Genomic DNA, 63,711 nt, shown 5'->3' with positions numbered 1-63,711 from the left:
AAGGTATTGTAAAGGCAACAAGGCTTGTGAAGGCTCTAGAAAAAATATCATATGAGGAGGGTAGGAGGGATCTGGGGTTGTTTAGATGGAGAAGAGGAGGCTCAGGGGGGACCTCTTTAGTCCCTACCATCATCTTAAAGGAGGTTGTAGTCAGGTGGGGTCTGGTTTCTCTTCTGCTGTGCTGGCAGTTTCAGGCTCAGAAGAAAAAAAAAAATAATCTCAGTGTTACAGTGGTGAGGCATTGAAACAGGCTGCCCAGAGAGGTTGTGGAGTCACTATCCCTGGAGGTGTTCAAGAGGAATCTGGATCTGGTGGGTGATGTTTAGGGGTTACAGTGGAAGTGCTGGGTGGACGGTTGGACTGGATGATCCTGTAGGTCTTTCCCAACCTTGATGAATCTATGTTTCTATCTTGAAAACAGTAATTGGTTTTGGTAAAGATGGAATCAATCTCTCTATTTTATACTGAAAATCATTAAAGCTGCTGTCAGAGTACCCCACTGCTCATACCACCACCACAACCACTCTTCTTCACTGAAAATGTGTGTCATCATTACTAAGTGTAGCAGAGACAAAAAAATATTTCTAATATTACTTCATTATCTGATTTTATATGAACCTAAAAAATGTAAATTAGTAGTCACTGTCTGAAGAGTTCCATAAAATAATCTCAATGTACTTGAAATTACTGTTTAGTATTTTATTGTTTTTCATACCAAACTTGTAAGGATATACATACCCCAAACTAAAAACACCTCAAAACTTCCCAAAATTGCTTTCATGACTTTCCAAGAAATGTCTTAGCAAGTCTAGAAGAGTCATTACACTAGTAGAGGGGCTGCACATACCAACAAGCACACAGCATACCAAGAGAAGCCTGAAGAGCTGTCATTTTTCAGCCTAGAGCAGAGAAAGGGACGGGGAGACTTAATGGTGCCTACAATTGCCTGACTGAGGACACAGGGAGGACAAAGCCAGACCCTTCTTGGAGGTGCTCTGCTATGAGACAGGAAAAAGGGACAACAGGCAGTAAATACAATTTGGAATTGGCAAAAGTGAATTTTCCTTTTAATAGATTCATTTATTACAAGAAGGATGGATTGAACAAGTCCCTTGGAGCACAGTGTTGAACTAGATAACCCTCAGAGGTCCCTGCTAATCTAAAACACTTTATGATTCTATAAAATTTAATAGAAATGCTGAGTCTACATTACTGCATTTCCTGTGTTGCTACATTTAATCGGACAACTAAAGAAAATACTCCCAATATTTGAGCATATCCACACCAATAATAAAGGGAAAGAGAAAAAAAAAGCCAACAAAACAAACAAAAAACCAAACAAACAATCTTCCAAAATGTTCTTAAAAAACATGATGGTATCTGAATGCTCAACCTGGCAAAGAAAAGCAGTGCTAACTTCTGGTTGACACTAAGTTTCTTTATTTTAGTAAGAAAACCCTGTAGGACAAAAATAATTTAATATTGCATGGCTAATTTATATTTGTTGGAAAAAAGTTTATAGAATTTGAGGCTTTCTGATGACTGTTCTGGGAAAGTGATCATAAATACTAATGTAGACATTGAATGGATCAATTGGTTAATGAGACTTCATTTTGGGGAAAAAGGATCAATTTATCAACACAAATGTATAGAGAGAATATGTCCTTAAATGACATTTCATCTAAAGAAGACTGCATGGGTTGAACTCCAAAGTGAAGCAACAGGAGGACATGCCAGAAGAAAGGCTATTATAGGAAACAGAAGGCTGCAAAAACTGCTTTGGACTTGGTACAAACAAGTAAAACATAACAGCAAGGTAACCCCTTTTAATTCCTTCCTGTAATCAAATAAAGAGTATGTGAAACTAGAATGTACTTCCATTTTCTCTAAAGGACTTTTTAGGAAACAGGAAAAAAAACAAGAAAAAAAAAAAAGCAAATAAAATCACCATTCATACTCAAATAATAATCATCACATCTTGAAAAAAAAAAGGTATCTGTTAAAGAAATGAGAGTGACTAAATAAGGGAATGTTTGGAATGGTAATGGAAATACTGCCTTGGACTCCAACTTTGTTCCTTTGCAAGAACAGCATACTGCAAAAATAAGTGATCCAGGTTCTTAGCACAGCCCTAACCTCTCTCAATTTTACATTCTCACCATCTCTCAAATTCTCCTTACTTCCACTTCAGGAATAATAACTGTAAATGGAATCTCAAAAACAACCCCAAGAGGAATCACTTCTAAAGAATGCTGTGTACATTGTTACTGATAACATACTTTGTTATTAATCAAGGTAGTCTGAAAAGAAACAGAAAACTCAAAGTAACTTAACCTGAAATTCAGTATAGGTTTTTTTCATAGAAATACAGAAAAGGGGGAAAAAAGAACATGTGTCTTATTTATTTTTCACATTAAGTCTTACCATTTTTACTTTATTTGCTATATAAAAAAATTTACTTTCTCATTTTATAAAAAATACAAAATTATACTGGATAATTAATTTTTTTTAGGGTTATTTGAGTATAACTGCTAGTTTCCCTAAACTTTGAGAACATACAACTTACAATAATGAAATAAAGTTTCATGTTGAATATGTAAATTTATATATAGATTGTATATAGTTATAGATTTAGAAAGAAGGCTAAACAGAAGTTAACAGTTAATAAAATTACAGTAAAAATAAATTTCATACCCCATTAAATGTACTTTCTTTAAAGCCTGTACGAAACTTTGAGAAATAAATTGCAGAAACTAATTAAATGGAGGGAAAATTATTGGAATAATTGACTAGTAACCAGCTAGAATTTTACTTGTTTTAAAACCAAAATAAAATCCTTTTTAACCAATTACAATACATGAAGTGCACTGAGGTCTACACAGGTACATCCTGCCCCCACATACCCACTTTTGCACTAATTCCCAATTCAGTACCTAAGAATGATTATTAGAGGCAGGAAAAATGCTTTGTTTTTTCCAACTTAGCAGGTCTAGAAGACCACAGTAATTTTTCTATTGCCCAAGTAATTTCTGGGTGAAAAAAATTGAGTCCCTGACCTGCAAATCTTTCCATTTGGCAATAACATGCCTCTCTAGTTTGTATATAGGTATAAATAGAAATAAATTTACAGTACATTTATACTTCAGTAAGATGCTGGTTTATTCAGGTTTTAATTGGTGAATGGAAATTTTGCATTTTCCACATGTACCAAAGTTTTTGCATACACTTCAAAAAGTAGTGGATGGAGAAGAAAGTAACTCCTTACAGTATCTGCTTTTAAAATTATTTTTTTTCTAGTAGGCTTTCTTATTCACAAAACCTATTCAGAGAGCAAATAATTTCCCAGATAAACAAAAGAAGGTTCACAAGCTTAAAGGACCATTAAACTTACAGGAGCTGCAGGGAAGCTGGATGAAAGCTCATATGGTTCCTCTGAGATCCAATGGCCTAATTCCAAAGACCACAGAACCTAAAATAAAATAAGTGGTAAGTAGAATGCTAAAATTTCTGAAATAAACTTTTTGAATGTGTAATTAGAAGTGACAGTGCTGTTACAATAGCTGGTTTGCTATTTCATTTACCCAAACCAAATAATTTGCTGAGAAATCAACAAATCAGAAAAATACAAATTTTACAACTAAAACAAACCATTGAAGTATCAGTCATGCTTCTATGCATAGCTATATTAAATTTTAAAACATTGTGAGCATATTGGAAAAGTAAGTTATTTTTAAATCACTACATAGAACAAAAATTTAAAAGAGAAGTCATAATATATCAGTTCTGTTCTCTCAGTTCAGGAATCATTGAATTTCATGAGGTTCCTGTTGGCTCATTTCTCCAGCTTGTCAAAGTCCATCTGAACAGGAACAACCATCTGGTGTATCAAACACTCCTCCACAGTTTTCTAACATCTGCAAACTTGCTGAGGGTGCATTCTTCCCCATCATCCAGATCATAAATGAAGATGTCAAACAAAGGACCCCTACTACTACAAGGATTATGCAACTATTGCATAGAATCCACATTACATATATAAATCATCCTGCAAAGAAGAATAATTAAATTTCTTTCTCTGTGGTAGCCTCCTTTGTCAGTGTCATGCTCTAGAGCACAAAGAAAGAATGCAGAACACTGACTCTCTAGAAAAGACACAATAATTTGTGTTCAACTGAGCTCTGAAGCACTGGATCAATATGATCTTTAGAGACAATATGATCTTTAGCAATCCTAAAACTGTGGACCATTTGCAGACTTCTGTTCCCATCAGGACCAGCACCAAATGGTTAACAGAAAAAAACCTGTTTAAAATGGTTGTATTTCCAGTTCCTGAAATACAGTATTTTTAATTATTTTTTGGTAAAACTTTCCCCAAACTACTCCATCCAGCATTTGTTTTTTTTACAGATTGATTTTCCAAACATTCTTCAAAACAATTTATCATAACTTGCAGTTGGTTAACTATAATATTAAAAGCTCCATGGAAGAGTATTCAAATACTATCCCTCAACTGGTAAAAGCATTCTTAATGGGAAAATGGAAAATAGCAAAGTTGCCACATTGGCCCTGCCCTTGAGTCATATTTGTAGAGAGTCTAAATTCTGAAGCCCATTCTAATGGAAGATGAGATTCTTTTCCGTATTGGTTTAATAAGTGGTGAGCCATGAAGCCTCTCACAAAGGTAAAACACTGGTGTATTCTTTCCCAGGTTTGCCCACTGTCACTCAATTCAACAACTTTTGCATTTTACAGGTATTTGAGCTTCACAATGTCTCTTTTGTAATTGCCATCTGGCATCCCTTAAGTTCAAAAAAAGCAATATTACCAACCAGTGAGACATCCAGGTGCTCCTAGAGCAAGTGAAGCTAACTGAACAAGAAGCAAAAATATATCCCCAAAATGGGATATATGGAATTTATCAGAGCAAATCCCTGTTTTAGGATAGCAAATCAGTTTTAGGATAATTCTACCTCTCTCATATTTTCCCTAAATAATTTAGCTCTCTAGCCATTTCAGATAGATGAAGTTGTTAGCACATCCATGCACTATTAAACATTGTCCTTATTCATCTTAGAACAAGCTGAATTTCATCAGTGTATGAAATTATTGCCATGCTTGATTCACAATAACTGAAATATTCTGCCATACAAATGCATATATTATTAGTTTTAATTTAAATTACAAAATCTTCTCTTTTAAAATTTGTGAAGAAGTCAATGAAATATTCCCTGTAGATAAAAACTGGCATTATATATACCGAGCATGGTAAAGTTATCCTTTACAATGTTACAGCTCACTAATGGAAAATTCCAAGATGAACAAATTGATCATAAACTAGCAATGCAAACCTTATAAAATGGCCTAACTGCATGTAAGAAAATAAATTTCTGTAAAGGAGTCTTTTGCCTGAAATCTGTTGCTATAAGTAGCAAATTGCAAATTCAATTTTCATAAAAAAATTGCTTTCTAAATAAGTTCTATAGTTTTCAGTCCAAAGTATCTTATGCCTAATGACTTCCACAGAAAACAAACAACCTCAAATGTGAACTTCTACAAAAGCTGTTGCCTTGTTTGATGTGACAAGTGATGTTTGACTTGTGAAGAGAGGTGTCCAGTTTTGCAGGCTATTGGAAATGAAGAGTGATTTATTTTCTGACAATAAAAAGCATATTTAGACTTAGACTTAGACTTATTGCTAAACTTGATTACAAAACATCCAAAGAATGTTTACTTTTAGAAAAAGAACACTCAAATATTTGAAAATACAACAGCTGTGCAAAAAGAGAAAATAATTTCTACAGTCATTATATCATACCAAACATAAAAATAAGAGTTAAGCGCATTAATAACTCAATGACCTTTAAAAATATTCAAAACCTAATAATGCACTGCAGTGTCCAGCTAAGAAAAGTATTGTTGCTTCTTAAAAAAAAACAGTTAAGACTGCAATTTAGGATTGTAAGTTATAAATTTTAGGATGGCACCTGTGTATATTTTTTACAATTACTTTAAACAATTTTCAATAAGAATATCAAAGCCTCTTAGCTTTATACTTATAGCTGCATATATTTATTTAACATAAAAGAATCTTGCTAATATGAGTAATTTCTCTTTTAATCACAATATAAACTAACTTTAACTGAATCAAGAAAATAGTAACTTTGAATAAAATTCATAGAGACATACTACATTAAAAGAAATTCTTCATAAATAAACTTGAGCAGGAGCAGATGTACCATGCAGTATTAAATATACATCACGTCCTTATAGTAAAAAAATTACGTTTGTATCAAAAGTAGCTGGAAAACAAGTGAAATATTAGTTATGATTAAGTAATCCTATTTAATTTTCCAGGCCAATTCTACACCAATGACCTTTATAAACCCTTGTAGTATTTACAGAATTTTGTTTAGAAATGAAACTTGTTTGTCTTAACAAAAGATGGATTAATGCTTGCCTATCATGGTTCTGGAATTGAGTACAAAGGCATGGTATCTACTTTCCTAGATAAAAAGAAAATTGGATACTGAGTTCATGAACAGGTCCTGCAGTAAATAATTAGGTCACCACTCACTAAAACATTCAGTTTTCATGAAAACAAAGACAAGAGCTTTCCATTCCAAGTCACTGGAAGTTTGCTTCTGACTTTGGCAAATTTTCAACCAGTTATATTATCATAGCAACACCAAAAAATGCTTCGGATTCATGTAATTAAAAAATAAATTATGATATGCAATATTATTCTTAGCTGAAATACTTCAGAATGTGTGCTCCTATTGAGAAGAAAGAGTTACCTAGAAGTTTTCAAAGGTGCAGTTGCAAAAGAATTAGCTCAAAGGGTCTGAAAATACACTATTTTATTAGTTATTATTTAAGGTCTCTTGCCTATCCAGCTAACACACTGAATGATCACATGGTATTCAAATTTGAATAATTCATCTTGAAAATGTAAATGGAGTGCTATTAAGATTAAATGTCTGATGGCAAATTTGGTAATTCTCCAATGTCCATCTTTAAAAATAAGATTTCAAGTTTTTCTCAGAAGTAAAAAACCACTTCAGCCTAAATTATGTCCACATTACAAGTCAAAAAGCAGAGGTAAATAGTTTCTTGAAATGCTGATAAACATCTTCTAAAAGACTGCTCATGTTTACAATGTACTAGTAACTTTTCCAGATGGATTGTTTATTTTAATTATCCAATTTGAACTATTTTATCAGTGAAAATACTAATGGTAGGATGGATTTCATTTAAAGTTATTCCATTATGTAGCATCAATAAAAGGAGAAAATTATTTTCTTGGATTAAATTTTCCTGACTAATTTTCTACTGAATTCCTCATTCTGGCTAGGTAAGGCTTCAGTTTTCTCTTCTCTAGTTAACCAGTTTGGGTAAAAAGATGGCAAAAGTATGCCATTGACACAATATGAAATAAGACAATAATGCTCTTACATCATATGATTCAATGATTTAACCAGGTGAAGAAGTATTTTTAAAAAAAGTTCAAAGCACTATTTTATTTCAGTTAAATAAATAAATAAATAAATAGAGGGAATACATATTTATGGACCCAGTCTCTGTGAAAGAGAGAAGCACAGCACTAAAAATATTAAAGTAGCACTCTTCCAGATAAGCAGATACTATAAAATCAAACAAACTTTTAATCTGCAGATCTGAAGATTGTCTCTAGTTCTTTCTCATCTTTCTCTCCGAGTAACTTTAGAACTTTGTCTAAATAGCAGCTCAATAAAATGAGTGAAAACAGCATCAACATTTGATCCAATAACATCTACAGGGACAAACTAATCCTTGGAGCAATTTCATTCAACTTACTGGTATTATATGAGGGATATAGATGATAGTGATGAGTCTACAAGGTGGACCACAAGACAGGAGGAAACATTTCCAATCAATACTGGCCGAAGAAGAACATAGGTAGGTATTTTCACCATGCATTTGTTCACAGAAGTGCAGGGCATAAAATTGGCAATGAAATTCTAGGACAGCACTTGTTGAATACTGATTATCCAATACTGACTTATGTACAAAGATAGGAAACAATTTTGTAGTGCTTATCTCTAGCTATCCTAGTAGTTATTTGAAGCTTTTTCTCGAAAAAGAATGCAGCTTTCATGTTTGACCACCCTGTTATGAAAAAGTAACTTGTGACCATTATGTTGTGACTTGTTTAATGCTCCATACAAAGCTAAGTGTAGGACAGGTAATTCAGTGCATTTAATTAAAAGATGCAAGGAAACATACAGCAGGCTGGAATGAGTCTGCAGAGATGCTCTTCTCCAAACCCCCTGCTCAAATATGCTCCTCTTAAGGTAGCCAAGGATGCTATTAAGTCTGCTTTCACCACAAAGGTACATTATTGGATCCTTAAGGTGACAAAAGATGCAAATCCTCAATTCCAAGGGAAATTAATCACCAAGAACTTCTGAAAAACCTGAAGTATGCCACAACAACTTCAAATAGCTGAATATGTATCATACAGGACAAGCTTCATACTGGTAAGTGCCAAACATCTTGAAAACAAAAAAGCAGCAGTTTATCATCCGCCCAACAAGTAAATTTTCAAGTATTTATAAGAAAGATGAGACCAAGAAATTTAGTTTTTCAATGCTTTTCTGTATAAGATGAAGAGCTATTTCCATATAAATTTCAACATCTATGTTTTATGGCTCTGGAAACATGAGGAAACTGAGAAACTGTCATCTGCAATGTCAGATTGAGTGGATAATCTCTATTATTACAGTGAGCAGTTGAGATGGTTTAAGCCTGGGCTGACATATAAGTTACCCACCCAGTCACTACTATTTCTATTTTACATTTTTTCCTACTTGCAGTGAAATATCTAAGAATTTCCCTCCATTTTTACCAATGCTGAGCACAATAAATGTTTCAGAACATAACAGAAATACATTATATCAGGACATAAAAAGTTCAATCTGAATAATGTGAGTTGGCTAATGCTGAGCAGAAATTAATCTGTCCAAAAATAATGCATGGGACATGAGTTTCCCATCTATGAGATAAGTCCTTGGATCTTTCTAAAATAGATAATGAGGTACAATACAGGAATACTCTGGTCAAATTCAGCACTGAAAAACTGTAACTAACACATCTTCACACAAATTTCATCTAATTAAACTAACTCTCAATAAGCCTGAGTAACTTAACATTGTCACCATTTTATGCAACATGGACACAAAAATGGTTGATATTTCAGCTATACAAACTGAATTTTATTATTGTGTAGTAAAGTTAAAAAGCATTTCTTACCATTCATAAGAAACAATCCAACACCCACAAGCAATTCCCAGCATAACATTCAAAGTACAAGGAGGACTCCCAATAAATTACATTACTTGTTTCACACACTTCATTTGAGAACAAAAAGTCTCCAAGTTTGTTTACGACCTGAATTACTGTATTTTGCTTCCTAAAAAGAAGAAAAGGTAATAAAGCACATGCAATATTGAATGGAGGAAGGAAGAATTATAAAAGCATATACACACAACACAAATTAATTCAAATTCACCTAATTTCTTTCCCCACTAAACACTTTTTATCCTTTTCTCACTAAGACTCCTACCCGCTTGCTAGCCCTAAATTCATTACCCTCTCCACAGAGTCCTAACAGACCCTTTTCCATTATCACACAATCACATCTACTAGCACATCAAAGCCCTTCAGCCCCCCACATCTATCTTGTCTGTTTAAATAAAAGCTTTTGAGTGCAGTATTATCTATTATGTTGTTTGTGTACAATGCCCAACACAACAGAGACTAATTATTGCTTTCTTTTGTAGTACTATAAAAAATATTACCCAGAAATGTAAATATAAACATTTAGAAACAATACATTTAACAGTTCTTCATTAGGAAGCCCCAGATTTTCAGCATCTGAGTAATGCTGCATCTAAATTTAGAGAGAAGTCCTGAAGTTCTTTCTGCTTGCTACCATCTATGCCAATGTTTCAACTAAAAATTCACTTATCCTTAAACACAATTATAATGAAATAAAAAAAATTAGATCTAAATTCCAGAATGGCCATCTATAACTGGAACTCTAATTTGAGCTCTCTACATAGCAACGCAGGAGCGCATAGATATAAAATTATGAAAAACAGGAAGACCTTGGTTTGACTAGAGAAAAGCTGTTGCATGATAACAAGTTACTGCTTTTATTAATGATTATTTTTACAATTATAAATTATCTCAAAAATCTGTAAATGAAAGCAAAATTCTGGTGTCTCTCTGCTCCCCACACTAACTTGGAAATATCCATGCAACACAAGAGAAAGCAATGAACCTTGAACACAGTCACCCCTATCACAGTGGTCATCCTTTAAGGCAAAACCTCTGAGTTAATGACAGACAACACAAGTGCACTCAGAGCATCTCCAGAAGTCTCTGGGTTTGCTTCATTCTCACTACATCTAACTCCACAGAAAGGAAGTCAGTTGAAGCTCCCAAAATATCCCAGCTAAAACAAACATTACTTAGCAGAATCCCAACAAAACTGCAAAAAAATTCTTCACAAAAATTGGAGCAAACTATTTTTCAAACTATTTTCAAGAAAAAAATAAAAGGATAGTGAGAACAGTGCAGCAAATTAATCTCACAATTAAATCAAAGGGTGATATCTCAAAGTATGTTGAGAGACTTTTTAAAAATCCTATGACTAGACCTCTCTCCGGTATGAGTTCTAGCCATGGCTGTATAGCTTTGCCTGTTACTAGAATTCTTAGTGTACCCTTTTCATTTTGTGAGCTTTACCTTGATATAGCCTACAAGTGAATGTTTTTGCAACATTGGAACCCATAAAGGATGGCCCAGACTGCATGATCTATGCTTTTCCTGAAACTTTTCTAAGTTTTTCCTGTGTCTACACAAAATTCCTTACAAGGAGAAGAAAAATTTCTGTTGTACAAATCTTGAATTGAAGACATCTTACAAACTGCAGAGAAAACTCACCGGTTTAGTGGATGAAAATTTACAGCAACATTTCACTAAATTTTTAAATCAGAAAATTAGATAGCTGTGTGGTTGTGAATCAGTGAGCAGCATTTAATATAATGTCAAAACCCAGTGCCATGAAACCATTGAACTCATGCATCTTAAAATATAAATTCTAATGAACCACTTTTGAGGCTGTAGCTACTAGGTAGTAGAATTGGTTTTTGACCACTCTGTTGTGTTTTGGAGGACTGGTTTCTGTTATTCAGTTGTTTCAGAAGCAGTCCTTTTCCCTTCACCCATTTACAAGCTGATGAATGCCTGCAATTTTAGTCAGCCAAAAGCAGTCTTCATGAAAAGCTTCTGAAGAAAAGCAATTGTTATCCCCAGACAATTTAATTTAATGAAATAGTAATTGGGTAGTGGGAAAAGTCAACATATAAGTCAACACATAAGAACATGAAAGAAATAATATACTAATGACCTCTTTAAAAAAAATAAATTTCCCCAGCTCAGCCAGGATTTGTTCTCCTCTTTCAGGCAGACCACAGCCTGTTTTCCCCTACTATCTGCACTGTAGTGATGATCTTTACCTCCTCCATAGTGACTCTGCATGACTTGTGAGGTTCATTTTATAGCCCTGGTGTAACTAGGTCACATTAAATAGAAGAAAAATATTAATTCTATTTTATGTTTCTGACATATATAAATACACTTATTAATAGCTATTGATAACCTTTTACAAAAAATTTCTGAAAGCATATCCACTAAGTGCTGTTTCTGAGTATTTATTTCTATGTAACTGTCAACATTTAGTTACATCAAACCTGAAACAGATTTTTGGGTAGTATAAATATCTTGAGTTCTGAAAAAAAATTCAAAAGCTGTAAGCAAGTGTAGCATAAAATATGGAATTATGTTTTTGTTGGATGTTCCTTGTGCTTTAAGACTTTTAAGAGAATGATAAGAGCATGCCAGAAAATTATTAACTCTCCTCCAAAATATGCAGTGGCAGCTGCTTCTAATGTTTTGAAACTAAGTCACTAAAAAGCCTAAAACTGATATTTATTCTGCAACTATTCATATGAAATAAAACATTTTAACTGATGTTTCAGATTATGACTTTTTAAATAGAAACAATTAAAATGTATGGCAAAAAGGCTGTGTTGGGCTGAACCATTTACTAATACAACTACTATTTACATTTCCTTCAGAAAAATTCAAAACTGTTCAAGATTTTAGTTTTATTGTTCTGTTGAACTCACCTAAAGAACTACTTCAGTCTCCACCACAGCAACAAAAACATACATATACAGTGCAAATAAAAACTAAAAATACATGTATGAACAAGTTTCTAGCTAGAATACAGAATGAAATAAAGTGCAGAGACCAAAGATAAATTTCTTTTTCTATACACATAAAAAATTATCAACATTCAAATTTAAATAGTGGGCTGAATTAACAGTCAAAATGGTTAATACTTACTACAAGAAGACATACTTGTCATAGCTAGCGTCCTTGTAGGATAGAGACATAGAAAAACCAAGAAAACAAAAAAAATCTGAAAAGAAAAAAGCCCTTTGAAAAACACCCTTACATTAGAAAATATTATGTTAAATAAAAGGTGCAAACTATTTCATATCTGTAATATCACCTGGGGAAGAGTCTGTACCAATTAACACATATACTAGAAATACTAAACTTTGAGGACATGGAAGAAAGGAACACCCTTCAATCATGTTTTATGTCAAAGCACATGGTATAGCAGAAGACAAGAGTGTAAGCTTTTTTTAGTAGAAGCAAAATGCATAGGATTTCCAGCCCAAGATGCCACAGAAATAAGCAATAAGACAGTCAGGTCTACTGACTTTTCATCAGATGGAAAGGAAACCACAACAAAGAAAACCTGTAATTTAAAATTCTAGTTTTTTCCAAAAGAAAGGTAGAAACTGGCTGAGATGCTTCAGAAACAAGGAAAAATATAATTTTAATTGTGTTGTTTTTATTTTGATAGTGTATTTTTGGGGGATTTTGGCACAACTTCAGTATTTTATGATAAGTAAACATTCTTTCACTCTTCAGTATTTTCTAGTGAATAAAAGTTCTCCAAGTAGTATTGCACACAGGATGCACCTAGAGAATACAGCAATCTTCAAATCAGCAATTCTGAGACACCTTAAAAAGCTCTTATCCCTTCTCCTGCAAAACTCCCCATAGCCTGTGTGAGAAGCAGGAATATTTGCCCCATATGGATTTTAAATAAGCTTGGGAAGAATTATTATTACAGAGGTCAGCAGAGGAGGAAGTTCATCATCACACACTGTGAATGACTCCAGTATGCAAAAAGGCAGGACAGAACATGAATTTTAACAGTATCAGAGAAATACATAACTACATATAACATGGTCATCAAAAACATATGTAAGACGAGGTTTTGATCCTCTTATCTAAGAATTACTTGTATCTACATAAACATGAACAAATACACAAATATATATACAAACATTTTAATTTTGTAGAAAAAGGAGACTGAATTTTACACAAATATTTCAAACAACTCCTTCTAATTTTCAAAATCAGTATATGAATTCAAATTATGCCTCCATATCACTACTGCTTCATATGAAATAGGAACTGCTCTCCAATATATTACCACAGTGACAAGTGGTAAGCTCCCAAAGTCTCTGCTAGAATTCAGCTTGAGTAATTTACAGAGCTAAGAGTACAAAAATATTTCAAATTGGGAGCACATGCAAAAAAAAAAAAAATTTCAGGGCAACTCATTTTACCTAGTAATGAATCAAAGAAGAGAGAATCTCATGCAAGTCCATCTGACCTTTGTTACCGGTACAGAATGGTTCTCTACTGAACAACCAAGTAATCTGTCACATTTAAGAAAAGAGTTGGAATTACTTGTATAGACTATTAGACTAACAGAATGTAGACTAATAATGTGCACCATGACTGCTCATTATATGAACGTTTTTGCATAAATAGAACACAATTTGGATACCATTGACAAGGTAGATTAAAGGTAACACAAGTAGTAGTCATTTCAACATACACATGGTAATTTTATTCTGTGGTTGTGTACATTTCAAACCACAAAATCCAGATACTATTTAAGTCTTCAGAAGTAACATAATGCAGCATATTCAATACATTTTAAAATTCATGATAAACACGCACTCAGACCACACTAGGTAAGCTCTACAATACTTCAAACTGACTATGTATGCAATGTGAAAATATAAACCCAAATAACAACAAAACAGAATAAAACTTCAAAAGAAAAAAGGATGAAACTTTTGTATTGAAGTATTTGAAAGAAATTATATGCAGTATTTTTGAAACAGAAGTTTCCAAATTCTAACTTGTTGCTGGCAATACTTACTGATGTCTTACTCTACTGCTAGCCTGACAGCTGAAAAGAAGATATTATGCACTTATCTTGATCAAATTTGGTTCTATTCTTAGCCAAAAGAATTTCTACTGCATTACTTCCAACTCCAAACAAGCAGTCACATTTAATTGCCCTTGTAAGTTCCAACTCAATTCTTCACTGGAGTTTTATAAGTAAAGAATTTGAGCAAAAATAATGACAATGCAACAATATACATCAAATATATCTATCATAACATGAATATATTAGTATTAAGTTACATACATTCAAAATTTGAAAATAAACATGCAAAAAAGACATCTAGTAACACAGTAAGGTTTCTTGTGGCAAAAGGACTGCACGTTACTGCACAGGTTAGGTTAGATGATTAAAATAAGATGTGAGGCCACATTATTATGAGTATATGCCTCATACTGTTTTAATACACATTGTAGGATCTCTATAAACGCATGAGCATTAAAAGATTCTGGGATGTAACAGCCTGGGAAAGAAAAAAACAGGGCTTAAAAACAAGGTATTGCTTTGGTCTGTCCAGTCTTTCTGGGTGGAAAAACTCATCTACATCAAATGCATATGTTTCAGCATGGCCATGACATTCTCCTCTACTACCTGATGCCAGGCCTCATTGCCATCACAATCAAGCTCCTTGTCTAAAAGTCTGGAGTTAAATCCATAGAGAGCAATTACACTAGGTTCTTGAGAGTGTTTGTCTAGTATTAGCTCTAAAGTAGATCCTGACGTGTTAATTTAGAATGCGCAGAAACATATCCTTCCTCGCAATTTTTTATAAATGTTATGGAAGTATTACTAATTATACCATTATTTCTGCCAAACTTGGGTTAAAAAAAAGCAATACTACAAACCAAGGCCAGCACAGTTTGAGATCCTACAGCTGCTTGGTCAGATTCAGAGCAGAAATGTTTGTTAGCAGTTCATTAATACCTCGTCTATAGGTAAGTAAAAATACTGGATCCACACAAACCAGGAAATCTACAGCCTGTCCTGACCTTACCCTGAAAGATCAGCTTTTGAATTGTAGCTTTTATGCTACAACACATCGTGTACAAGATAATGCAGTGAGCATTCTGAACAAATATCTTGTCAGTGTGTTTAGAAGTGGTTCAAAGACTCAAGAATGCAGAAGGGTGCACATAAAATGTAGAAATTGGAAATAAATTTAATTTCTTCCAAGCTATTATTTCATTTGCATTCAGAACTGCATATTTTTGCAAGTTAAAGGTCATTTACTAAGGAGACAGTATTTTGTTTTATTGCTTCAATAAGACAAGCAGTTCTCTTTAATTACAGTTACCAAGTGGAAAACTTAGCCAAACTATGTTCTAATTTTTAGTTCTACATTTTTCAAGTTAATTGCTTTCTCCCCCACCCCCTACTATGCAATTTTTCTTCTATGCTTTTTGTGTCTGTTTTATTTTACATGTTGCTATTATTGAAAAAAAAGAGTTAGCATTTACTTTTCTGACCAGCATAAAAGACATCTGGTGAGCATCAGTATGAGTTCTAATGCATGTTTGCAGCAGGATTATTATTAATAAAACACTGGAAAAGGTGGTATTAAGTTAACTGGTCCTTTTATTTACCATTAATCTCTGAATCATGAAGAGTTGCGTATCTGTACTCTGAATCAGAGCACACGCTTCTTTCTGAATTATTTTTGAGGTCTGGAATACAGACTTCATTATAAATGACAGCTTCAGCTTTCCTTTATATATTTTTTTAGAAGCACAGTTGCATTAAGTACTTTTTTAGTGTCTGCCAACAACAAGATTTTTCTAAATCATCTGAAATACAGAACATTCACTTCAGTAGCTAGAAGGAAACAGTACTTAAAAATGATACTTTCTATATGTTAACTGACCTACACCATAAAAGATGTATCCAGCCTCAAAATGCATTATTTCTATATTCTAAATTTGAACTGGTGTTTCTTGGAGCTGAAGGACAAGAAGAAAATGTCATGTTTTGTACAACCTGCTTTTTAGGAAGGTGAATTCAAACTTTGCTTCGTTAAGCATGTCATGAGTTCTTTTTCATAAGTGATGAATGAAAATGAGACCATAAAAGGATTTTCCAGACTAGCTCTCAAGAATAAAGTATATTCATGCAAATAATTGATAGGAATAGTTTTAGATTTAGATTAACCAGTCACTGGTTTAATTCCAGCCTATGGATATCAGATCTCATTTTGCCTATGTATCAAGAACCCAGGTCTCAAATATTTTTCAATAAATTATTTTAACTAAAGCACTTTTAAATTGTATATTACTTAGTCCAAGTGCTCCTTTTGTGCCTTAGAGTTGATTGAAGTTCTGAAAGAAATAAGCCTCAGAGTAGTCTCAAACTCAGATACATGTTTTAGTGGAGTGAAAAAAGATCTTCAACTTCAGGACTCAGAAAGATACCCTAAGAGGTTTGGTCAATATACAAGGGATAAAGAACTTCTGGAGGGTGGGAGGCAGGCAGGAAAAAACCTGTGCATGCGTGAGCAAAGGAAGTTTAAGGGAGATTACATTATACTATCTGTTTTATAATCTTCAAATCCCTTTCTTCTCTGGCTATTGTAGGTCCATCAGATGGTTTTGAAATTGGTTTAGTACTCTTAGACTCAGTTTTGATCTTTACAACTGCATTTCAGAAGTAATAATCTTCAGTCTTAATAGTATATGAACCAAAAGACAGAGATATATGTAGCATAGGAATATTAAAAAGTCAGGTTAATTTCATGCTGCTTGTATTTAAGAAGATTGCAATGAAGATCAAAAAATTTAAGGCTGTTTTTAGAAACAATTTATAAGCAGTACTACATTAATTTATTCAAGTAATTGTGGCTCATAGCTGAAAAGAATTGGTAATTGCAATGAGTGATTACTATTTGGTATTTTTAAACAGCAATTATTCAAAGCTGTAACACACTTTCTGGCTGACCTTTCTCTTATCAGTCCTTTGATACTGATATTTTTCAAGTTTCCTCTGGCTGAAAAAAGTAAACTTCAACTGCAATTTCCTCACCAAACACATTACCTCTGCTTTAGTCCTAGAAAGATGCAAAAAAATGAGCCCATCCTAACCAAACCCAGTATTGTCATGTAGAAAGAAGAAAAAATAAAGTAGCCTATTAGCAGACAGAAAAATTAGATGATGCAACAGGTGCCTGAGCATCATTTTTCCTTCACTGCCAAACAGAAGAAAATAATGAGCAATCCTGTAATTGAAGACCCCTAGACCCCCTGTAATAGGAACCCCTAGAATATCTGTTGTAAAATAAAAGACAATAAATAGCTTCAGACTTTCCAGACTAGCAGTGTCAGAGTACATGACTTTCTGACATTTTCAGTTTTCCACATGCAACCAATCATAGCTAACAACTATATTTAAGAAAACTTAAGGGGAGAGGAGATTCTCCTTCTCAATTGTTTGACTGCAACCAAAAAACTTCTCCATCAATCAGCATGACATTATTATTACCATTTCTACAAGGACAGGCAGTAGTGATTCTCATTCCAATGGGAAGACCAAGCTTTTCCAACAAGTACAAATAAGGGATTAATTTCCTGTTAGCATCACTCAGGAAAAGCAGTAGTCCAGTTCTTAACTGTACTTTACTAGGAAAACGTCAGGTCTTTACCTTATTATGTGAAACACGAGGAAATTCCAAAACCATAGGATATCCTTGGTTGGAAGGCACCCACAAGGATCATCAAGGTCCAGCTCCTGGCCCTGCACAGGACACCCCAAGAGTCCCACCATGTGCCCGAGTGTTTGAACACTTCTCGAACTCTGTCAGGCTTGGTGCTGTGACCACTGCCCTGGGGACCCTGTTCCAGTACCTGACCATCCTCTGGGTGAAGAAACTTTTCTAGTACCAGTAAGAGACAGAAGTGAACATCAAGAAATGGGATGCTAAGGAGAGGAGAAAGCTACTATGTAGTTTAGATTATAACATGATTCTAAGATGACAGCTCAGGTGAAGGAAGGGTACTTGTTCACCCCAAAAAAGTCACAAGACAGGAAAAAGAGGAAGCAGAGCTATCACAGGGCAATACTATGTTACAGAGAAAACTTGTATAGGCAAGCAGAAACATTTAAAAGGCAACACTAAGGCACAAATTAATTCTGTCATCAGCACCACATAATGTCCACTATGTACTCACCTTCCCAAATGATCTGTGAAAAAGTAATGCACAGTTAACCTTTTTTTCTGTGGAAATTTTAGGTTATTTGAACTTCTCCTCCCTAACCCCAGCTTCACCAAGATTAAGCAAATTAATTTGTACCCGTCTACAAATAATTCCAGCAAAAAATTAAGTATGACATAGAATGAATCTGTTTCATCTGTTCAAATAAAAAAATTGATTATGCTTGCAATGAAATGAATAATGATCCAATGAAGTTAACAATGCCCCCAGACAGCTGACTTATGACCAATTAAAAGCACATTGTAAAGCTTCAGGTAAGATACTGTATGGCCTTACTTTGAGTTAAAAAAAAAAAAAAGCTACAAGGGTAGTGAGCAACAGTAGAGTAGCTTCAGTAAAATTAATTGCTTGATATTTAAGATCTCATCAGCATTCAATTTTTGGTCATTATGGCTTCCACCCTTCATGGAAGGTTCATTAGAAATTAATGTTTGCCTCTGCTACTTAATTGAAAACACCAGTGGCTCATTAACTCTACTCACAATGAGTCATAGGGCAGAAGAACAGAGGCAGAGAGACACATTTCCATTGTGCAGGCTGTAGGTATGGAACAATTTTAAGAGGGAAAGAACCATTTTGCTTCACCCCGACTGTTACATGGTGGGTTTGCACAATTGTTAGCAGTGTGAGGTTAATTTGGATACTTGCAATCTTCTAGAGGCTGCCAACAACACAACAATGAGTGGAGTTTGAGGTGATGATATCTGCAGCCTAAAAGACTCAAGACAGGATTTATGCTAACTTTAAGGTACAATATTTTAAACTTCAGTAAATACTCTTCTGACAAGATTTAACCCACTCGATGACAATCAACAACATGACTTAAAGCTTTACAGCCACCTAGACCATATGGTAAACAACTGGACAATATTTACTTCATGCTTTAAAGTGCAATAAACAGCAATATTAAGAAGGGATAGAATAACAATTTTTTAAAAACCCACCCAAATTTTTTTAGTATCTTGAAGGATTATGAATTAATCATACTTGCAGACAAATGTTTGAAACACAGAAGACTTTTGTAGTGCGTATGTATTGTGTTGCAAGAGTTTTTCCTATTTGACTGATTGCGTATTTGTATTTCTGTTCCACACAGACTTGTTTGCAAGCTCACAATTCAATTCTACAAAGATCATACCAATAATCTATCAAATGTGTAACTTCAACGAAGAAAAGGATGGAGATATTTGTCAAATTATTAAAAAAACCTTAATGAAGACACATCAAATGCTGATGAAAAGGAGTTTAGGAAGTCTTTTATTCAGACTGATTTTCAACAATTTTCAAGAACTGCAAGACTATAATTTAAAAAGGAGACCCATTAACCAAAGGATTTCCAGCCTGTAGAGTCATGCCAGATACCAACAGGTTTATGTAGGGTGTTCATTCTTCAAAAAGCTAAATTAAAAGAAAACAAAAACAAAAAACCAACCAACCAACCAAAGACAAAAAAACAATCAAAAAACAAAAAAACCCCAACAACAAACAAACAAACAAACAAAAAAACCAAAACCCCACCCCCCCCCCCCAAAAGAAAACCCAAACCCAAATAAAAAACAGGATCTCAGCAGCAGTTGCTTTTCCTCTGATAATTTCTAATTCCAAGAGGGAAAACAGTTTGAGTTCTGCAGTTATTCTCTGCCAAGCAGCTGCAGTCCAGTGGATTATGTGGTTTTCTGGCATGAAGGTTGTGAACACAGTGCATCTCAAAACTAGCAAAGAACAGCGTACATACACATCTTCAGCAGTGAGGTATGCTTCAAACATGGACTCAGTGATCTGACTTCTTGCACACTGTTTCTGTACTGTTCCCCTCATGCTCCGAGCCAGAAAGCTGCATTTGCTTTTTGCACCTAAGCCTTCCTCCCACCATTAAATCCAAGAGTGCCACAGACTTTTATTTAAAATTATAGAGATAACATAGATGTATTTCAAATAACTTGAGATTCCAGGATGTTACTCTTGGTGCTTATCCTTATCTATCATTCACTATAGATAGACCTTGAGCAATTTCCTACTTGCCTAAAAATAGTAATAAAAAATATGTTCTGAATTTAATGAAGCCACATAGCCCCTTAATCAAAAGTCACCAAACCTACCAGTCTTCTGGAAAAAAAAACCAAACAACAATGAAGTGGGGATTTTTCCCCTTAATTCTATGAAAACAAACAAACAAACAAAAAAAAAAGCAAAACTCTCCACCTCCTTAGGTCTCTATGTCTTCTTTTAGAAGAAGGTTCCAAAAATAACCAATATGTTAATTTGTTGAGTAACAGAAATTTAGTGACAATTTTATACAAAAAATTGGACAAATTCAGTTCCTGGATCTTTACTATCCTGGCTGCTAAGATGACAAGCTACAACCACCTCAGGTTTCACTGTCACAGCACATTTCCAGTGTTTCAAAAAGCAACACGTACAAGAGTGTGAACACCAGCTGCAAGTGTCCCTGGAACAACAGGAAACAGCTTGAGCTGAGAGGAGCATGTGCCTTTTGCCCTAGAAAGGTACTGATTTTAAGAGACACTTTTTTTAAAAATTAAGAAATAGACCATAGCACTTCAGTAGGTAGTCCCAAAATAGCTAATATGAAACTCATCACAAAGAGAATGATTTCTAGGGACCCAAGGTCATAAATCAACCATTAGGTTCATCTCTACAGGAGATAATCCTGTCAGGAATGGTAATATCTCTAAGGGGTGATAACAAAGCTGATGACATTAGGATATGGCCCAAAGTATGCAATGTAAGGTACAGCAGCAGATGCCAAGGGTATGGCTTCTGTCTTTAAGCCCTCCACTTCATGTGGGAGAAGCGTGGGGGACAAATTCACTAGCTGGAGAAAGTCCAGAACCAGAATTGCATTGCAAAGTTTGAGTGAAAATAGTCATGGATTAACCATATAGAAGTATTTTTAAAACTGTCCCAAACCATGGGATTCATAGGCTTCCTTCAAGCTCCTATCCTCTGACCCCCCCATTACATCAAGCATTTTCCCCAAACCATAAAGGTAGGTAGTTCCAGTTTTTTCTTTGTTAACTGTAATGGAGCTTGCATGCTTCCACCTTGTCTAATTCACTGTTCTATTCAATTTCTTCTTGAAGTCAATAACATTTAAAGTATCAGTATTTAAAATATTACCTATTCAAAGCAACTACAAATCAAAACTGGAAGAAAAACATAAAATGATGTTGTCCCCTAAACCAATACAATCTAAGATAGGTTGATGTATGCACATATAAAATATAGCCATAAAGTTACTTTACTGAATGTCTGGCAAGATGCTTCGTGTTTTATACTTATAGATTTTCAGGATATTAAAATTTGGTTTGCCATGAATAAAGTAATTTTATAAAGAATTGTGATAACACGATCTAATAATGGCCTGCTCACACTATTTGTTCCACAGCATGAGCTTAGATTGCTTGTAAAAATCTTCTCTCAAAAAATAATTTAAGTTCAATGTTGATGTTCCTTCACCCAAATCCAAGAGCTACAGAAATACAAGCCAAGATGAATCTGTTTAAAAACAAAACTGAAGGAATTTCAGTTAAGTCCATACTGTCTTCTTTGTAAAAATATGTTTTTAATCATCCCTCATGACACTTAACTGGTTTTTTTTTCACATGGTTAAAGGATTTCTTCTTTTCACTCAGAAAACAGTATTTTAAAGGGTTTTTTTAACTTTACAATTTATTCCAATTGCATTTCTAGTGATGTGAGACTTTTGATGTGAGACTTTTAGATGTTTTAAAAGACATCCATCACCTCTCATATTTCTCGAAAATGATAAAACCAACTTATTTGGATAGAAATGGCAGTTAACTGGTTAATAATAATGAGTCTCTTATTTTTTAAAAGTATAAAATATTTAATTTGTGACATGCAATAGGTGTAATGTAAATGTTTTTGTGACAATAAGCAATGAAATGAGCACTCAACAGTTCACCACTACTGTAAATACATACCAGTACTGTTTGAATATATTTTTGCCTTTAATTTTAGCTATTTCACTTTGTCATCCCCATGCAAAGCAACAAAGAACTACGTATCCAATTTCATGGAAAATTGAGAAACACATCACAGTGCATAAAGGGTTTATTTTATCCCTGCAATCCAGTATCATCAACTCAGATTTCTAGATCAGGGAAGCCACCTGCTGACATTCATAAGCATTAATTGACAGTGTTTATCCTTACCAACTCTGTCTCAAAACTAAGACTCAATTTCATAAATTTTTCTGTATGCACTGCCTTTAAACACACCAAAAGTCCTGGCTTTGGGGTGGTGGTGATGTTGTTTTAAATTCAAAAACCTTTTTTCTGAAGCCATTGAAGATTCCTGAAAATCTTACTTATCTTTCCCAAACATGCATGCAGCTGCCATTATAAACTGTTCTGTCTTCATGGCTTTTGTTGCTGACAGTACATTTTTACATATATTTGATTAGACATCTTCCATGTTAACAGTACAATAAGCATGCCTATATAAAGAGTATAGGTAAAGAAACTATTAGTACTTTAATCTAAAATTGTGATATACAAATATCTGAACAAAGTCATTCTTAGTTTTGACTTCAGCTAAAACAAAATATAAGAAACTCAACCTGCATGAGGTTTTGAAGAAAATAAAAGCATAACACAATAGCACAGCAGAGAAATACAGAACCTATGGCTTGACTTCTGTCAAAGAAACTACAAATTAAAAATTAAAAAAAAATATAAGTAAATAATACTAACATTTAGACTTAGTCATGTTTCCTAAAGATATTTTTCCATGGCTTTTTAAAAATTTACCATCACATAGTGAATGGCCTCCTGACATGCATTCAATGTACTAAATGAGAGAATTGTAATGTTCACTGTAGCATATACCACAATGAATGAGTTGTAACTAAAGTACACTAATTATCTGGGAATTACATTCAGCAAGCATCTAAAATATTTTTAAGGAAGCATTAGATTTAAAACTTTTATTCTATAAAAAAGATAACTGCAATTTACATAGCTGTCTCTTATTTTGGAAAGGAAAATAATGAATTTCACAGATCACACTTAAACAGATTCCCAGCAACATGATCTGTCTGAAGAGTCACATAGTCACATTTGTGGAAATGTTTGTACATCTAGGAAATGGCATTTCTTTTGCAATTGTATTTTTAGCTTAGAATTTCTTTTAAAATTTAAATAAATGTTAGGAAATTCTTCATAATACTATGATTCAATAAAATATTTTTAAAAGTACCTGTGCCATTTCCCTCTCACTTTCTCCTTTAGGCAAAGGAAACTAACCAGCATTTTCTAACTTAACTTTTACATTGCCAAAATTTAGCAAAAAGTTGCAATGTTTAAGCTGTAGCCACTGGAAAAAAGTATTAAATAAAAATGGTGTATAATGTTTGGTTGCTTTTATAAGGCTTCAAGAGCATATTTTTATTGGTACGAGAGAGGTTTAGCAACATAGTTATTTATAAAAATTTACATAGTCTGATTTCGTTTAAAACAATATTATCTTTAAATTTAAATTTTTCAGTGCAACAGTCTCATTGTCAGACATAGCACCTGGTTAATCACATAGCACCCTTGTGTGAAGTTTTTTTTTTTTCACTTTTCAGTCAAATCCCTGTCCATCCCCAAAATTTTCTCCATATGAATCTGCACAGCAAGCTGACAATGAAAACCTTTAAAATAAGTTTTTAAAAGCATCCATAACATGAATGAAATTATGCACTGCTATTTTATTGATATTTGAGTGAAATGGTACTATTACCAAGCTGAAATGGGTGGATAAAAGAAGTCATCTCAAAACACTGATTAGGAATTTTCTCTCACATCTACTTAGGTTTGCTACTGTTAAACGCCTCACAGAGCATGCTTTGTAAATAGACACCATGTAGAACCATTTAACGATACCCCTGAGTGCAAGGTCATATCTGAAAAAGGGGAGCAATAAAAAAAAAATAAAATTCACACTGCTACTTGTTTCTCTTCGGTATATAATAGTTATGTCAGGATCTTAAGAGAAATGAGTCAAAATTAGCAATGATATATAATGTTCTTACTGAGTAATTTCACTGGAGAAGGAATCAGTACCAACAAACCTGACAGATCTCCAAGAACCCTTTGTGACTTTACATACAGCACCTTTAGTCAGATTTCTGGGCCAGGAAATGAAACTATTCTGGAGAGATGCTTTAGCCTAAAGAGTACACTACCTTGAATGCAAAAGCATTTAAGACATGCATAGGACATGCATCATGAGTGATTCATACATTCTAGTTATTAATTTTACACATAATGTATTTAGGAAAATAAAGAGAATAAATATTAAAAAAAAAAAAAAAAAAAAGTAAAAAGCAGTAAGATGCAGACAAGTCAAATAATAATTTTAATCCAGAGATCACTGGTCCATGAAGATTAACATCCCGTCTTCAAGATGTTTAAAATGTTGAACAACTTAGTAATTGCACCTGCACAAAACCTTTACATAAAAAAGTTTCAAAATCTGTGATCAATCTCTTTGGAACTCCACCAGTACCTACCAATAAAACACATAACTTATTTCAAATAGTTAACAACAGCAGGTATCTTTTAGTGTTTTAGGACTTTCCACTCTCAGAAGAACTCAGCACTCATTTCAATTGTGACTTGCTCCTTACTGATTAGAATAACTAATATTTATTGTCCTGATCAGTTTTATATTTACTTAGAAGACTTCTACACTTTAAAAAGATTCAGTGCTTGAGCTCAAATACTAAATTAAGAAATTTACTTTTACCAGAACCTATAAGAAAATCTTGCATAAATCTTTATTCTGCAGAAACCTCCACTGGCAATGATCCAGTATAAAACAAATTTTAAAAACTGCTGCATTTAGTAACTCCTCCAAAAGGGGCAGGCATCTTTTCAGGTAACTTCAGTGGCTTTTCAGCTTTTTTCAGTTTGAGCCGACTCACCAACCTCCTTTATGATATCAGCTTGGCATGGATTCAGCCACCACAAGTTACCAGAGAGCTCAGTTTTATGGCTATACACCAAGACCATTTGCATAATATTTCAAGGAAAGTGAGATTCAGGAAAGTTTTAAAATTCATACAGCAGCAAAGAGACTTTATTTTCATTTTTGTAAATACAAAGGCACTCAATGATCCTCCATGAAAGACCTTTACAAATGTCCAGTTAACTGACCTTTTGAAGTCTTCCAGCTTTTCTTACACCCCCAGTGGGCTTATTCTTTTATTTGTTAAAAATTTTGCAAGAGCCATCAGTAACATGACACTCTGAAACTTCATTTTCACCACCTAGAAACCAAATTTAGAAACTTAAAATGAAAAATGCAATCTTATGAAATGAAACTGCAGCCTATTATTTTATCATAGCACAGCACTACACACTCTTAAGATGCTTCTTAATAATTTGTACCAGTTTTTTTTTCACTATATTTCAGTTAGGGAAAAGGAATGACACTTAAACATCTAACTTCATCTTTGAGTATCTGTTCTTATAAATAAAACAGTTGTAAAACTTTCCTTTTCCTACATTTAGAAAATCATATACTATCTGCAAGTAGAGAATCTGCTAAATTGCTTTCTATTTATTATAAAATGTGCAATTTCTCTGCATAGATATATTTGGGCGTGAAGCTTCAGTGGCTAAATTTTCTTCTTCTTATTGACACTTCAATGCTTTTGGTACACACTTTGTTTATCTAAAATGACATGAAGGTCTGCAACTTGTTTTCAAACACTTTGCATGGAAATCTAGCAAACTGTGAGCAGGCAAGGATTCTGTGCATATAAAGGCATAAAGGCCTATCAGATCTATTATATATGAAAAGGCATCATCCATATGAATGCACTCTGTCAAAAAGCAGTATTTTTCATTATGTATTTTATGAATTAATACATATTTAATTCTTCAACTCTGTCAGGATGACTTTCCTAAGAACTAAATAAACTTCTGAATCATTTGAGAAATTAGCTTGCCTGCCTAAGATGAAAAATGTTGATCTTTTAAACAATTAAGCTTTAATTACTCTAAATTTAGGGAGAGAATTTTTCCCAAATGTCATTCAATAAAGTCTACTTTAGAACATTTGTTCATTTTTCATTTCAAATGAATAGATGAGATCAGTTAAAGAAAGTTTAATTAATGATTAAAATGGCCTATCTAAGATATCAATTTATATCTTAGATATCTCAATTAATCAATTAATATCTTAGATATCTCTTGATATCTAAGTTTCTTTGATTAGTTTTGGAAAGTACTAAAGGGTACTATCCCTATTTAGTATGCATATATAGCTAAGAATAATGTGTTTTTCCTCTGTCAGCTACTTAAACTCTCAATCCTTGAGGCGACAGAACATCAAATTGCAATTCATTATGATTACATATTTTAAAATTACAATATTTAAACTAGTTAAAATTTATTGCTGTAATTTTTGTGTAATAATTGTAAACCTGGTTTTCAGATACAATTGTTGATTAAATTCAACATTTAGGTATACAGTGTCATGTAACAGAGATAATAGCTATGTTAATTGTATTCAGTATTGCACTGAGGCCCATAATTTTCAATCACTGAGGAAGACTGATGGCAAGTAGATTTATCTTGCCACACAATAAAGAGAAAAAATTACCTCTTTTTCCATAAAAAGCAGAACTTTTCGAAATGTCTTTTGAATCTTAAAAAACCTAATTGCATGACTGCATAGGATGCAAGGTGCTCAGGTACTCCACCGCTTTACCCAAGTTATTTAATGTTAATGAAATGTTAATTTCCATTAGGTTATTTCAGGTTTTTTGGGGTTTTTTTGAGGGGTAGTTGGGTTGAGGGTTAACAGTGAAAAGTGGTGTAATATTCTTTTTACTATTCTTGGCCTGAATGCTCATGCTTCACAGCACTTGTCCCACTTGGGCTTAAAGTCTTAAAACCTGTATTCTTGGACTTCTTTCCAGTTAGGGTTCACTCCTGTGGGTTCTTCCTATTTACAGGAAAGCAGGAAGAGAGGATAATGTCCCTTATCTCTTATTATCAACTCATAGATCTTAGGCACTACATTTATAAGGGCTATTTCTTACTATTCCGTTCCTGTCTATCAGCACTTCTCAAGCACTTTCCTGCTTTTCCATTCTATAGGTCTCAAGCTTCACTATTTTCTGTTTTTTCCTGATTTCTTCTTTTTAAAGCAGTCACTCTGGCACAAATAATAAGTTTTCATCTTTAGTAGCTTTTCCTAGTGGACTTCAAAGTTGACAGAACTTTTTGAAGCAATTGCATTTGGTGTTAGTTTTCACTAAACCAAGTTCATATATGCAGGTAACTCCTGCCACTGTGGTCCATTATATCCCCTAAATGCTCTTCCAAAACATTGCTCAATGATTGGTACCATAATCAGCAACTGAACCCTCTGAAGCATTGTCACAAATTAGAGCGATTTTTACTTTGCAATTTAAGCTTCTACTCATTCATGATAATTTTAACACCAATGAGAATTTTTGAACCAGAATATTATCTTCAATTTTCATTTGATATTTCCATTGAATTGCAAAGCAATGATAGGCAAAACGACCTAGTTCTGCTTGATCAAACAAGCCATGTCTATCTAATATTATTTTTTCTGTAGTATAGTTCTCTACTTTAAAAATATTGTTATGAAGTGTCACTTAAATTAAGCTATGCTACTATTTTGTACGTATCCATAGAGGTATTTATCCCAACTATGAAGGAATTAAGTCTGAATTTGTCATCACTAGTAATCCTTCAGGTACACATGCAGAGAATATTTAATACCTTGTGTTATTATTATTATTGTAGATATTAGTGAAAGATGGGCAAACACCAAATTTTTATTATACAGAAAATAATTTCTTCAAGTCTTCTGAAAACATATGTGCCCCCCCCCCCCCCACCCCCAGATCTTTAGAGAGAGCCTGTTAACAGTTTATAAAAATTTGTGTAGTTTGTTATGTGTTCTAGGACAAATGCCATCAGGCTTTGAAAAATGTCACTACATCAAATAAATCCTCAACCTGTTCCTCTACTCAGAAATACTTGTCCTTTTTTGTTTTTATAATTAGTTACAATTTAACTTTTTGTGAAGATAAATAAAACAAAGACTCAAGGAAGAAACAGTTTTCTTCTTCATGCCTCATTTGTTTTTTAAAGGGACATAATAAAATGTCAATAGAGGACATGATAAAATATTTTTAGTGAGCCTATCTTCTTCCAAAGCTGAAAAATATCAAAAGGCACATCAAATCTAAGGAAGTTTTCATATGTGCTTTTAAAGAAATAAGCAGTATTTTTGCAGCATTAAGCCCCACAGGACATAGAACCTCAGGTAAAACACATTAATCTAAATTAAACACAATGAGTTTTTGGTTTGCAAGAAATAACAGAATGATATTCCACATTTTCCAGCTTAACACTGAACTACATTGATTACAGTACAATGGGTCTTAGTTTAAGTCCTTTTGTCAATTAAGACAATATTTTCCTTCCACATTACCATAAATATATAATATTCAGATAAGCCTTAAGTTTATTTTTAAGACTAGAAGTAATGCTAAGTCCGAGTTCAAATTTCTAAATTATTTTAGCATGATAAAAGCTTAAGAGAGTATACTCTAGCATTCCTTGCCCATTATTGTTTATTGTTGTAGCTTCCAGATGAAGAGTCACATGACCTGGGGTAAGATGAAAATAAGTGGCAGTATTTATTTCAGCAGAACAACTGGGCAGCCTTGAATGTGCCCTACAAAGGAACCTGAAGCTTGCTGCCACATAAGCGTTAAGCCTTGAAAATTTAGTTTCAGATTAGCCTGCATATTACACTTCTACTTTAAAATGAAATGTTCCAAGTAGTCTATGGAAAGAAAGCTTATCAAATCTTCTTCTCTTTAAAGATACTGGGTAAAAGTGCCACTGACATAAAATCACAATAAAAAAATGGGCAAGAAAAATGTTTGATATTTAAAACATTTATAGATATAACATTTTACATGGCTATTTGATTACTCCTAACCATATATATGATGAATAAAAATAATTCATTAGTTTTTAAAAATATACTGCATTTACCAGCTTTCAAATAATGTACAATATACAGAAAAAATCCCCCAATTTACTATTTATTAACTAATAGGGACAAGAAACAACTTACATTTAATTAAAAAAATGAAATGCTTTACCCATAATTATTAAAAATCAATTATTCCATCATAGGAGTAAGTGTAATACAATATTTTCATTTTCTCCCACAAAACTTGCATTGTTAGGGAAAACACAACTTCTCTTACATTATTGATTCCTTCCATTTTTCAGTGAGCTCATTCAAGCTGTCAAACTTGGGGCCCTACTTGATTACACAAAAGATGCATGAATCTGAATATACCATACTTGGGAAAATGGCCATCACAAATATATTAAAATCAATGCAAACACAAATTGAGACTTACATTCTCCTAACAAAAAGGATAAAAAATATAAACATTGGATGACTTATATAAGTTAAGGATCATCTTCTAGTACATTGACACATGACAAAAAAAACATATAGAGTTGGTTCATATATTACATACAATCATTGAATGATTTGCCTTGGAAGGGACCTTAGAGATCATTTAGTTCCAACTCCATCACAATAGACAGGATACCTTCCACTAGACCAGGTTACTCTGGGCTCCATCCAACCCCACCTTGAACACTTCCAGGGATGATGAGTCCACAACTTCTCTGGGCTACCTGTTCCAGTGCCTCAGCACATTCAGAGTAAAGAATTTTTTCCTAATATCTAACATAAACCTACTCATTTTAAGACTGTTTCCTCTTGTCCCATTACTATATGTCTCCATGAAAACTCTCTCCAGCTTTCTTGTAAGCCTCCTTTAGGTACTGGAAGGCTGCTCTTAGGTCTCTTCAGAGCCTTCTCCAGGCTGAACATGGACAGCTTTCTCAGCCTGTCTTCAAAGGAGCGGTGCTCCACTCCTTTCATCATCTTCGTGGCCTACTCTGCGCTTGCTCCAACAGGTCAACTTCTTTCTTGTGCTTGTGGCTCCAGAACTCAAACTCCAGAGGTCTCAAACCTGGATTTCTCCTACAGCAGGCCACTCTTTATGCCCCCAATCCCTGCTTTCACCTGCTGCAATGTGGGTGGTATGGCTGAAGCACTTGCTGCTGAAGCCTGGGGCAAAGAACCATGGTGAATGTACCAGCCTTCTCCACATCCTGGGTAACTAGTTCTACCATTCCTAAGAGGAATCCCTAGTCTTTCTTTTATTGCTGATGCACCTAAGGAAGCTTTTTTTTTTGTTACCCTTCTTATTCCTGGCCAGATTTACTTCTGGTAGTGCTTTAGCCTTTCTAATCAGATCCGTGGTTGTTCAATTTCTCTGTGCTCCTCCCAGGACACCTTTCCCTGCTTCTGCTCTTTGAAAACTACCTGTTTGTGTTTAAGATTGTCCAGGAGCTCCATGTTCATCTATCCAGGAGTCATGGCATTCTTCCATGATTTCCTCTTTGTAGAGATGTGTTGTTCAGTCTAGAGGAGACAATCCTTGAATATCATCCCTTGGGTACCACTTCTCATGGTACTCTACCAAGCAAATCCCTGGTGAAGCCAAAGTCTGTTCTCCTCAAATCCAGGGTAGTAAGCTTGAACTCCAACATTTCATGGTCACTGCAGCCAAGGCTGTCCTACAGTTTCACATGCCTTGCCAGCACCTCCTTCTTGCTGAGAACAAGATCTAACATAGTACCTCTAATTTATGGTTCATCTATCACTTGGAGCAGGAAGCTGTCATTTATGGGTATACATTTATACCTGTATAACATACACCTGCATTCACTATTTTATAAACTGTGTAAGAAATTATGCACTCCAGATATTAAAATACAGGTGTAATAAACTCAAAATGGCAGCTGACAGTTCAGCAGCTTATGACTCACATGTACAGGCACACTCATGGTTCAACATTTCTACTGGATTTCATAAGTCTGACAGCAAGTTTGTTGAGCCCTTTAAATTAATAATTAATTTTATATAATTAATTGATGAACTACTACAGAATTTTCTAGGGAAGATAAATTACTAAGATACACAATTACAGTTACATATATACAACCCCAAGTAAAGCTTGACAAAGCTCAAAATAGGAAAATCTGAAAATGATTCCAATGCAAGTCAGGAGCATCTTCCAGGGAAGTTTCTGAGATTTCATATTTTAGGATACATTTACATTAAAATACTTTATGCTAAAGCAACTTGGAAATGCTTAAGTATAAAAAAGTAAAAAATAATCAAAAATTAAGATCAGTTCCATATTAAAAAGTCATAGTTAAAAAATATGCTTACATTGCAACTCTTGCATGTCTTATTTCATCTTCATCACCGCACAAGTTTGAAATTGCTAACTCAAATATTTTTTCCACCAGAGATCTTATGATCCTAACTGTAATTTTGGTAACATTTTTCACTTGTGAAGTAAAAATAGTTTGAACAAGGGAACCTATGATGAGACCTTGGCTTCTTAAACAGGTTTTGAATAGCAACAGAAAGTTAGGAGATTAGGAGAAAAGAAGGCTCAACATTACTATTGTTGTGCACAGTGAGCTGTTTCCTCATCTCTTATGACTTTGTGTTTGTAAGGTATGGGAAAGCAAATAGGTGTTCTTTTGGATTCTGTGCATTCATTTATTTTACTCAGTAAAAAAGTCAGTACCACAGTATTTTCTTCTTTTGGTGTATTTCTGAAGTATTTTTCCTTTTGGAATGGCAGTTCATATTGCAATTTAGTTGCATTAGTATATCTAATGCAGTATGATATCTTTTGATTTTCCAGCTCTATGTAGTAACTTACCAGTAGTATGAGCACAGTCATTCACACTGCTGTAGGATTTTTCCTGAGCATGCTGTGGCAGCCTGTTCACATCATCACCATCCAGAGCTTCTCCAGTGTCATCTTCTTCACCACCTGACACATTTAATGGTATGCTTTCCAGATGTTCAGCTGGTTCGTTTTTTTGCTTTACTGGAAAATTATTCACTGAAATAGACATCTTTCTACTTTTCTTAGTTGTATTATATAGCTCACAGAAACTCACATCATGTAGGTCCATGCTTGTAGAAGAGTCTTTGCAACAAACTTCAGGAGGATTCTGTGATTCGTTTGGTACTTGTATCTGTACTTCATTTTCATTTGAATTAGATGATGAAAAGAAGTCTTCATAAGAAGCCTCTTCAGTGCAGTAAGACTTGTTATGTGTAGTAACTGCTTGCAAAAACCCCATAGAACCTGATGCACCCAGTTCTGAGATAGACAGCTTCAAACTTTGTAATGTTTGTTGTTTCTTCCTCTTCTTGTCTTTAAGAACACAATCATTTCTGTCAACAGGGAAGCTTTTATCCAGTGAACAAGCATTTAAGTCTTCACTATTCACAGGTGAATTAGAGAGACTGTCTATCAAAGCAGGAATAGTATTTAACTGGACTATTTTTTTGGAAGGAGTACAATCACCAAAGTCCTTGAGAAGAGAACTTTCATTTGCAATTGAAGCAGTATTTTTCTTCTTTTTCTGATTTTTCTTTGGAAACTTTAAATGTTTCTTTCCAAAAGACAATCTGTCACCCAAAATGTGCTGTACAATCTGTTTCTTTGTTAAACTTCTGGGACCTCGTTTTGGTGTTAAGCTTTTCTGCTCATTGTCATGTGATGGAGAGTTCACTGATGCACTCATGGATACACAAATATCAGTCCAAGTATCACAGGCACGTTCTGCTACTTCTCCTCTCTGTCTCTTTAACGTTTCAGGGCTCTGAAGATAATCACAACTTGAGTTCAAGCAGGCTTCCATTTGTTCTTCTGCAAAAAAAAAAAAAAAAAAAAAAAAAAAAGGGGTAATATAAATGTATTAAACAAACAGAAAGAGGATCAATTTCTTAGTGAAACATATATGGAATTCCTGAACTGAAAAAAACAAAGATTTAGCCAGTTCTATGGATATTATATGGCAAGTCAACAAAACTTAAACAGAAATTGGATTAGAAACAAAGCACATTCTATGTTGACAAGAGCCTACAATAGTTTTAGCTATTGCATCCCCTTACCTGGTCATAAGCATCCAGAAGTCCCATTCTGCTTTCTTGAAATAAAGCATCAGAGGAACTCATTATTCCTCTTGCATTTGTAGAGAAAGCAAGATTATATGCTGATAAAATTAGCTTAAGTAACAGTGGAAACTCAATATAATTTTTGCCACCACAGCATTAGCTCTACCTTTAAGATTTTGCAGTTAAAATGGAATTAAATACACCATCATACTATTATATCACATACATCAATACAATGTATTAAAAATAATTATAATGTGGATAAAGAATTATTTTTTGTAGCTATTCTTATGAAACTAATTTGTGTTAGGTGTTACACAGAATCTATTCATAACTCTTCCCTATAAATTCCTCTGAAACAAGCTAGTATTTCTGATTAATCAACATACATTTTTTAAAACCCTGTTGTTCTACAGTAACATGATTGCAACAGATGCTTTTGTTTAAGTAGATTATGAGTGCAACATCACAGCAATACTCCTGTGAGTTCTCTTGTAGGTTTTAGTGGCAGTCTTGATGTTATTTGCTTACTAAATTTTTTAAATATATGGTGTAGCTAAGTATACTAAGAAAAATAAAACATATAGAGAGAAATTTCACATTATATGATTAGTCTCTCATACTGACAACAAAGTCAACTTCAATCCTCATATTAACCTGGCTTCATGAACTTTCTAAACCATTGTTAACCAATCTCATATATCTCTCATGCACAAACACAGGGGCTACTGTCACAGAGCACTGGAGATGAATGCTGTCATGGACATTGGTGGTCTGCTTTTAATGTAAAATTACATTGTGCAGTTGCAAAGCTGAAGGGACATATGCAAGGCAAAGCTCTCAAATCAGAATGTTCTACCTCATCAGAACATAACTAATCTACCAAAGTAAAACAGTTTGCTGGCACAGATATGTTACTTCCACTATTCAACTATCACTTCTCACTAATATTGCACAAAGACATAACAAGCTGTTGCAGGCTGCAAGATACCCACCATGTTCTTATGTAAGCCAATGTCAATAAAATACAACACCTCCAAAGAGGATGTAGTGTAGCTCACTGTTGAGGGAGAACAGAGAGCAGGCAAACTTCTCTAGTGGCCCTCATTACAAATTCCAAAGACTCCCTTCTCTTCACTTTTCTACTGAGATCAAGGCCAGCATCTGACTTGAGCTTTCTGCCCCCGTGGCTGACAGAGAACATGAGGTCTGAAGCACAAAACTATTGCACACATAATCAATACTATTTAAATGTTCCCTGATGTAGCTCAACAGACTTCACAATCCTCCCTCTTATGCCCTGGTAATACACCAAAACACAGGATCAAACCCCTAATTTTATGAGAATTTTATGAGGTTCTTATCTTGGTAAAAAATTATTTGAATCCATCTCAAACCATAAAACATTTAAAAAGCCAATTTATTTTTACTTACTATTTCTTCAAACTTGACTAGTTAAGCTGAAAACCACATTAGGCCAACTTTCAAATTCAAGTTTTCCAACTGTAAATTTGGAAGACATTTCAATTCTTTGGGATCATACCCTCTTTCAGATCTCTTTTAAGCTTCTCACATCACACCCTTTGGTGTTCACTCTGTGTTCTATAAGATCACTGCTAAGAGCAGAGAAGATTGATGCCTTGCAGAACAAAAAGTTGTTAATAGGGAATGGTATGAGCAGAGAGGAAGAAGTGGGGCAAGCAATACAATAGTAAGGCAGAGCATTTATCCAGTGGTATTCCTGATGCTCCATTTTTCTTGACTTCTTAGTACAACATTCTTTCTTTAGTAAGGAAAAACTAAGATAATTCAACTTTAAATATAAAAGAGACAATAGATAGTTCTCATTTCAGTATACTGTACTTTCCAAAGTAAGATATAAAGGCCATGTACTATTTTTAATTTCTGTAATATATTAAGTTGTGTTAGTTACCGGGTAGCAGCGCATCTTCTGAATTAGGTAAGATACAAGTAGAAAGTGGGCAGTCTCCTGCTGACCTACTTGGAAGTGTTTGAATCATCTGTGAACCTAGGAATACAATTAGACATTTGTAAGAATTTTTTCTAGGTAACTCAGCAGCACAGTTTTCTGAAACTAAAGAATAATGTCAAACTATTTAGAAATTATTACTGATAATTCTAAAGGCCTGTTGAGGCATTTTACTAAAGAATCTGTGAAATCTTGCAACTGGCAGTCATGCCTTGATATAGCAGAAATACTTTCATTGTTTGAAGGTTTACCTTAAAATTTAGAGAGAAAATAAATACAAGCCTCACTAAAATAAACTGAAATTTAATTTTTCATCCATGTATTACTGCTTCTTTACTTTCACAACTATTCTTGAAATTAGAAACTGACAGTCTAACTGACATGCATGCCTTAAAACTTCAAATACTAGATATTCTGCCCCACCAAAAGATGTTCCACACTCAACATTTTTTGTAGTAACTGCAAAATCTAATGACTCAGATCTTAATATTTTCTCGGTATGGTAATGCAAGCATAAAAAAAAAAAATCTGAAAACTACCATCTAGATTTAATTAATTAGAATATGCATTCTAAAATCAACTAGATTTATTTAATTAGGTTATTCAAATTTATTTTTTTTTAAGTCTTGTTCTTCAGTACATGGATATATATATCAGTTTTGGGCTCCTTCTTAAACTGTTGAAGTGGGAGTAATAACATTACAATCATTGTCATGCATAGCATCAACATTAAAATTTAACAGGAAATAAGATTTAGAGCCTCACTATAAAGTTTAATCAAGAGGTGATATCAAGGCTTGAAAATCTAGGTAAATTTTTGTCCTCTTGAGAAGTCTAGTGATCAAAAAATTATTTTGCAACCATTGTGTTCCAGAATACAGTTAAAATATTAAAAAAATTCCAAAGGTGGGAGCATGAAAAGTGCATGAAAAAGTCAGCAATAAAACCAGCAGCCATTTGTGCATGTTCTTAAGTAAGTAAAATTCAACTTCTTACCAATAGGAGAAAGATTCTCTCTTTTTTCCTTCATATCACTTATCCTTCTTTCCATTGTATTGCATTGATCTTTGACCTTATTAACAGGGCTGTATATAAGTGAACCATTGTCTTCAAATAATAAAACTGGTACATCTGTTTCTACACAAAGAAATTGTATTTATATATTAATACTTAAATGCTGTAACAGCTTGAGATGAAGTTGCTTTCTTTTTTTCAAAAAAATTTGGCAAAAAAAATAGTTTTCTTAGATCTAAGATCATTACAGATGCCTTAACACAACAAAGCTGCAAAGAACTCTGTAAAAATCACATCAACTTCATTTCTCATGGCAAGATGCAAAAAACTCAAAAAAACCCCAACCAAAAACACCAAAACCCCATTAACTGCTTTAAAAAACTTCAGATATTTGAATCTTAGTAAAAACATAGTTCTTACCAGCAATAACTGCTGTCTTTTGTAAAGCTAATTCCTTAGCCATTTGGTTCAGTCTTCTCTGAAGCTTTACATTATTTTCTGGAGTTTTTTCAATATAGTCTTTTGGCTGCATACATTTGTGCTACAAGACAGACAAAAGTCTAAATTATATGTATAAAAATTGCCAAAATAATGACACCTCCTATTTTGCCTACCACTTAGTCACAGTATTTATTATTGCTATTTCTGATGCTTATCAAATCCTTGAGAGTTGCAGGTAATTGTAGAAATTAACATTTTGCAAAGTAAACTTTAATATTAAATAAGAAAGAACCTAACAAAACTTTTTTTTTTTGCTTGCAGCAAAGTTAAAGATTTAAAGGTAGTTTTTTAAATACTAGCATTCGTTTCAAGTCTGTAAAACATAAGCCACATAGTAGATGTTTTTCAGATTAGTCATCATTATATAATTTGAATTTAAATCTTAATTATTTTAATCACTAACACAAAAACTTGATTTATAGTATACTTTCTTCAGATAAGATGTGATCATAGCAATAGACAATCTTTAAACTTACTCAGATGGACAGGTAGAATTTACAGAATGTTCTGAAGATAGTTCAAATGCTTGAGGTCAAAAAGTCAAGTTCAAACTCAAAAGTTTTTTATTCTAGGCCCAGTTAAAAAAAAATAAATCACAGACTTACTTTTTTGACTGATAGTAGTAATCCTTCATTAGTGTCTACTGCAGGAAATAGGGATTCATCAACACGTACTCCAGTTTCTTGACACCTGTACAGTAAATTAGAGACGGTTTGGTGGGTTTTTATTCTCTTGGTTTTGTTTGAAGAATGAGAACTTTTACTGCAAGAGTTGTCTGAGCCCTGCAATACTGAAACACCACCCCTTCCTAAGTGTGTAACCTTAAGGTAGACACTGTAACATCATCCCCTCCACCACTTTTCCAATTTATCTATTACACACCAAACATGTGACCCAAATTTTTGTGCCAACGATGCCCTCCAAATTGCTGATCTGGAAGGGCAAGATTCCCATTCATGTTATTTTCCACACTTTTCCAAGCTGCTGGACTGTGCTAGCAGCGGTTGCTCGTGTGGCTCTGGTGACATCTAGTGATGGAACAGCTATGGCCCGATCCTTACTGGAATTGACAAACCACTGCTGGTATTTGTCAAACTCACTGAATTTAGAGTTCTCAGGGGCATCAAAGAGAGATTCACCCCTGGATTTCAGTGACTGCTATTAAATTCTGGATAATAATCAGCAGATGTAGACTACATGAAAAGTTACATTAATTCAGAGATTTCATTGATTCAGAGAAGCTAAAGAGAAGAAAATTTTAGCATTAAATCTATGAATCTTATTTTGCAAAAAAATCTAAATGTAAATGATTTATATAACTTATTTGTGGAATGAATTAGCCTGCTAAGAAAACACAGGTAGAGCTTCACAATTACGCATTTGATGTGGAAGTATTAAGTGCTCCTAATTTGGGCAGATTGTAGCTATTTCATTTTATGTGGGGTCCTTTTTGTTCCTGGGTTTTGATTTTTTTAGGCTGCTCACTGAAGTATTTGTTGAAGAAGCAGTAAAAAATTTTTTTCTCAGTGATCCCAAAGCTGTCACTCATTTTGCATTACACTTTAAATTTTTTTACATGATAGCAAGTCCAGGACTTTTGTTTGCTGCTTTTAAAGTTAGACATATCTATACTTCTTAGAAAAACAAGCAAACAAACAAACAAAATGCCAAAAGAAACCACCCCCCCCAAAAAAAACTCAAAAGCAAGCAATCGTTTTAAAATTTAAAATAACTTTACTCTGCAGCTATAAACTTTTCAGATTTTCAATTTGCATCTTAAAGAATTGTCTTCTCAAATTACCTCCTAAACTGTAGAACTGCATACAGTTTAGGCTCAAATAGATGCTCATGCTATAGAAAAGAAGCTTCCAATAAAAGCTTGAGGCAAATTATTGGAGAGAGCACCAAAAATCTAGTAAGAATTCAACAGGCAATGATCATTAAATACTGCATAAACCCTTCAAATGTTTGAGGCTTTTATAGAGAAATCTAAGTATTGCAGCACTTTTCAGCTCATAGGGCATATTCCTCTGAGAGGCTCAAGCACTGCTCAGGGGAAGGCAGCACTGAGGTACAAGTCTAACAGGTTGGAAGTAGGGATTCACTAGCAGTTAAATGTGAGAGTATTTTCCATAAAGCAAGAAGAATCAGGAAATGCTGGACTAATTATATATTATTTGCTTCCTTGTCTAACATCAAAAAGTAGCGTACAGATTAAATAGTATATATTGTAACATCCTCCAATATCATCCTAAGTGCATGCAAGAACATAAAACCAAAGCCAAACATTCCCAATTTACTCTGTTCCACATATTTGTGGTTGTCAGATGGCTAGATGCAACTATATTTGGTATTTGATAAAATGAAGAGTATAACTGCTTCAGCAATTTTTAAACCCATGTAAATCTTTGCTTACTCTGTTCTGCAACAAGGGGTTCTACAGCCTAACCCTGTGTTATTAAAACCCATCATTTACTTTTTTCTCTGAATCTGCTCAGGTGTACTGATGTAATGCTTTCCAATTTTTCTACTAGAAATGAAAATATACATTCATTTCCCATGCAGCCTCTCTACACAAACCTTAGTGTTCCAGTAGCCTCCCCCCTCCACTCCTTTTCCAGAAGCATTCTTGTCTCTTCAATCATATCTTGTAAGAAAACTATTTTATAACTTCAGTCAAGCTCATTGCCATCCTCTGGCAACATTCCAAATATAAACATGATAAAATGCTGTCATTCTATTATATGAAGTTTTATGTTCTATTTAATTTGATTTTTGACTACTGCTGAGGTAACAATGCTATGAAAACGTCTACTGTAAGTACCAAAATGCAATAGTCACCTTTCTGATATGCTAAAGAAGACTGTTTTAAACAGTCTTCTTGACATCAGCAAGAATTTTATTCCCTTCAGTTTTAGCTTGTTAACAGAAGTTCTTCCATTTTAAGTAGACTCCTTTTAAAATGTGAGCACTGTCATAGAACTTTTTGTGTTTGGGTTCCAGTAGGAACCCTTGTACTGCAGACATACTTATGAAAAGGTTCTCTGACATAGTTTGGACAGCAATCCACAAACCAATCAAGACCAAGCAATAACTAACATACCTGGCTTTGCACGGCACTCCTACAGGAGTCATCAACCCCCAGTTTACACCAGAGAGTTGACATGTACTATTACCTTGCTGAGATAACATTTCACAGCTTTTCTGACTGTTTTTAGAATGTTCCACTTGCTACTGAATGAAGCAGCTGGTTAATCAAGCCATCATTTTTAGCAGTGCTAAAACTTCAACTCATCAACTCTGCATGATTTGCTTACAGTTACCAGGTTCAAACTAAGCTTCCATTCACACAAGACCACAATTATATGGGTACATATTATTCAGTCCTTCCTATTTACATTGTTCCAGGGCTCAATAGACTGTCTTCTGCCTACCAGTGTCTGAGACATGGATGTACCAGACATGTAATGTAGTCAGGCACTCTGGTTCCCTCATTACAAAAACCAAAAATTAGTATGTATACTAGCACAGACTAACTTTAATTTTCTACTGCCTGTGCCTCATTTGAATAACCCCATGATCAGTAAGAATATTCATAACTATCTCTTATACAAGCTTTGCCCAAGGATATGATATTCTCATGAATTCTGCTTACAGTATACACCAATGTAAACTGTATGTTCTTCTGTACCTTTAGGCATTTACTTTAAACTAAAGCGCAGAAAAAAACATTACAGAGAATTTCAATCACAATTCACAGATTGGGTCTTCCTCTGCAATAAAATAGACCCATTTTAGATGATTCTTCCAGATCCAACAAACTTCATCTTCTAAGCCATGTACCAAGACCTTGCTTTGCTCAGAAAATGATAATAGGAAAACTTAAAAAATACCAGGAATACCAGGAAGATGTTAGCCTCCTTTTTCCTACCAAACAGCCTAAGTTTTCCCTCTAGATGCTTTCACCTCTCTTATCCTTTGTTGCTGTTATCCAGCAAAAGTTAAAGTTTCTTGAGGCTTTTACACCTGGATTTCAAAGCAGTATCACAAGTGCAATTGTTTCTATGTCTCAGCTTTCTACAGTGTTCATCCACTCAATGCCTTCCAGCAGAGCAGAGGAGACTTGTGGTGGAACTGCTATCACAGAAAGAGTATTTCTGTATGACATGTCCTAGACTCTCCCCTGTAAGGCACTCTCATTCTTCCATTGCTGATGGCACCCACCTGGACTTTTCTGAGATCTTTTTTACTACAGCACATCCAAATCCTCAATAGTTCATAGTTCATGTAACTAAGATTTCAAATTCTGTATTTATACTCTTAGCCACCTGAAGAGCATATTTAATTTTACAATAGTATTGAAATCATCATCACTGTCATACATTCAACTGGAATCATGTCCTTGAAAGATATATTCACATAAATAAAATCTTGTATCATCTTATTTTTGAGGTATTTCTTCTTTGGTGTTAAAGCTGGCTGGGTTGTGTGGCTATAACTTCTATATCCGACACACATAAAAAAAACCCAAACAAACAAAAAAAACCCTGCTTCTGCAGATCTGCATGAATTTCTTTTTTGGGTAATGGACTTCTCAAGTTTCCAGGCTGTACTGGCCTACAATTACGTGCCTGTAGGCTTCAGATTTGCCCTCCCTCCTTGTGCTACACCTTTAAAAAAAAAAAAAAAAAAAAAGCCCAAATTGTTTGCACTTATACCACCACCTCTCCATGCACATGACAATTCGTATAAGTAAGGCCCTCTTTACTTGATTTATATTCTAATTTCCATCATCACATTGATTTATTGATTGGAGTGTTTAACAAATGGATATTTACCTACTGTGTTTTTACCCTTGATCTAAAATCTTAGTCAGGCCTTACAAACCCTTTGTAAATTCAGAAGTAGCTATGGACTAGCAAATTCTAAAGGACTGGTTGCAGAGATGAAATTTTTCTTTCACTTTTCCTTTTAATTAAATTTAACTTTTCCCATATAGTAGAAGAGAATCTTCATCCAGTTTTATTCCAAACTTGCCAAGTATCTTAAAAATCAGAATACATATGGATCTTTTTATTTCTTGCTAGGATATATTCTGTTTACAGGATTTAAGTACAGAAACGGTACAACGCCCTTGATGAAAAGTGCTTTTACACACAAAAATGGAAGAATTGTATTCAATGTAAGTATGGCCTTCACTGTCATCTGAGAGCACAGGAGTATAACACTGTTAACAAATATACTATGAAACTACTGCACCTCTTTCATTTTTTTAAGAGTTAACATTTTTCTTTTTTGTGTAAGTCACATGCTTTATAATAGGAATACTGTCATAGAAAAGTTATCATTTACTCACAGATTTATCCCTATTTCAAGTACATTAATAAAATGGTTTCTGTATTTAAGTTTTCCAATAAAAATATTCTAGAACATATTATCTCTGAAATAGGCCACATTCATTATAGCTGTGAATAACTCACATTTCCACCCAGAGTACAGAAACTATTTTTACACCCATCTTCTGTGCTTTCTTCCATGTAGTCAAACGTCCATCTTTGAAGACCACATGGGTTACGTGCTTGTTCAAAGTTTTTGAAACCTACAGAAATACACAGAGAGCTCATATTTAAGTCAGATGATTGGAAAATACTGAAACCAGCTAGTGTAGTCCATTTCTAGTGTATAAACGATTAGCATAAAAATTTATTCTAAAAATTACATCAAGGACCCTTTTGATCTTTCCCAACTTCACAAGAAACCTCCAGCAATCAAACTCCAGTCTCATCAGTCAAGCTAAAGCAGGCTAAAGAAATGAAATAGCCCTTTGAGGTTACCATTCTCAGCTCCCTACTCTAGATGTATCTAATTTTGCAACATTTTTATTTATTAGTGCAACACAATTTCTTATGCAACAGCCAGGACAGAAAGGAGACACCACTACTCAAAGAGACAACAAAACATCTAGGCAAAAGAACTCAGGCTCAAAGAGTACAATTAGCCTCACTTTTAAAACTAATTTTTGTCAATAAAAATAATTTTCAGTTTTGTGGGAAAGGCTGAAGGTACTACAAAAGTTATATGGGAATGCTTTAAAAATGAGAAATACAGAAAATTAAAGCCAGCAGAGATGATCAAATTTTCAGTTATCAGCCTCCATTGACAAGTAATGTTTTCCGCTCCTTTTTTCACAAACAGGCTTCCTTTGTGGAGACTAAGCACCCTACAGAGAATTGCTTGATCAGTTGTGATTGTTGATGTGGTGACATCAATAGAACTAATATTTTACTGCAGCATTTCCCTGGCCAAATGGAAATAGCTCCATAGCTTTCTATTGCGCCCCCAGCTGCATCATCATACTTTGCTTACAGCAAGCTGGGTCTGTATTTAGCTTTAAGAAAACTATTTAGTTTTTCCAAATATTGCTGGTGGCAAGCTGACTATGACTTCTAAGAAGACAAGATCCCATGGTATTTAAATATCTAGGTATAAAATGATCCATAAGTCTCTTATAGAATAAATTTTTACTCCAGGTGTAATCACTTAATCACTTTTGCCAGTATGTGGCACACAGCCCATGTCCTAAGGATGCTTGATGTAGCTTTGCCTCCAAATTATGGAGAAGCACCACCTTAAACCTCCCTCTCACCTTTCCCACCTCCTCTCCTTACCCTGTGCATCTTCTGCTGCTCAGCTGAACTTACTTTGAGATGTCTGAATTAACAATCTAACAAAAAAATAATTTAGAATTTAGTTTCCTGCCACAGTGAACCAAGTCAGCGTCGTACCATGTGCTCAGCCAAAAACAGGGAAGTGTCTGGAACAGGGAAGGGGTATGACCATCCCTATTCAGTCATAGGGATATGCTAAACAGGCTCATCTGTATTATCTGCCTGCACCACATTTGGTTATTTTGACCATTTTGAAGAATTTTGAAGCCTTATGCATCTGCCATATTTTCTGTGAGAAAAAAGTCTTACATCATCAGAATAGAATTACACACTGCTGATAGTACAGCACAGAAATATTTCTAGTTCTTTTTACTCAGGTTAATGATTGAGAGTAGTGTTTGTTTTAATAACAAAACCAGTTATCCTAACTGTTCTGTCACATTCCCTCAGCTTACTTCATACAGAAAGAGAGGATCTGGGGAGAGAGAGCATCAAGATTTCCTAAATTACACTGAGAGACATCTACACATGCCCATTTTAAAGAACACTGAGAGTCCACACAAATATTTTTTAGAGCATGATGTGGGCTGTAAAAATCTCCATTAACCAGCAATAATGTGCAAGAAGGGAAGATGTCAGTTTGACTTTGGTCTCTGGTTGAAATGTTACAGCTGGCAATTAAACATCTTCTGCATCTACAAGTCAACTATATCTGGTGCAGAAAAAAAAAAATTGAGACATATACTGAAACTCTTAAGATGTATTTTTACTAGCACTTTCTGGAATCGATCTAAATTTGTGGGAGAGTGAATGCAAGAATAAAATGTCATGGTACTTGGGTTAGAAAACATTGTACTAACAACAGAGCAGGTGCTTACAAGTTGACAAAACCAAAACAATTTGAGATACATACTTGAAAACCAGTACATGTTGGGCTTGCCACAAACTGCGGGCAAAGCAAAATCTTGAAAACCTGTATTGGTTTAGAAGTAAAAAAAGCCCAGTACCTCCCAAGAAGAGCATGCTATCACATTTATAAGCAAAGAGGTCTGTAGATGTAGAAAGGCTTTAAATGCATTTCCCATCTGTCAGTAGCAAGAATTTTTACAGCACATTAGTCTATTCTCAGGACTCTGATTTTCTCCCTTCCTGCCCTTTAAAAACTTATACTAAAAAGAAATTCATGTGACAAGCAACAAGCAAGCTAATTTATTATAAAGGCCTTTACTATTCCATTTATTTAAAAATAGTCTCCTTACTTTTGCTCCCATATCAAGAAGCTGCTGTTCAAAGGTTTTTGAGTAATTTTCAGTTCTGTTAGACGACCAAACTTCTACAAAGGCAGAAATACCTGGATCAGAAGAGAGAAAACAACTAATGACATACATACCATGGTAAAACTGGTCAACCTGCCTTTCCAATAAAAGCTTTTTATACATATTGCATTCAGGTGCAAATACAGCTTTTAGTAAACTGAGCATCAGATTTTAGCAGCAGATTTTTTTAGTGTATTTATGTCCACTAAATTAATTGTAATGGAAACAACTTAGAAGTCTGACACTAGTTAACTTTTCACTTCATCTATTTAAAACACACTACTAGCTTAAGAAGCAATACATTATCTTTCCATGACTGCTCACTCTTACCATTATTTAACCACTTTTAGTCTTCAATTAATTAAAAATTTGAAAACTAGTTGATACAACACAACATACAGAACAAAATGACATCACCACAATAGAATTATTCCTTGCCCAAACTCACAGAAAATTTTGCAGAAATACTACTTAAGAGTTTCCAATTGACTTCAATTTTCACTTTATTTATATTGAAATGCCCAAAATTAAGTACATATAATGTGAGCTAGTAAAATTTTGTATCAGTTGCCTTATGCAACTTCAGATATTCAAATTTAATTGGCTTGCTTCATTAAGCAGATAAATAAACTCTTCAAGGAATCAAGTCAGCCTTGGTTGAGAATATCTTCAAACAAACAACCAAAAACAGAAGTACTGACAAGGAGGGATAAACAAATAAAACTCATAACAATCTCCTAATTAATTTTACATAGGACAGGCTCTAAAGTGACCTACAGTTCCATTGGCCATGCCACTTTCCCATTTTGAATGACAATCAGGAAAATTCCAAAAACTGGAGAAAAGGCCGTTCACCAAAAACAACTTCATGCAAAGGCTAGACAACTCTAAGAACTCATGAATAAAACTGAGTTTCATTTTAAAAGGGTCATCCTTAGCAAATATTGCTTAATTATCTTAAGTGATTATTCATTGTGTAGTCTCATCTGTCCTCCTGCTAAATGAAAACCAGATTAATCCTCCAATTATTCATAAAAATACTTTATAAATACTTTATAATACTTTCATAATAGTATTTTTATAAATACTACAGTATTTTTACAATCACTAGAAATATTTTTGACATATAGGAGAAATGTGAAACAAAGCACTTCCTCATGCAAAGCACTGGGAAAAATCTTATCCGTACTTCGACTTCAGATATAATTGGGAATTTAAGATAAGTCTACCCCAATGGGCTTTTAACTGTGTACATTCTACTACAACACTGGGGCAGATTCTGCCAGAGTTGCTTTTTTCCTTGGTAGCTCAATTATGAAAAACAATGCACTTGCATTTGAAAAGATAGTGTGTTCCTCTTAAATAAAATCTTTTAGAACTTTCATAGCTAAAATTCTTCCAGAAAAACAGATCGGAACATTTCAGTAAAGGTCTAACTAGGAACTTAAAGGGATGCTACTTCAAAGCTCGTGCAACCGCATTAGGACCAAAGGTGCATTTCACAATTAGTCAGTTTCAGCCAGTCAAATACATTTCAGCAAAAGGCAATGCTTTCTGCAGTTTTTGTGCACTTGATGGAAAGGAAAATGAGGAAGTGCTTGACTCTTTTCTGGACTAGAAGTCCTATGAGTAGAAACCGGTTCTCGCAAACGCCGGCCCTAGAAGTTGTCAGAGAAGGCGGCGATCGCAGAGGAAAACGGCCATAAGAGGGCAGCTCGGCGAGGCAGAAATTTAGCGATGCAGAAGAAAGCCACGAGTGACCGCGGTAGGAAGAGCAGAGGGGTGGCGGGCAGTGCCCCGCCGGGAGGCCCCTGCAGCGGCACACGAGCGGGGGGAGGCGTCCGACCCGATCCGGCGCTGCCCGCCCCGGCGGCCGCGCAGCGGGGCCGGGCCTGCGCTTCCAGCCGGGCCGACCAGGCCTCGCCGCCGCGACCGGGAGAGTCAGCGCAGCCCGCGGGCAGTCCTGACCGCACAGCGGCCCGGCCCCGCTCTGCCGGGGAGCGCCGGGGCAAGGGCCGCAGGCAGACAGGGGCAAGGGCAGCGCGGAGGCCGCGCCAGCCGGCGACTCCTCTCGGCTGCGCCGGGAAAAGCCAGCGCAGGGCGGCCGAGCCGGTACCTTTCAGGACGGGCTCCATTGGCGGCACGGCTCGGGAGCTCGCAGCGCCCGCCACGGTTCAAACCCGCCCCGCGCGTGGCCCCGCCGCGCCTGCGCGCGAGGGGCGGGCGCGGCCTGCCGGGGCCTCACGGCGGCGGGCGCGGAGCGGCTGCGGCGGGCCCGGCCATGCTCGGAAATGGGGTGTGCTCGGCCCAGCTCCGGCCCTTTCCGGCACCGGGAAGGCTTGGCACAGCCCAGTGCTGCTAGAAACATTGTCACAGAAGTAATTAGGTGGGAAAATACTTCTGAGGTCATCGAGTCCAACCTCTGACCCAGCACCAATTTTTTGAGCTGGGCCATGGCTCTGAGTGCCGCATCCAGGCTTTCCGTAAACATCTCCAGGGACAGTGACTCCACCACGTCCCTGGGCAGTCCATTCCAAAATCTAATCACCCTTCCCGTTAAAAAATTCTTCCTAAACCCTACCCCCCTACTCCACCCCCCCACTCCCCGGCACAGTTTAAGATTATGTTCTCTCCTCCTGTCACTAGTTCCTGGCACAAGAGACCGACGCTTAGGTGGCTACAACCTCCATTCAGGCAGTTGTAGAGAGCAATAACGTCCCTCCTGAGCCTCCTCCAGGCTAAGCACCCCCAGCTCCCTCAGCTGCTCCTCACAGGACTGGTGCTCCAGACCCTTCCCCAGCTCCACTGCCCTTCCCTGGACTCTCTGCAGCCCCTCAACGTCCTTTCCGAATTGAAGGGCTCAGAACTGGACACTCAAAGTGTGGCCTCAGCAGTGCTGAGCACAGGGGGACAACCACTGGTCCTGGTCCTGCTGGCCACACTATTGCTGATACAGGCCAGGATGCCATGAAGCTCTGACAAAGCTAAATACTGACTGAGTTTTCTGTGTCACCGTAAGAAATCCTAAAGAAGCATTCCAGAAGATTTTTAGTTTGTAGGAAAGTTCAGCATCAGAAAACTGCTGGTCTATTGACTCTCTAGTGGTCCAAACTGCAGTGTCTGAAGTAAGAAAACAAATAATAGAAAGAAAAAGGCAGTGAAATAGGGGTTAGCAAAGAGCTCTGTGAGACAGTGCTTACCAAAGCATGTAAAACTGCTTGAGAGCAACTGTGCTATTAATTACAGTTAGGGAACCCTAACAGGAGCTGGCATTGGTGTTCAAAGGCTAGAGCGTAGCAAATGTGATACCAGAGGGAAGTTAGAGAAAAACTCATGATTTCCCCAGGGAAAAATGATGAAATGTGTAATAAAATAAGGGGATTAGTGAGAGTGTGGAGATTTATTGTGAGAAAAGAGGAGCACATCGAGGAAAATGATGCTGCACATCTTTGTTATGCAACTCACAGAGCTCAGGTGTTACTATATGGCTGTAGTAATTGGTGCTGTTTTGAAGTCTTCCATATGTAATGCCAATTTCTTTTTCTGAAAAATAATATAACTGACATGGAAAAACAACAGTTACAACACGAGGATACTGAGTGATTTCTCTATGAGAAATAGCTATTCAGACAAGGACTTGTTAGCTTAGAAAAGAAACTGTGGAAGGGGGATGTACTAGTGTTCCTTAAAATCATGAGTGTGTGCAGAAGGTGAACATGGAGCAGTGTGTTCCCAACAACAGCTAGTGAGCACCAAAAGAGACTACCAGATGGGGTCTTCTCAGAGGACACATTTCCACATTGTGCCTCATGAGGCTGTAGAAGTGTTCAGAGTGCTGGCAAACCACACGGCTTCTGAAGCAAATCCAGCAAATTAGTAAAAAATATTTTAAGACTATTAAAAATTTACAAAACCACCTTTCCCTTAGTAAAGCCCTGAATTGTATATTGCTGGACTCTGAGAAGGTACAAGGAACACTTCAGGTTCTTATTCTGTTTTGGTGGTGGTATTCATATTTTTTTTTCCCCAGTCATTTTGCACTGGAGAGACTGCTGATCTAAAAAGGTTTTTGTGCCACCCATTATCCCATTATGCCCATTCTTACTCTCATGGAGAGACTCAGATCTTGACTCTTAGGAGACTGTCAAGCAGATGGCTATACTAATGCTTTTTAGATATGTTAATCTAGTATGTAATATTTTGGCATTGATACAGTTTGTTTCATTTCTAGGACATTGGTATGGCACTAGATCTATGGCAAGTTTTGAGCATAAGTTGCTGGATGCTTCCTCTGAATGTGTGACAGACTTCCTTTCGTTTATGTATTCACTCTGTGTATAAAGTAACCAGTCAATCTACATATATATATCTTTGTTTTTTATCTACCTATCCTTTGTACTTCTGTCAATATGTTACACAGTTCTTTGCTAGGCAATAAAAATATATTTTTATCAAGGTTCTCAACTGTGTCTCAAATAAAAGGGAGTCTTGTCTAATGCATTGTCTGTGAACATTGATCTGAAGGCAAGTCCAGAAGGTAGGGGAGATTTAAACGTACATTGAAAACCCTCAGTAAAAAAACCCCACAAGCTGTGCTTGAGCCTTTAGCTGAGAGGTAGTAGCAGGTTTTATAGATGGTAAAGGCAAATATGCTAAAACGTGTATTTGTACTCTTTAGCCCCTGTATGTACCTTCCCTAGAATGTTCTTCCCTCTCCTGATCCCCACTGGTCCTGGTTTGCCGCTGTGCTCCACCCCTGTCACCCACTGCTTCTCCTGGTTGGTTGCCTCTCCTCTGCACCACTTTCACCCACTTCCATTGGCCCTTGGCCCTCAGATCCACTCCCCCTTGTCCCATATTTAACCCTGTGCCCTCATCCCCCATCTTGTCTTTGTCTTTGGACGGTCTTCAAGACCCAATAAACCTTCCCTTGGATTTTCGTACAAAGACCCGTCCTTCACCTTCTCTGTCAGCCAGTTTTCTTTTAAGCAAGCGTGCTCCGGGCCCCAAAAGTGCAAGTTACTCACAGAGGAACCCAGTGAAGTGCACTGCTTCAGTTTGGGAGCCCACCTTTTATTATCACAGAAATGAATACACAATACTGAAACTGTCCCACAAACTTACAATTTTATCTTAAACAGTTGGAGTTTTGACCTCAGAATTACTTTAGGATTTACAAGAACTTAATTCTCAGATGGTGACTAAACTTCAGAATTCCACTGTTAGTTAATAGTTGTCTGTTCTTGTGCCAGTATTGTCTTGCTGTCAGTTACTCCTCAGCATTTATCATCCTCTAGGACTTACAGAATGCAGCACTTTATTTTTACAGCTGCTATATTGCCAGTTTGAATGTGTCAGGGTGTTTTAGCTTTCATGCCACAATGAACTTCTGAAAATGATAATGAATGGGGCTTATTTACATTAAGTAAACATAATGTAAAGGCCCTCTAAATAGGCTTGTTATTTGGCTTGATGATATGTAATATCATGTAGTGCCTATAAAACTAGGAATATAGCATTAATGATTAGATTGACATGATTTCTGTACAGTCAGTACTTACTAGGACATACAGGTAATTGAATGCACTAGGAAGAAAGAGTTTTACAGGTTAATTATATTGAGAAAGGAACGAACTGTGAAAGTTACATTTCAGTTGACCTCCTAATCAAAAAGAAGTAAGAGTTCCAAAAAAGTAAAAGCCTTATAAACACCTAAGTGTTTCCCAGCCATCCAGAAAGTCTTGGGGGAGAAAAAAGAAGAAATTATCAATGCAGTAATTTTCCAGATTTAGGTAAAATACATGAAAGAGCTGTATTCTCAAGTGTTGCTTTGGTAATCCAAAAGATTCTTTGTCATCCAGCCCTTAGTTTTTTGATACAAATTGGGTGTGAACTTTGGGATGGTATTTTGTGAGGCCCTATCATAGAGACAAGTTCTCAGACATAGCATAAAGATGGTGGGCTACTCCCTGGGACTTGACATTAAGCATATGAAAGATTCCTAGAACAAATAAGGAGGTCTGCTATTATTAAGTGAAGTCTGATCTTGTATACTGATTATTAAGTAGTCTTTGTTTGTTTATTTGGTTGGGTGGATTTATGAGCCTGTTTCCAGTTTGTGCAAACAACAGCTTTAACCTTTTGTATTTAGTTTTTTTAATCTTGAATTTCCAAGTGTGAGTTATGTCCCAGATAAACAGCTGCTGCCTCTAAAGTAGTAAATCCCAGTCAATCAGTTTGTGTGTTTTAGACCTGGACACTTGTATAAAAACTGGAGTTATCATCTCTATAGTGCTACTTGACCATTACAGATGCAGAGGTGGGAAGAAGTGCTTGGAGTTGGTACAAGCTTGCGTGCTGCCTTCATGGAGGAAGCTCCAGAAATCAGCTCTGATTGTCCACATCAACTGTCATTGTCTCCTCTGACAAGGCAGACTTCTTATTTTCGGAGTAAGCCTAGCAGTTCTTGTCTATGCCTGTTTCAGTTTGAATGTTGGTTTGTAAAGTAGCATACAAATCTGCAGTGCAGTGTTTTGGTGGGCGTGTTCTGTGCCGTTAATACTGGACTGACAGATACACTGTACATACTCCACCCTGAGATCCTTTTCTCAGGACTACATAACTATTCTGCAATGAACTAACATTTCCAGCTCATGAGCTCCGGGATTGTAACTGTTTATTAGTTTCCAAACAGTAAAGGAAACCCTTTCCCCTCTCTCCCCCTGGCTGTGCCCAGCCCGCACCACAGCGCCCCCTGCAGCCGCGGGGGGATCATCGCACCTGCCCTGCCCGGCTGGGAGCCAGCAGCGCCCCCGCCGGCTGTGACAGGAACTGCACCCAAGGGGGAATCGGCTGTGGCCAAGAGAAGGTGGTGATTGGGTTTCTGGTTTGGTTTGTTGTTGCCGTTGTTACTGTTGTTTGTTTGTCTTGTTATATATATATATATTCTAGTATAGAACTGTTATTCCTTTGCCCATATCTTTGCCTGAAAGCGCCATAATTTTGAAGTTATAATAATAATGGAGGGAAGGGGGTCTCATTTTCCATCTCAGTAAGATTCCTGCCTTCCATCTGTCTTTTAAAACAGGACGATAAGATAGAGGTGTCAGTAGCCTCAGAGGCATTCTAGTCTCTTTGCTTCTCCACAATCAGAATATTGTCCTCCTGATATTGTCAATATTGGCTTGTTTGTTCTGTTTTCCTCCTTTGGCTGATGCTTTAAAAGGCATGTTTTAACTTTCCACTTCTGTTTTGCAGAGTAGTTGATTCTAAATAGACGAGGAAATTCCTATCTCATATTTTTGCTATTTGTTTTAGTATATATTATGTAGACTATTAGTACATATTTAAAAAAAAAAACAAAACAAAACAGAAAAAACAACTTTTTAATAGCCATTGTGAGCAATATTGGGAAAAAAAGTTGCACATGCTTATGAGATGCATGTGTATTTGTCATTATTTGTTATATTTGTCATTTTGTCAAAAAAAGTTACTGCTACTCTCAGTCCTTATTTGTGTTTTATGGAACATGGAAAAAATTATGAGGGACATTTATTTCCTGCCATAAAGAAAGTGTAACATTATGGATCGCATAGTCTTGCAAAACTGTTGAATGTTCTCATCAATGAGATGATTTTGTTCATTTTCCAATGTGAAGTTCATGATTAAGAAAATGACATGACTTAAGTATGAGACCTTTATCAGGAAATGAAAAAGCATTTAATACTTTTTGCTTTCAGCTGAGGCAGTAGCCAATTTTTTTTCTACTCTGCAATTAAGAAATCACTATTTTTATATCCACAGCTAATGTGCTGACGCAGCACCAGCTTTATTTTGTGTTTGTGAAGGAGTGATAATAGGATAGAGATCTATCCTTGTTACGTTTTAATTCACCCAGTAAGACATGCCTTTGATGCACTGTGACCCCAAAGGACTATTGTGGAGAAAAAAGACAGCAACATGCTGAAAAATAACAGCCCATCATGAAACTGAGAGTATGACTCAAAAAGATGCTAATAAGCAGGTGTTTGTGTTATTCATGATGGCATGGAAGGCTTATGCATTTCTCCTCTGAGGAGTTTTCACTGCCTGCAGTTCAGGTTGAGATTGCAGCTGTGAAGGGGTTGAAAAGCCAGTTTATCTGACCTCTGCACTGAAATTCTGTTGTGGAGGTTTGTGATTTTCCCAAGCAATGTAGAACTGTACTACTGAACACAGGCTTCTTGCTTTTCATACATCTCTGGGGAGCTCTGGAAGACAACATTAACAACAATATCCCCAATGCTTCCTGATCCTGCTCTCACTTGGCAAAGCTGCCCAAAAGATGCTGTTTAAAAACACAGTCCTCTTGTGTGTGTTCAGACAGGTCTTTAGACGTGAGAGCAATTTAAGGTTTCCGTCTCCTACTGTGAGCTCCACGGCTTACCTGAGTCTCAGGAAGAGTGATGGTAGGGTAAATTTAGAGTTAAGGCTGTGAACTGAAGCAGGACTCACATTTGTTGCAGCTGACTCATCCAGAAGCAGTGGACACAGCAAAGAGAACAATGGTATGAACTCATATCTCCCTGACATGAATGATCAAAGCTCATTTGAAAGCATCTGAAGTGCTTTACTTGCCAATTAGAATTTCTAACTTATATAAAGGATGGTGTGGTATACACAGGAAAGGAGCTTTCTGTAACTGTGTCTTTGGGAATAGGCAGCAAAACAAGGAATATTACTATACTTATAACTACAGTTTGCCTACGTCCTGTCAGCAGAGCTTGTCTCCCAAGTTAGGTAGGCTATGGTAGGGTTCAAGTTCAGAGAAGTGTGACTGGTGTGAGCAGAAGTACACAATAGATTCCATATGGTTTAGTGGGCCTCAGTATTGTCTGGAAAACAGCTAAGTGAGGGTGAGTGTGCAAAAAGGGGTGTACAGACTGATGAGTGGCCTGGAGAGGGATACTGGGGAAAGGCTCTTTGCTCTCTTTTCCCAGTTAAGTACAAGCATTCAAAGAAGTCAGTAGAAGTCACATTCATAACAAAAAGAAAATATGTTTATTTTTTTCAACTCAAGAGGAACTTGAACTGTAGAACTCCTAGCAGCTGGGTGTTGCAGCTGACAGAAGTGGTCACAGAATTCAGGTGGGTTACTAAGTATTTCACAATTATGCCTAATTCAGGAAATGCTGAAACCATAAACAAGATGAAACTCAGTCTGAGACAGGTTACTGGGTTAGATAAACTCTGACTGAGAATATATATTTTTATGTCTCTAAAGTTTCAAGCTGTGAGAGGCTTGATGCTGTAAGAAAGGAATTCATGAAGTTTGTGACTCCAGCTGAGGGGTAATGCCAGCCCTCCTGAGTTTGACTGCCATTTGGAGGGACCTGAATGGGCTGATGGGAACTTTGTTAAATTCAACAAATATCCAAAGTCCTGCACCTGGACAGGAAGGATTTATGGCAATAATAAAGTGTGGTTTGGGTTCTTTCTGTGTGAGGAAGACATGGACAAACTGCAGTAAGTTCAGTGAAGGGCCATCAGGATGACTGGAACATTTGTCCTTTGAGGAGAGATTGAGGTAACTGGGCCAAGCAATGGAGCAGGTTTTCCAGAGGGGTTGTGGAATATCTGTTCTTGGAAGTGTTCAATATTTGCTTGGAAGCAAATATTGTCTGAGTTCGTTGTTGTACTTGACTAGACAAATTCCCAAGATCCCTTTCAACCGGATTTATCTTTTAATTCTAGGAATTTTCAGCAAGATCACCTCCCTGAATTAAGTCAGTGCATGACTTCTGAGTAACAGTGCCTGTGCAAAGCAGGGACAGGGCCACATTAATCGAAGAAGGAAAGGAAGCTCATCTGACATGTGCCAGTGTAAGGTGTGGAATTGGTCCATGCCATCTTTCACCTTGTGCTGTAGACCAGGACAACGTTCTGAATGTGGAACAAAACACCTGGAACAAAATCACCTGCAGCCTTCTCTTGTAGAGAAGAACAGGCTTCTGCCTTCCTGGGACCTGCTTAAACATATGATGAGAAAACTTCATACTCTGGCATGACCCTCAGATTATTACCTGTTACTGATATTTCCTGTAGGCAATGGTGAAGTTGCAACAAGGAGCCTGAGGGCAATCAGGAGAGACTTCAGGGCCTTGGGCAACAGGTTAAGGGATCAGGAGCAGAAGTAGTGTTCACTATCCTTCCAATTGCAGGAAATGATGAGGGAAGAAACTGAAAGACCCAGCAAATTGGTACCTAGCTGTAAACCTGGTGTCACTGGCAGAATTTTGGGTTTTTTGATCGTGGGTTGGCCTATGTGACACTGAGCCTGCTGGCAGCAGATGGAGTGCACCTGTCTCAAAGAGGAAAAGAATCTGCAGAGCAGTTGTCAGAGCTCACCGGAACTTTAAACTAGATTTAAAATGGGAAGGGGATAAAACCAGATTCCTTAGAGATAAGCATGGGGGTGGCATACCAAGTTTTGAAGGATCATGTGCTAGTGAGGTCTATGATGTGCTCATTACATGGAGTACATTTGAAATGTCCTTATAAAAATATGCACAGCATGAGGAATAAGAAAGAATAACTAGTAGCTTTGGCTCTGTCCCATATCAATGATATCATTGGCATAAGACAAAAATTATGGGATGAGTCCTGTTATGGGGTGCTGTAATGGATAGTTATAGATTTTTCAGGACAGATAAGCAGGGCAAGCAATTCCAAAATGTCAGAAGTCAAGTGGCACAGAAGACTCGCTTGGCTAAGCAGGGAATCTTCTTCTAGATATTAGGAAGAGGAGGAAAATATATGGACATGGGTGACAAGAGCAGGCAACGTGGGAGGAGTACAGAGATGCTGGTCACCACTGTAAGGATAAAATTCTTGTTGCCAAAACTTGATTAGAGTTGGGAAGGACAACAATAAAGACTTTAAAAATATGTTAATAGCAAAAGGTGAATTGGAAGTAATATTGGTCTGTTGCTTTGGGGTCAGTCACCTCCTAAGTAGGGACATAGACAAAGCAAAGAAGTTGAATGACTTTTTTGCCTGTTTTCAAACTGATGATGGCAGATTAATGAGCCAAAAGGGTGATCCGTGTCCTGGGGTGCATCAGGAACAGCATTGCCAGCCAGTCAAGGGAGGTTATTGTCCTTCTCAATGCTTCACTGCTGTAGCCTCCACATTATTGCATGCAGTTTTGTGTATCACAATATAAGAAGGACATCAAAGTATTAGAGGGTGACTAGGATGCTGGAAGTTTTTGAGGGCAAGACTTGGGAGAAGGAGCTGAGATCACTTGGCTTGTTAGGCCTGAAGAAGAGAAAGCTGAGATGTGACCTCATGGCAATCTAAACCTTTCTCAAGGCAGGCAGCAGAGAGGGAAATGCTTATCTCTCGCTGATGGCCAGTGATATGTCATAAGGAAACAGAATGAAGCTGTGTCAAGGGAAGTTCAGACTGAATTAGGAAAAGGGTCTTCACTGAGAAGGTGGTTGGTTACTGGAACAGGCTCCTGAGGGAAGTGGTTACATCACTAAGCCTAACAGAGTTCAGGGGGTGCCTGGTCAATGCTCTTAGTCATATGGTTAATTTTATAAATTCCTGTGAGGGGCAGGGAGTTGAACACAATGATCTTTATGAGTCCCTTCCAAGCTGTGAAGAGTTCAGTACTAGGAATGCTGTCTTCCAGAATGCTACAAAACACTTAGTTTTTAGTACAGCATTTATAAAAGTTACTGATAGAGTCAACTGAAATTCTCATTATTTAATGCCTTTTTATGTCTTGTACATTCTAATAAAATGATCAATCCTAAAAATTGCTTTGTTTTAATTCTGTTTGTCCATTTCCCTTCTCTTTTTCAAGTATGCTTAAGCAGCATGTAGACTAAGAACTGCAGAAAGGTTTTGTGTGTTTCCAGCTCTGCTTAGCTAACCTGTTATCACAGTAAATGGGTGGATGAAGTGCAGCAGGATGAAGTGTAACTCTCAGTACATGTGAAAGTAAATTGTAGGCAAGAAGTGGAGGAACAAATGACAAACGTTAGATAAATGCCCATTTATGTTCAAGCAGAGCAAACACATTTTGATTGTTCTATTGCTCATTGTATGTTTTTGGTTATGAGGGACCAAACTAATCTTTTACACAATTCTAGTGAAGCTAGTAATGATTATGGCCCAGCTAATATACAATGGAAAAAGATTCAGGAATGGATTGTAAGGAAGAAGGTAAATGGCAGATGGGAGACTTGGGAGTGCTAAAGATTAATCCATTTGCTTTTCAGTTGTTTGAAGCTGGATTATAATTTCTCTTTTATCCAGGCAGAGATAAAGTATATTTGTATCATCAGAATACAATGAAACCTATGAGAAGAGCCAGCAACTTTGTCAGACTGTTCAAAACAGAGCAAAACAAGATAAAAAGGTTCTCTGCAGTTAAGAGTGAGCTACAGATATATAGATCTCTCAGTGACGATTTGCAATGTGAATAATATTTGTTATGCAATAATCCAATGGGTACAAAAATTTAAAGTGATACAAAGATCTACTGGAAAAGCTGAAGAGATCCACAGACTGAAAGATACTGAAACCCAGAGACAGATAACAAGACTATTATTTGACTTTTTTAAGGCGTCCCAAAGTTTTATATCAAAGATACAGTGTAATACAACTAGACACTATGTTGGTCAATGTGAACTAAGAGATTACCTTGTTCTTGCTGCATTATGTTAATTTTGCCACATGAGTTACGTTTCCATATGCCTATTGAAAAACTTAAAAATATTTTTTCATTTCTGTTCATCTAGTTGAGGTTTTCAGATCAGTTTTTGCTGGCTGGAAATTAAGGCCTGAGACTCATGAAGATATGACTTGCCATAAATACATTGGGCATGAGCAGTAGGCTTCAGATCCATGGCTAGACCTTTTCTGATAATTTTGGGTGCCTATCTTTCAGGGTGGCAAATATAGGACATTTTTGTTGCTAAAGTATGGATCAATAGAGAAGCCACTATGGAATTAGTCTGTTAAACTGTAGCATAGCAGATTGTTCAATAGCTGCCAAAAACTCAGCTCTTACCTAGAAACAAGTCAATGATTGATTATTCTTTCTCACTGACTATTGGAAGAAAAATATTTACAAGAGGCAAAGTATGTACATGAATTTTTACAGTTGAATGACGAATTCATTACCTATTCATGGCTTATGTTAACTTCTTTTGTCTTGTTAAGTTGCTTATAGTCTTAGAAAATATCATCTGCCTTCCTCTGAAAACAAGACACATAGAGAGGTTTGGGTTGAACATCTCAAACTGTTAATGGATTTAGAAAAACAAGACCTAAACCCAAAATTCTCAAAAATGGCGGAACATCAGGGCAAAGAAATAGCTCCTGGCACTCTCTCATGTAGGACTTACAGATAGCAGCAAAAATGTGTCAGGCAATAAGGGAGTGAATATATTACTAGGAAAAAAGTTGCATCACTAGACTTGCTCTAATAAAAAATACTATATAGAGTCTCAAATGGGATTGTAAAAGTATTCATGCTCTAGGAATAAGCTCAGTGATGTGGAATTCATCTGCTTTGCCTTCCAGTTAGAACTAGGAGTTCTTACTAGCAGTATATTGGGTTATAAAAAGTTTTTTCATGTCTCTTAAGACTGAGGAAAAGACAAGGTGTTCTTGCAGAAGGAAACTTCAGGAGCAGCAAAGCTTGGGAGAAACAATAGAATGAGTGAGGTCTGTGTCTTTTTGAGTGAGGTCTATGCCCTTTCTCTTCCTTGTAAGAGAAGCAATTTGGATCTAGAATGTGGATGTCTTATTAGAAGCCTAGAGAAAATCTTACTGAAATGATGTATGCTTTCCAACAGTCTGACAGGTCTACTACAAATTAGACTCATCATAATTCTACTGTAGTAAATGTCATGAGCATTTTGAATTTTACAACTACACCAAGGATAACATTTGTCTCCTCTTGTTTCATATGCAGAGACCTTAAGTAATTGGACACACAATTTTTATACAGTATATCCGTGGTAAAATATCTTTGAAGGTGAAACAGGCTTAAGAAATTATCCCTTTCATACACACAATGGTAATACTAATGTTATTTGCAAGCCCCTCTTAGTGGCAGTAAACTGTTAGATGTTCAACATGCCTAATCTGCGTCCAGGATAAAAGTAACATTTTCTCCTCCAAGAGGCCTTTCTTTCAACAATATTACTTCATTTTAGTGATCAGTTTGAGAAAAAGTTGGAGGGGGGAGGTGTACTGGAGAGGGGGAGAGCAGCAGAAAGAGCTCTTCAGGATGAGAAACTTAAGTGTGCTTCAGTATTAAAGACAGCATGTTATGTTATCAACTACAGCCTCATTTTTGATAGTGGTGTTATGCATGCCCTCTCTGCTTTGCATTATTAAGTAGTGATCCTTTTTTTTTCCAGACTGTGACCCTATGTTGTATGATAAATGAATTCAGGACTTTGTTAATATCTGTCCTTAGAGAGAAAAAGGAAAATCATGTAAAAGTCCCAGACCTGTCTGTGATCATAACATCAGTATCACTATACCCTGGCTATGAAGCTAGGCTCTGTCACATATTTTTGCAAAAGTTATGTTTGATTGCTGAGCACAGGAAATGTACATATTTGGGGGGTAGGGGCTGGGGTGAAGCAAGAATGAAGAAAGAAACTTCTGCTAGTAAACAACCACACTGAGTTTTAGAAAAGTAGGCGATATCCATCACATCTCACAAAAGAAGCCTGCCAGAAGATGATCTTTACATGAATCAAAGCTGATCAATGGTTCTGGAAACAAAGAAAAAATCAGGACCACAATTAAGCTTAAAATACTGCGGGGAAAGCAATTCCTTCATTTTTTAGAACAATTCTTACATCATTTTTCAATATCACCTAAGTTTCAGAAGTCACCTACAAACTAAAAGGAAAATAGCTAGCAATTTTTGCAATAGTTTTATTTTACATCATTAGAACATTGCTCTTGTTCTCCTGATCTGAAAGCAGGCTATCTGACCTACAGACATAAAGACATTATTTAATAAATTCAAGGGTAACCAAAGTGATTCATAGATAAGGACCAAAGGGTTTTGCTTCTGGATGTGAACAGGTACCAGCAAAGTAGCACAGAGAAGCTCATGTAAGCATTTTTACTTTTTAATGTGAGAAACCTGCAATGATATATTTTCAACATGTCAGGAGAGGCATCTGTTTTCTTAGTCTGATCTAATCCTTCCTGCTACCCTGAAGCAAAGGAATGCTATCAGAATTAATTTTTTACTGATTGTTCATTGCTTTTTTCCTAGATGCTCTTATGTCCTATTAAACTCAGCAAACATTTCAACTCATGTTTCATTGTTTGAAAAGTCTGTAATTAACTGTGATTAAATGGTGCAGTTCTGCTGTTTTGACCAGAGCATGGAGTAAACATAATGGAGTTTTACGTATTCTTTAAGGAAAGAATATACTGTCGTTAACAGTATTTGCAACCAAAACAAAGCAGAGTGAGCAAAACAGTTTCAGGGAAATGAGAGAGTAACAGGGGAGGAACATGGCAGAGGTCCAGGTACAATTGTCAGAAAGGAAGCAGGTCTTTGGCAATGACTGTTGGCTACTACACTTCTTCATAAACATAAGAAAGAAAAATCTTTAGGAGAAAAAATTTTATGAGAATCATCAGCCATGTAGTTTGCTTACTGAATTGGACAACTGCTTTTACAAAGCAAAACTGCTGCTTAGTGACTGTGAGTTCTTATAGAATCATAGAGTGTTTTGGGTTGGAAGGGAACTTTCAGATCATGCAGTTCCAAAGCCCCTGCTGTGGGCAGGGACATCTTTCACTAGAACAGGTTATTCAGAGCTCCATGCACCCTGGTCTAAATTCCTACAACATGAGGGAGAGAAAATAGGACTTTCCTTAGTACTGGAAATGAAAAATGTTAAATTGCATGTTCTAATATTGCCTGGCACTTACAATGATATCCTTGATGCTTCTTGCCTGCAAGCAATGCCATCTCTTTCTCCCACCTGAAAACAGGTCAGTCTCTGCTCATTGCAATATATGCTTGAGGTCTAAACTGAATCTGTCCTTAAGCAAATATTGTAGCAGTAAACCACAAGTAAATAAGTAAGCAGGGATTTGTAAAGACTATAATAAAACTCCCACCCAAGCTCAGAAATCAACCAAAAATTTTAGTGTTAGTTCCTAACAGAGAAGATTAACCCCTGCTGTCAGAATGCTGAGTGTACTTTCCTTTGACACACTATCATAACACCTGCCTTGCTGCTCTTTTGACCTTGCCATTGTCCTGCCTTTTCTCTTGAAAAACAAATGGGAAAAAAACAAACAAAAAAAGTAACAGCTTAATTTGGAACCAGGGACAACAGCTGCAGAAATGCCAGAGTGTGCAGATACCTGCCCCTTGGTTCTTGGCCAGCAGTTGACTGGGGCATTCAAAGAGGAAGGTGTGTGAGTGAGGAGGTCAGTTCTGCAGAATTTGTTCTTTTTACCCAGGCTGATTCTCTGGATCTGTTTGAAGACTGCAGCTTGCAGTAGTCCACGTCACGTGAACCAAAAGTGAGACACTTGTGATGAGTGTACCCAAAGCTCAGGTAGAAAAATGTAGCCCTAGGCACAGCTCTAGAGTCCTGTTCTTTCATAGTTCATCTGGAGTGACAGCTCTCCTCCTCAAAACAAATAAAACCCTTCTGCCATGGTATGAAACTGCTGCTCACAGAGTGGGCTTGAATGTTTTTCAAATATCTGTTGCACTTCTGAGTGCTTGAAATGTTGGTACTCTAGTCTTTTCTTGTCTACAAGAATTTTGATATTCATTCCTTAACTTGGCAGTAAATGTGGAATGAACATGCCATTAGAGATACATGGGACAATTCAAACTCTTCACTGTGAATAAAGACTGGGAGTGGAATAAAATGTGACATTGCCATGATAGCTTTTGCTTCTCTGTAGATAGAGCTCTCTTGGGGCTCAGACTGTTTCTTGACTCTCCCCAGTCTCACAAATTTCCTGCTTTTTTCACATACCAAAACAATGTGATCAGTTTGGGAGGTATAGATAAAAAGGAGTTGAAAAAGCAATAGGAAGGCCTTTGTCATCTTTCAGATATATATGAAAGAGATTGCTTGTACAAATACACCCAACTCTGTAGGGTTAGATGTTCAAAGGACTCTCTTCATGGATGCAGAAAGCACATAGTGATCTGGAGCACCATGGCTGGGCTGATCATCAAGAGCCTAGCTAAGTATTGGCTAAGGTTATAGATCTTCCCAAGGAGCAGAGAATCATAACCATTTTAGGTTTTATTTAGATGATCTCTGCTCCTGCAGATATTGTTTGTTATGATGTATGACTTTGCTGGGTATGTTACAGCTGTTATCTTGGAGATTTTCCAGTGACTTTGTTTTAATATTCTGACACACTGCTCCACTTCCAGTGGGGGTAGCAGACTGATAGAGATATTGAAGTATTTCTTCTCTTTATGTTTAGGGCTCTTTTTAGCTAATTCAGGGTTACTGCACTTTGATTTAAGAAGTATAGTAGGTGTTGGCTGGCGTAATGGTTCTAATATTGGTCTATAGACCAATTATTATTATCTTTATTATACTAATAAACAATTATATTAATATTAATATTAATATTATTTATTATTATTAATATTATAGAATGTGTTGGGTATCTTAACTTTTTAAAATGTCAAATTACCAGCTCTTCTATATTTGTCTTTGTTTTTATTTTGCTTGTTTGTTTATTTTAAATTATCCTGATCTGACAGATCAGGGTAATTTTCAGGAACCATATTATAAAAGTTCAATAGAGTTCCATGACCCAAATATAAAATTAGGTACCATCTGCAGTTTTAAAGTTTTTTTGGTTTTTTTTTTTCTGTCTGTCTCTGAAATTTCTCTTGCTTACTGGTTCCTTGAGAAATGAAGCCACAGAAGCACTTCCATTAGCACTAGGTCATGAAAGTACATTTTGACGATTTTAACTTTAAATGTTCTTTTACAATATTAGAATGCTTTAGCTCATTTCATATTAAATCTGACCTCATGGAAAGTCATGAAAAACTGCTTCTAACAGTTCTTTCAATTGAAGAATGGAATTTGTAGCAACCACATGTTTCTCAGCCTACCAACTAATAAAAGTGAATTATATAATAGGTTGAAACAAACTTCTGCCTTTAAGGAGGTAAAATTTTGTTTGTCCATCTTGTTAGTCTTTTTTTTCTTCAGCCAATGAATAATTCTTTACAAGCTCTACCATAACACTGAAGACATGATATAAAGACATATATATATTTTTTTTCTTGTTGTCCCCTAGCAACTCCCTCATTAAGTCTATAGACCTCTACACAACTCTTCAAATTTGGTTTATTCATATTCTGTTGTCTCTAAGAATAGGTAATGTTATTCATCCCTGTCCAGTGATGTAACTTGTTTAGTTTGTAGCTTTTGAGATTTTTTAATGGCCAAAAGCAGAGAAACAGGCATATTTCAAGATAGGTCTT

General features: G+C 35.9%; 1 protein-coding gene across 4 annotated transcripts; it reads right to left on the bottom strand.

Annotated features, from left to right (window-relative positions):
- Positions 1-20,132: 20,132 nt before the first annotated feature.
- On the bottom strand, positions 20,133-47,437 carry MCPH1 (microcephalin 1). 4 transcript variants are annotated; one of them, XM_056488348.1, is made up of 10 exons: positions 47,305-47,436; positions 45,132-45,223; positions 42,685-42,803; positions 37,810-37,894; positions 37,124-37,244; positions 36,686-36,826; positions 35,633-35,728; positions 32,450-33,451; positions 25,776-25,888; positions 20,133-23,071 (listed from the first exon to the last, which is right to left on the bottom strand). In XM_056488348.1, exons 1-9 carry the CDS (start codon positions 47,321-47,323, stop codon positions 25,824-25,826), a joined length of 1,740 nt encoding a protein of 579 aa, XP_056344323.1. In that variant the 5' UTR covers positions 47,324-47,436; the 3' UTR covers positions 20,133-23,071; positions 25,776-25,823. The 4 variants fall into 4 exon arrangements, with proteins under 4 accessions (XP_056344323.1, XP_056344324.1, XP_056344325.1 ...); XM_056488347.1 differs by lacking the exon at positions 20,133-23,071 and having other exon boundaries at positions 24,982-25,888; positions 47,305-47,435; XM_056488349.1 differs by lacking the exons at positions 20,133-23,071; positions 36,686-36,826 and having other exon boundaries at positions 24,980-25,888; positions 47,305-47,437.
- Between the last annotated feature and the right edge of the window lie 16,274 nt (positions 47,438-63,711).

The sequence above is a fragment of the Oenanthe melanoleuca genome, chromosome 3 (genome assembly GCF_029582105.1).
Source record: "Oenanthe melanoleuca isolate GR-GAL-2019-014 chromosome 3, OMel1.0, whole genome shotgun sequence".
NCBI classification, from domain to species: Eukaryota; Metazoa; Chordata; class Aves; order Passeriformes; family Muscicapidae; genus Oenanthe; species Oenanthe melanoleuca.
The sequence above is the reverse complement of the archived record's forward strand: the minus strand, read 5'-3'. Positions and strand labels throughout refer to the sequence as shown.

Excerpts from the sequence above, each read along its gene's own strand:
- MCPH1 (XM_056488348.1), bottom strand. Across the intron at positions 36,827-37,123 it reads AAAGACAGCAGTTATTGCTG|AAACAGATGTACCAGTTTTA; the intron begins GTAAGAACTATG and ends TTCTTTGTGTAG. Across the intron at positions 33,452-35,632 it reads AGAAGATGCGCTGCTACCCG|AAGAACAAATGGAAGCCTGC; the intron begins GTAACTAACACA and ends TTTTTTTTGCAG.